We start from the raw sequence: 72,089 nt of genomic DNA, 5'->3' as shown, positions 1-72,089 counted from the left end.
ATTCACGTTTTTGATATTCAATGACATACACATAAGCAATCACTTCGCCAAATAATTGTTCCTTTACAATAGTATTAATAAGTTTATTTTTTTTTATGGTAAAAACACGCGATACAATATCTGGTCTGTCAGAGGTAGTTTGGTTAGGTAATAAATTTTCCTTTATTTCACGCCAGTTTGGATTACACGTCATCGTAATAAAAAGATCAGGTTTACCAAATTTTCTCACAATAGCCATTGCATCTTGGTAATGCTGTAACATATTTCTCTGAGAACCTGTGAAAGATGATAGAAGTATTACAATTTTCCCAACTTCATTGTTCAAATCATCAGCTCTTCTTTGTAAATGATCAATTAGACCTTCGTAAGTATCTGCACGAAGTTTCTTTTGATTATTTCGACAGAAATTTGTCCTATCTTTTTCAATTTTCACATAACTGTCGACAATCCATTGCTGAAATAATCTACCACCCTTTAAAAATACATTGTTGTCCCTAGAAGCCATTCTATGCCTGATGTATGCAGCTCTTGATACACGTTTATTTGTATTAGCGCAGGTCAGATTTTTGTCCCAACCTCTTGTTCCATGTGGATAAAATAAAGGATATATCCATGGCTCAACATTGGGATTCATAGAACTTATATATTGTTAACTTTTTGTATTCTTATTATATACGGTAACATATGATTCTGGAATATCACCATCAGCAGTTGTAGTAAAAATTGCTGCAACTTCATTGACACTTTGTAAATTATAACGTCTACTATCCATCCCAGGCTTTAATGAAAATAATAATTGCATCTCAGGCTCAATTTCTGCATTATTTTCAGTCATTGTTTTTTTAATTTCTTCATGCATCATACGGTAGGACTGTGCAAATAGGTTACAATCCCGAAGGGCTGTATCAATTCCATCAACAATATCTCGGTTTAATTGAACATTATTCTTACAACGAATTTCGGAAGCTTCGTTTTGATCAACAATAAATAACTGTCCAAATTAAGGAGTATCGTTTCTTTCTTTATACAAAGATGTATTCATTTGATAATAAACCTGACCATGTATTTTGAAACAATATGGTCCTGGTCGTCTATTGTTAAAATTAACTAAGTTAGCGTTGAAAGAAGCAAAACCAAATGAATTATTGTAAGGTCGTATATTATGAAGAAGATTTCCAGATAATTCGTGGGTGCCATCAAATAAATTTTGTAATATGAGTGATAATATGAGCAGGTAGATCTTCAAGAATGACTTCGCCATGTTTACAACAATCATGAAATGAGTTTTTTTTATTAGATACTCTTTCTGCTTGGAAATGTTTAGCATTACAATGCTCACATGAAATGTTCATCGCACCAGCAAAATGTTCTTCTATATGCGAGACTGAAATACTGTCAGAGAAATTTTGATTCTGTGCAGAAGCCCGTTTTTTTGGCGATGAGTTTTTCGATAAGCTACATTTTTTTGACGACCGGAAATATTAGTATTTGATAAATTTGCTGTAACAGTTACATTATCTTTTGCCAAAGATGTAGTAACAGATGTAGAGGATTTTTCTAAATTTATATTTGATTTTGACACTGTAATAATACTGTCCTTTGTTTAAAGTGATTGAGGGTTGAGAATTCTATTATTCTCTTGTTTTTTTTTGTCGAAACTTTCTTTGATAAGCAGCTTTCTTTTGACGTTTCATGACTTGATGTTGTTCTTCTTCCTCTAAAGAACGTATTATTGATCTTTTTTTTACTTGATTTTCATTTTTTAAATTAGTATATTTTGTAACATTTCTTGAATCATTACAATCATCATTAGTTTTTGATTTTATAAATAATTCACTGTTAACTTTATGTTCACAAAGTTTTACATAAGAACGATCACGTGTAATGTTCATTTCATTACAATAACCTATCTCTATATGTGACTTTGAAATAATATCAGACTGATTTTGTTTTTGAACAGAAGTATGTTAATTTTGTCGGGAGGTGCGCTTGTAAGCAACATTTCTGTCACGAATTGACATTTTAACTTTAGAAGTAGAAATATTTTCTTCTGCTGATGATAAAGCTGTAGATGTGCTTTGGGGCCTCGTATTTAAAGTTTGCTCTGCACTAATGAATTCATTAGAATCCAATGATTCAGAGCGAACAATTTTATTATTTTCTCGCTTTTTTGTCGATATTTTTTTTGATAAGCAGCTTTTTTTGACGTTTTATGATTTTATATTTTTCTTCTTCTTCAGGAAAATGAACCATAGCTCTTTTTTCTTCTTGCTTCTCAGTTATTATTAATCTTGTATCTTTCATTCCATTGCTTGAATCAATAGAAATATTATTAACATCATTTGCTGGAATTAAAGGCAAATTTTCTAAACTATCAACAAAATTTTTTTTACAAACATTGCTGGTTGAATTCAGCGATGATAAATTATTGTCAACAATTTTATTTTCTTCATTTTGGAAACTTTTTTCTCTAGTTCGATTCCTAAGAAGACACTCCCAATTATATTCAACAGTCATAGTTCTAATATTAGTCGACCTTACTGATGGAAATTAACTTAAACGATTGTTTTTGAACATTAACATTAAATAATTTTTCATGTTATAATAATAGTAATTGACAGAGTGGGGCATAATATTAAAAAATATCGATGTTGCGAATGCTATTGCATATATTCCACAAGCAAAACTATTGTTTGGTTGTTGATCAACAGTTGTGAAAACTACTGGAGGTTTAAAAGGATATAATCTACTTAAATATTTCCTTTGATCTTCATTTAAACATCCTTCATTAAGACTATCATAAATATAAAGTCTCATTCCATCATAATAAGTGCAAATCCAATGACCTTTCTTGATAGGTCCACTAAAAACTATTTGAATATGCTTTTTACCTTTTTCAATCGGACTAATAAATTCAAGCGTATATAAATACAAAGTGCTTTGCATGCTAAAAGCAGAATTTGATTCTCTTCTCAATAATTTTTCGAATTCATCAATATGAGTATCATTTAACATTCCTCCTTCAGTAAGTATAATATTAAAATCTGTAACAATTAAATTAACAGTTTCTTTTTTGTTCGACATGATTTCTTTCAATTTATTGAAGGGATATCGCTTCTAAAAAATAGTTTTTCATAAAATTAATTATTTCAGAACACATGTAAATAATGTTACTATTGTCACATTTAACAGTAACTGGAATTTTTATCTTATCCTTTCTTATTGAAGATTATTAAGAATGTAAAGAATGTATCTTCATCTATTAATATTATTAATATTATTAAATATAAGTATATTTTTGGTAAGTTTTTCTGTTTTGTATCTGTTTATATTTATTATTTTTTTATCTTTTATTCTAGTATCTGTTAATCTAGTAGCTCTTGGCTAAATCTCTGTTTACCAAGTATTTGGTATCTCGTAATCACATGTTATCAATAGTACTTATCTTTAATTTTTATATATTTTATCAACAATAAATATATGCGTATTTTTTGTAAGCTTTTCTGTTTTATATCTGTTTAGTATCTGTTAATCTAGTATCTGTTAATCTAGTACCTCTTGACTAAATCTCTGTTTATCTAGTATCTGGTATCTCGTAATCACATGTTATTTTTAGTACTTATCTTTAATATTTATAAACTTTTTTTCCAAATAATAAATAATAACTAACTAACTACCAAAATGTTGAAAAATCAATAATTAAGATAAGGGAAAAAAATATATCAATATTAAATCACAATTATTACCACTATAATATAATTATGTAATATACAAACATCAGAATTTAAAAAAATCAATTAATATTTTACATTCAGAAATCAAAATAACAGGCAAATGTCCTTTATTCCTTTAAACTTTAATTTAATTAAATTAATGTCTTTAACTTTAATTAAATTTATAATTAATTAATTAATTAATCAAATAATTCACATTATATTTACAAACTCCTCCTAATAAATATACAAATAATATTAACAAAAAATATAATTAGTATTTACATGTATTTTAATACTTACGTACGTAACGTATGTAATGTACTTTAACTTTTTTTAATATACAAAAAACAAAACCACAAAATTCACAATCAACACTTTCAGAAGAAAAATCACTCGGTAAATAACAGTCAATATTTCTTATCGAAACAATACACGTGTCACACTTTGCAAATGGCTGACAGTTGCTAACACTTGTAACATTTCGTAATTTTTCGTATCAAAAACTATGCGTTTCACACTGAGGTGAGGTTACATAGCTGTAGCGAACAAACAATTTTTGTTTGGAAAAAAGATGCGCGCGCAACAATTTTGAAGTGTCTAAAATGAATCATAAAATTAAATATATTTTAATATTAAACTTTTAATTTATTACAAACCAAACCATAATTAAAAATTATTACATTAAACTACTTTTAGTTAACTTTTAGTTAATAATTTTAATTAATTATTTTTTCAATTTTAAATTTTAAAAAAGAAAAACGAAAATATAAAAGTGTGAGGTCACCATCATTATAAAATTCAGCCAATGAGGAAAAAGTTCTACACTTGAAGTTAGCTGCTTTGACATCAGTAAGTAGTGTCACGACGATTATATCCAATCAAAGTAAAGGATTTTGAAAAAGAGCCAATCAAGAAAAAGTTCTACACTTGAAGTTAGTCGATCTTACACACCTCGTTTTTACGAAAGGATTCGCCGTTGAGTCAATTGCGTGTCTGTGAAAAAAGTGTCGAAAATTAATTTTACCAAGTACATTCTTACTAGGATCCACTTTTTAAATATCAATATATAATAAATTAAATTAAAAAATGGATCCCAGTAAGAATGTACTTGGTAAAATTAATTTTCGACACTTTTTTCACAGACACGCAATTGACTCAACGGCGATTTAGAGAAACTGACAATTAAAAATTCTGCTTCGCACGGTCCGACTCTTTTTGTAATATCTCGGGAACCCGTAAATATTTTTTACTGTTCTTGGTCTCTATTTAAAGCTTAGGTTACAAGAAATAGTCTGTGAAAGTAACAATTTTGTTCATCAACTTTTCTAAATTTTGCCAGGAGTCAAAGTCAGGGTAAGAAATTCCGAAAAAAATAGAATTATTTTTTTGTCGTTATAACATGATATCTCGTTTCCTATTTATGCAATACGACTTAAAATAGTGGCATTTCATTAAAAATTTAATAAGCTTTCCAATGCAATTTAAAAAAAGCATTTTGCTTCGGTACCCGACCATTTCCCCGAATACCTTCCCCCAAATGTACATTTCCTCGATGACCATTTCCCCAATGACCATTTCCCCGAATACCTTCCCGAATACCTTCCCCCAAATGTACATTTCCTCGATGACCATTTCCCCAATGACCATTTCCCCGAATCCACAAGAAGGACATTTCCCCGAAAATATTTCCCCGAATACACAAAAAATGCATTTCCCCGAATTGAAAAAAGTAGATTGTAATAAAAGTGAATTTATTTTTTAAACTTTAAATTTAAATATTGAAAGTATACAGTTTTTAATTAATATAAATATTGCAGCCAACTGCATGCAGATATTCTTTCCAACCCGGTATACCGTAACTTTCGTAAGATTCGACGATTGATTTTATTCTTTTTTGGGCATCCAACCATTTTTTTTCGGTGCTGATCGGATTTTTCGGCCTAATGATAATTCTACCAGTTGGATTTCTGTATCCCCTTGCTCTTTTTTGAACTCCTTCACGGCTGAAAATATATCCAGATGGTTTTTCCCGACTAGTAGGCGGAAGCGATTATGCCAACCCTCGCTTGCATTATTTGTTTTGCTTTGGTTGGTTGATATTGCAACGTATTGGTTCCAGATTAGGGGATGGTATCGTGGTGGTACCACCCTTCTGCGTCCTCTAGCAGTTGTCCCTACTACATACGTTTTTTCAAAATATTCAAAAAAATCAGTCATACTGTCAGGGGCTGCGTTTTTAAGACGTCCAAAAACTGTCACGACATCATTTACAGGAATGCATGCAAGTGCTGCAGTCATATGGGTATAGTCTTTCACTTCCGTATTATTAGAATCGTTATGTGCAATTTGTAATCCTAATTCTTGGATCTTTCTGTACAATGATTGACTGAGGTGAAAAAAACAAGCACTTACATGCACTCCTGGAAAAGTGTCTTTTGTCGCGTTTATTATGGCAAGTTCAAAATCGGTCATAACTTTTGTCGGCTGAAAATTGGGTATTCCTTAATCTACAGCAGCTGTGACTATTGCATTGAGAGCGGCATTATATTGCACTGCTTCTTTTGATGATAGCAGACAGTAAACAAAGAGTAATGCTACGTTTTGGGAATTTGGGTCTTTCGGATTTGATGAGGCTGTACCAAGCACTGTAAAAACTTGGGTGAATATAAACGGAGAAACTTTGAAGTTGCCATCTAAATACCACATCCGACTTCTGCTCAACAACTCTAAATTTCTTTTCGTGGCAAAAACTAATACCCTTCCATTCTCAAGATCATCATTGCTCTTCGAATCATATATTAAAAATCTATCGCCAGTGACAGTGGCTTTAAACTCATCCGGAAGTTCACCGAGATCGTCCAGCGATGAGGGATTAGGAAGAACATTTTTTCGCCATTTCCTTCACTGCAAAAACAAGTGTCTCATTTTGAGACGTTTTGTCCCATATTTGAAACACATAAGATGTCTTAGTCCACATATTTGAAACAGATATGTGTCTCATTTTAAGACGTTTCAAAGTGTCTTACACATTTAGCAATGCATTTTGAGACACGAAATGTGTTTCGAGTATCCGTCTCACACTAAGAAGACGTTTTACGTGTCTTATACGCATTGAGTTACCTTTAATGTCTTAAAATGAGACACGAGATGAAATTAAATGTCTCAATATAAAACAGATTTTGTATCTCAATGGTTTAAACACTTAAAGCAACTCATTTTAAGACACGAGTGAGATACCAGTTTTTGCAGTGTTCTTATCGCTTTTTTAATATTTTTCCGTTCCGGTAAAAGACACAACACTCTTGCCGATGTACTCGCCAATTCATCTTTAATAAAAAATTAAAAAAATCAAAATTTATAAAATTAAAAATTTTCGGAAGTAAAATAAAAAAAATAATAACTGTTTATTTCAAAATTTAAATGTATAATTTTTTTAAATAATAAACCTTGAACTATGGCACTTGGAGGAACGTGTGGCTCACTTGATCTCTCACTTATTCTAATTTTAATTTTTTTCTGCTTCTATTTCTTCTCTCATCGGTGGGTGTTCATATGTTGACTCATGTGGACCTTTGATTATTTGTATATTTCCATTCACTAATTTTGAAATTGCTCTAGCCAAACATTCCTTATCCCTCAATTTTTTGCAATCCCAATATGTTTTTCCGTCTCCCTTTCGAGATTTTATATATAGAAATCCATCTATAGCTAGCCTTCTTTCGCTAGTCAATTCGACTTCGTAATTCATAACTTTAAAACTTTGAAAGTATAAGTTTAAAAAAGACACAACAAATTCGTTCTGAAAATGGGGGTTACTGTCAATACAGTCATTTGTCTTTTATTTTTTACATTCGTCTTTTTTTTAAATACATTTATTTTTTAAATATTTTTTTCGGGGAAATAGTTTTTCGGGGAATATTTTAAAAATATTTTTTCGGGGAATGGGCTTCGGGGAGAAGGTCTTCGGGAAAAATGTATTCGGGAAAATATCTATTCGGGGGAAGGTATTCGGGGAAATGACCGGGAATCAAAATATTCAATTATGGCTCAAAAGATGCATCTAAAAAGACCCTACAAAATTATAAAAGAAACATTTATAGGTATTCTAACATTTTTTTTAAAAGAAAGGGCAAAAAACCTTTTTATTCAAAATTAAAAGTTCAAAAAAATATATAGTTAAACTTTATTAATCTATCTCAAAATACTCTCTTTTTATGTCCGCAAGTGAGACTTACAATTTGAAAAAAATTAATCAAATATGTCATGGAATTACATTTTTTAAAAATTTGAGTTTTGAACTCCTGATGTCAAATAACATAAAGATATTCCATTTTTTTCAAAAATAGTTTTAAAAAAATAAAATTGCGTTTTGAGCTTAAGACATTTGTTTTTAAGGGACAACTGGAGATTTTTGATTCACTCTTACTGTACTGATAAAAAATTACAAAATATTTGTCAAGTATTCCCGAAATGTAATGGCTAATTTTGCTCGGGGCGTGATGGATAATGCAACTCGCTCTGTATAAAGAGAAACTATATCATATCGGCGAAGTGTAGGTTCGTTTTCGCGGTTATTTGACACTTAGTTTAAGTATTTTTTGGTGAAATTGTTAACATTTTTAAGTTTTGGTCTACAAAATTGAAATCTACAAATCTATGATTAAAATAAGAAATTACAAAAAATGGGGAGAATGACTATATCAAAGGATATTATTGGAAACGCGACAGGAGAATTGAAGGGTGGCATGACAAAATAGGTCAAGCAACAATTTCATGATTTTACAGGAAACGAAAATAACACATTTAAAAATCTTCCTGATCATTTAAGAAAAATCTAAAAAAAATTGTTTTGAAATATTGTTTCACTTTACCAGTGGAAATACAACCCACATAGCACCATATTTTGCGGGAAGCTAACGGGAAACTAACCATGTTAGCTTCTATAGCTAACATGGTTATCTTCCCGTTAGCTTCCCTTGGCCTATAAATGTCCTACGCTTTTTAGTTTTCCGTGTTAGCTTGCAGAAAGTTATCTAAGAAACTTTTCTGAAAACAAGTAGAGAAAAGTTCTTTAAAACTATCTCTGGTAAGTATCTGTAAGCATTAGAAGTTAGTTTCTAGTAAGCGTCATAAGGTAAGTAATATGTATAATATAAATTGATATTATACAAATAATCATTTACGGAATTTCCGTAATTATCTATTTAATTTGCACTTAAACTTATTTAATATTTCAGTTTGCTTACACGGAAAAACCTTTGAGAAGTCTGTCTTCCCACTGTCACAAAATTTCGCTTCTCACTGCATGGAAAGTCTGATCGCCCGCCACTGGGTGCGTAGCATTACCGTTTTCGATAGACAAACTTCCCAAAAAGTTTAGAAAATTACAACTGAGTACGTTGGTCACCCAGTTTGGGAGTGCAGATGAACAAGTTTAGTGGTGGCGCTGACGCATAAGTTTCGGGTGAGCAGACTGCTTAAAGGTTTTTCCGTGTATAGCTAAAAAAAATAGTATTTATAAATTTAATAAAAATATAAAATAAAAAATATTTCTCTCTATAATTTATTTATTGCCGCGAACTGATTACTTATTTATTCCTCAATATTATTGAAGAATAATTTTGAAAATAAATTTGGAGGGACTGGGGGTAGAACCCGGGTTCACAACGCAGAAAGAAACAACCTAACCAACTAACCTAATCAACCATATGTAGGGAAGAATATTTCGGGTCCTTTTAAGCTTCAAGTGATCTCATTGGTTGGCGTCACTAATGGCAGGATAATTTAAAAAAGGATTCACAAAGATATTTGAATTTTCTCATTACAATAAATAATTTAATTTCTAATATTATTTATTATTTAAATCTTCAAAAAATAAGAATAAATAAATTATTAAAAATGAAAATATTAAATTAGAAAGTTAATAGATAAGCATTAAACTGAACTTTATTTTTTTCTTTATACTTAATTTGACTTCACATCTATTCGCAATTTGAAGTTAGTTGTTTCTGTTTGCATTTTGTTCTCTAGTTTTTTTTATAATTAATTTATTATTCTTTTTAATATTTAAAATTAATGAAAATTCTAATGTATAATAAAATGCTTTCAATATTAGAAAAGCAATTAAACAAAATTTTTGTCAATTAAAAATATTCCTTATTGCGTTATTTCTTACTTCATTTTATAATTTTTAACCTGCAATAATTTAATTTTAAAAAAAAAAATAAATCCAAAATTTTTAAAATAATTAAATTTTTTGCGAAAAATTAAAATAAAATCTTTTAAAAAAGTTTATTCTTACGCAAAATTTAATTAGAATAATATTTAAAATATTTAAATTTTTATAAAGAGTTTTATCAAAATTTCTTATAATAATTTAATTCTTTTGTGAAATGTTATTAATTAATTATGAAACTAATTGAATTTCTGAGAAGAATAATTTTATTAAAATCTTTGAAAATCCTAATTAAATTCATTTGAATTTTTTTTCAAATAATGGAGTTTCTTTAATAATTTCAATCGAAGATTTTGAAAGTAATTGAAAATTATGAACATTTTTATTTTGTTATTTGCATAATAGTAAATCATTCCGTGCATAACATTTGCTGATTTATTGATAACTTTTGCAAAATAAAATTTGTAAATACGTTAAGAATATTAAAATTTGAAAAAAGAATAGCAATTTTTATTAATGAATTATTTAATATTACAGGGTTGCCACAAAAAATTAATTTACTTAAAAAATTATTAGATAAAAAAAATATTCTATTACATTTACTTACGAATTTCTTAAATTGTAAAATTATTCCCAAACATTAATAACTAAATTTTTAAATAAACATTTAATTATTATTTTCCCATAGAAATTAAAATTCTTCAAAACATTCAAATTCAAACATTTTTAAAAGTCAACAACTTATTTAAGAATATTATTATAAAACATAAAGATATCAATCACTCCGAGTCTTCGCCTCGGAATATAAAATATTTCGAAAAAGTTAAATTATTTACAAACATTAGGTATAATAAAATTCGTTACACGAATTCAATTATTTTCATAAATAATAAAATTTTTTACAGGATTTCAATTTTTTTTAATACAATTTTTAATAAATTTCTCGAAAAATAAAATTATCTTCAAAAATTTTGTTGCAAGAATTTAATTACATTTCACAAATATAATGAAATTCTTCGTTGAAATTCAAATATTTTCAAAATCTACTATTTTAATAAAAGTGCTCAAAAGAATGCAATAATTAAAAAAAATGTAATAAAATTCATTGCAGGAATTCAATTATTTTCATAAATAATAGGTAAGATTCTTTACATTATTTCAATTATTTAAACAAAAATTTGAAATAATTCATTGCAAGAATTCAATTACTTTGATTAAATAAATAAAATTCTTCACAGGATTTCAATTATTTTTTATACAATTTTAAGTAAATTCTTCGAAAAATGTAATTATTTTCAAAAATTTGATTAAAATTCTTCAAAAGAATTCAATTATAAATTATTTTTAAAAATTCATGCCATAATGCTTTTAATATTCAATTATATCTAAAATTTTAACTGATATTCATTTTTAAATCAATTTTTATTGAAAAATTCTACAAGAATTCAATTATTTAAATATAAAAATAAATAATTTATTGAATAAATAAATGTTTCTCGAAATTGAATTATCATAAAGAATTTTATCAACAAAATTGAATTTTTTCGAGAAATTCAATTAAAATTGTATTAAAAAATTGAAATCTATGAGTTTTATTATTCATAAAAATAATTGAATTTTTTTAAAAAAAAATATTATTTATGAAAATAACTGAATTATTGCTCTAAAGTACACAATTTAATAAGATCGTTAGAAGAGAAAGCAGCTTTGTACCTATATAGAAGAAGAAAGTTGTACTTAACAAAAATATTTGTTCAACTAAGACTAACTTCAAAATACTACATCAGATTCTCTTATGGGGGTAATCTATACGGATGGGATCCACAGGCAATTTGTACAGTGTGTAACTTAGAAGAGAGTGAATCACTACGTCATTTTATGTTTGTATGTCCGGTGTATAAGTGTTACAGAAATTATTATCTAGCAAACTTCGTAACTAAAAACGCACATGAGGATGCTTTGACCCAGCTTTGTAACGTGTCCGAGGAGAAAGTTTTAAAAAATGTTTGTCATTATGTAATAAATGCTTTGTTAATGAGAGCTTTCATTTTAAATGAGTAAAATTTGTAATCTGTTTCTATTGTTTTAATACGTAAATGGCGGAATCTCCTGCTACAAAAAATGTATTTTTTATAAAGCAGAATAAATTGAAATTGAAATTGAATTGAAAAAATAATTGAATTTCTGCAATCGTTTGTAACTTATCCAAAATTTAATTATTTCCAGTACTTTAATAAAAATCTCTGACTTTTCCGTGATTTCCCTTGCCTCTGGCAATCCTGTAATAGAAATAATTAAATTAATAATTAAATAATAAATTAATAATAAAAATTTAAATTAAATTTAATTAATAATTAAATTTATTGTTTAAATTATATTTTTTTAAAAATATATTCTTTAAATAAAAACATTTCAAATGAATAAATAAAATAAAAATGATATAAAAAAATAGTAAAATAAATATAATTTAAAGAATAAATTATTTCTATTATTAAATAATTCATTAATAAAAATTGCTATTCTTTTTTCAAATTTTAATATTCTTAACGTATTTACAAATTTTATTTTGCAAAAGTTATCAATAAATCAGCAAATGTTATGCACGGAATGATTTACTATTATGCAAATAACAAAATAAAAATGTTCATAATTTTCAATTACTTTCAAAATCTTCGATTGAAATTATTAAAGAAACTCCATTATTTGAAAAAAAATTCAAATGAATTTAATTAGGATTTTCAAAGATTTTAATAAAATTATTCTTCTCAGAAATTCAATTAGTTTCATAATTAATTAATAACATTTCACAAAAGAATTAAATTATTATAAGAAATTTTGATAAAACTCTTTATAAAAATTTAAATATTTTAAATATTACTCTAATTAAATTTTGCGTAAGAATAAACTTTTTTAAAAGATTTTATTTTAATTTTTCGCAAAAAATTTAATTATTTTGAAAATTTTGGATTTATTTTTTTGTAAAAATTAAATTATTGCAGGTTAAAAATTATAAAAGGGTCAGAATTCGTGAAATTTTCACAGAAAATAAAAAGTATTTTTTTTAAATCGAAATGTTGAAAAAACATTTCTATTTGGCCTTAAGAATGTGTCCACCAAAAAACAGAAAAAAAATTATTGTTTATAAAAGTTATTGCAAAATTAATTTTTTTGCAACTTTTTAAACAAAATTTTATTTCTCCTAAATGAATGAACCGATTTAAATGAACCAAGCGGGAATATAAAGGGGATAAAATATACTTTCGTTTAGAATTAGAAAATTTTTAAAAAGTTTATTTTTTAATAATTATTTAATAAATTTTTTATAAACAATTAATTTTAATTAATGTTCTGCGCCTTTTAAAAATTTGAAAAAAATATTAACATACACTTAAAACTATAAGAAATCAAAATCCGTTGAAAAAATTTTGGAGCGACAATTATTTTAAAAGTTATAATGAAAATTATATTGAACGCAGATGCGATTTTGATGATTTTCAGAATTAAAACATTATTTTTAACTACGAAATGAACAAAACACTGTCAAATTAACATTTTTATTCAATTATATAACCATAAAAATTGATAAAAATGATCAAAAACTAAGTTCAGCGTTGATGCACTACACCGCGCCAATATAATTTTCATTATAACTTTTAAAATAAATGTCGCTCCAAAATTTTCTCAACGGATTTTGATTTTTTACAGTTTTAAGTGTATGTTAATATTTTTTTCAAATTTTTAAAAGGCGCAGAACATTAATAAAAATTAATTGTTTATAAAAAATTTATTAAATAATTATTAAAAAATAAACTTTTTACAAATTTTCTAATTCTAAACGAAAGTAAGTAAGGAATATTTTTAATTGACAAAAATTTTGTTTAATTGCTTTTCTAATATTGAAAGCATTTTATTATACATTAGAATTTTCATTAATTTTAAATATTAAAAAGAATAATAAATTAATTATAAAAAAAACTAGAGAACAAAATGCAAACAGAAACAACTAACTTCAAATTGCGAATAGATGTGAAGTCAAATTAAGTATAAAGAAAAAAATAAAGTTCAGTTTAATGCTTATCTATTAACTTTCTAATTTAATATTTTCATTTTTAATAATTTATTTATTCTTATTTTTTGAAGATTTAAATAATAAATAATATTAGAAATTAAATTATTTATTGTAATGAGAAAATTCAAATATCTTTGTGAATCCTTTTTTAAATTATCCCGCCATTAGTGACGCCAACCAATGAGATCACTTGAAGCTTAAAGGGACCCGAAATATTCTTCCCTACACATGGTTGATTAGGTTAGTTGGTTAGGTTGTTTCTTTCTGCGTTGTGAACCCGGGTTCTACCCCCAGTCCCTCTAAATTTATTTTCAAAATTATTCTTCAATAATATTGATATTGGGGAGTTCGGTTTTGACCGTTCCCAAGTACAGTTCTCAAGCACTAATTTAAGTGAGGATTCACCTCACATTGTCTATAGTTCTCCAATTTTGACTTATTTGTAATTTTAAAGTGTCCAACTTCAAGTATTCGGAGGAAATGATTCTAAACAGACTTTTTTTTTAACTTAAACTCATATTTGCAATAGTATAAACATTTAATTCACATTTTTACCTCCCAACACGTGTTCATCAACCGCCATAGATTTATATAGTTTACCGAATCGCGTTTGACGCCATTTTTTTTTCACATTAACCAATTTCATGGAAACTTTTAATTCTTAACTCTTATTCTTCTAAGTGTTTGTTCTGACAGTTGGCAAAGCCTAAAGTCATTTAAGAAGAAGAAGATATTGATATTGAGGAATAAATAAGTAATCAACCGACAGATTGGCTCAGTCGGATAGATGCCTGGCGTTGGTGGTCGTTTAAGGACCAAGGGTATAAGTACCCTTGGTTCGCGCCCACTTGGCTTGGTATTTTTCCGGCACGTGAGACAATCTGAGCGGGAGGTTTGACGTCGAGGTATAATGATGTGCACCGTCGATTATTGTCCGGTACACACCATTAGAACTCGACTGTCGATAAACCGGTTGTACTCAGAGAGGTTTTCTACAGTTTCCCTCTTCTCTAGCGAGAAAACCCATTGACGGGTGGTCCAGGCGTAATGCGAGTACTCCTAATAAAGTCGGCTGTAGACGCAAAATTAGGTTAATATATAGAAAAATTTCTAAAGTAGAATGGTTATGCTTAATCCAAAAAAGTATTTCTCGGGGACTCTTGTCGAAGTGCGTAAGGCCAATAGGGCAGGAGTATAAACAATAAAAAAATAAATAAATAAATAAGTAATCAGTTCGCGGCAATAAATAAATTATAGAGAGAAATATTTTTTATTTTATATTTTTATTAAATTTATAAATACTATTTTTTTAGCTATAAGTAAACTGAAATATTAAATAAGTTTAAGTGCAAATTAAATAGATAATTACGGAAATTCCGTAAATGATTATTTGTATAATATCAATTTATATTATACATATTACTTACCTTATGACGCTTACTAGAAACTAACTTCTAATGCTTACAGATACTTACCAGAGATAGTTTTAAAGAACTTTTCTCTACTTGTTTTCAGAAAAGTTTCTTAGATAACTTTCTGCAAGCTAACACGGAAAACTAAAAAGCGTAGGACATTTATAGGCCAAGGGAAGCTAACCATGTTAGCTATAGAAGCTAACATGGTTAGTTTCCCGTTAGCTTTCCGCAAAATATGGTGCTATGTGGGAATTTATAAATATAAACCAAGGGTAGAGGGCCTCAAGGTGGCCACTCTAGGGAAATTTTTGTGCATTATTTGGCAACACTGAATCCATCAGGTTATTTTCATTGTTTAAGACCAAAGCAGAATAGAAACGTTACCGGTATTGTAATCGTAACCGCAAGAGTAAGAATGAGCTAGAGAAGGATAAACAATATGATTATCCTTCTCTATCTCATTCTTTTGGTTACGATTCCGGTAACGTTTCTTTTCTGCTTTAGCCTTCGTGAATACAAAGTTTTTGGTTATGTTTAGACGTGTATAACTAAACGCGTTTGTTTGCTAACAGAGACATCGTTAAATTGCGGTTGTAAAAAGTTTGAAAGCATTGTTTTTAAAGTGATACTGTGATTATAGTTAATAATTTAAAAATTCTTAACTTTGTTGTAATTTTGTTTACACATAATACAATAATATTATAAATGAATATCGATAAAATTGTGTTATACAATTTTTTGATAACTTTTAAAAAATGTCGTCTTGGCCCTAAGTGGCCACCATACGTTTTTATGTAAAATCACTTTCAGTTTTTTTTACGATGTAATATTAATTTATCAAAATATATTATGGAAAATGTAAATTTTATCGATTTGGAAAATTTTATGATGAATAATAAAGTAATTTAGCTTTTAACCCTTTAACAACCAAATATGCTGATTTTGAATTAAAAAAACTAAAAATCCTTAAACACAAAAAATATTTTCAAACTAGAACTATTGAGAACACGTTTTTTATACCTTAGGTGACCTGGAAAAATCAAAATGACGACTAAAATTGGATCTAAAAAAAACTACTTTCAAAAATTTTGTATTATTTGACTATTTTTGAAAAAATAAGGGTTAAATGGAATTTTTTGAAAATTTGGACAATGCCATTCGAAAGAGCGACCCCAAAATATATATATATATATATATGTGCTTGCAGAATTTTAATTAACAATATTTTAGAATCCCAGTAATAAATGGTGAATTAAAGTGGATTGACACTTTTATGCCCTTAAATTCCAAACCAATTCCGTTTTTCTCCGCAATCTTAATAATAAATTCCTTTTCTATTATTAAGTTGTTCATTTCTATCTAATTCAATAAGTCTCTGTAACCACGTGACCATAATCTGAATTAATGCCGTTTAAGGGAATCATTAATTGTGGAGTTAATGTCCTCTAATTAACTTTAATTCTTTAAACGCCATTAAAGTGAATTCAGATTATGGTCACGTAGTAACAGAGACTTATTGAATTGGATAGAAATGAACAACTTAATAATAGAAAAGGAATTCATTAAGATTGCAGACAAAAACGGAATTGGTTTGGAATTTAAGAGCATAAAAGTGCCAATCCACTTTAATTCACCCCTTATTACTGGAATGGCTCCTTCCCAGGCGCGAGCTGACAGTGAGTTCAGGCTTTACTGCGGAAGCCTAAAGCAGGACTAAACAAGACTGCTTTCACTGTTCCCAAATTTACACGCTTCTCACGCGTTCATTCAATATATCGTGAATATTTTAATTGGTGGATTCCACGTCAGTTCAACACACTTATTTTCATGACTTGTTGGGATTTGGCTGTACTTTTGTAAATTTATTACTTTTATAGTGATAAACAACTCCACCAAATATTTTTCAAAAATTTAGAAAATTACCAAAAATATGGCATTTTTAAAATTTTTGTCTTTTTTTTTAAAGTGCTATAACTTTGATTCTAATTAACCGATTTTGGATTAAAAAAAAAAGGATTTCTTTGGTTTTAAGTATATTTTAAGTTAAAATTAAAAATCCGTTTTTGAAAAAACATCATCTTCGATTTTTTTCAAAATTTTACTACATGTTAGGGCAAATGTGCTTTACATGTCCTGTAAATTTTATCTTGGGATCTCAAAGGGATTCGGAGTAAAAAAATAAAACGTAACCACAAATTACAAACATATGGGGCAAAATTCTTTAACTGCCCAGGTAAAAAAATGAATTTTCTCTAAACTTTGTTAAAATGTCACTAGTATTAGTAGAAGTGTAAATATTATTTTTTTTTGAATTTGATAAAATATTTTTTGAGTTATGGAGTTTCAAAATTTTGATTTTTTTGAAAATATATTTTTTTCGATTTATTGATAAGTAAAATTAATCAAATTTAAAGTATGAATAGTGATTTTTCAAGGGGTTTTCACGGGCTATAAGCTGGTGACCTTTTTTCTATGAGCCATGTGAAAATCAGAGTTGGACCATGAGAATTTTTGAGGAAAATAATAATTTATCATTATTTTACATAGAAAATGACGATTTATAATTAATTTCTTCAAAAAGTTCCATGGTCCCACTCTGATTTTTACATGGCTCATATGAAAAAAGGTAAGCTTTCGATTGGGATTGGTTACAAAAAAATAAAAAACACCAATTTTGAGATACAGTAGAACTTGGTTAATACGATTCTGTAGGGACCGCACTAAGAATGCGTCTTATGCGGAAAAAGGTATTAGGTGGGATATAAAATGTATGTTTTTAATTGCAGGGACCACCATAAATGAGCGTCTTAAGGTATTTGTCGCGCGACTGGTCACTGTCAAAAGTTTGTATCCGTTGACTGTACTTATGAAACGATTATGAATGCGAGTTTCCGAAAAACTTTTGCGGACGTACAGTTTGACACACAGATGTTCTCAAAGTATATTCATAACATCTCGCATGAAAAACGATCGTGGCAACGTCGCAAGTTTGGCGTATGGCCGTCTTTAAAATTTCGCGCCAAAAGTAGCAGACAAGCTGTAGTATTTAACAAGCGCTATTGCCACGTTTACAAATTCACCTGTCATTTACAGTAAATGTTAAAATAATTTTTCAAGTTTGATGTTAAATATCTTTTAAACAAGACGGTGAAAAATTTTCATTTTTTTTATAAAAGTGCATTTTGGTTCAATAAATAAAACTTTAGTTTTTCTAAAAAATCTGTCGATTAGTATAAGTGCAAAAATTAAAAATCTGTGGTTTTCATATGGTTTTCCTATACCCTACATGTTAAAAATCGAAACTTTGATTTCATTTTTTGAGACTTACAGACGGTCAATTTTATTTTAATAGGCCTTATTTTGTAGATAAATATCCAAAGAATAATTATGTGAAATTTAAAAAAATTCTGTCGAAAACGAATTTACGCGACAAATACCTTAAGCGGGAATAAATCGAAAAAAAGATATTTTCAAAAAAATCAAAATTATGAAACTCCATAACTCAAAAAATATTTTATTAAATTCAAAAAAATTAATATTTACACTTCTACTAATAATAGTAACATTTTAGCAAAGTTTAGAGAAAATTCATTTTTTTACCTGGGCAGTTGAGGAATTTTGCCCCATATGTTCGTAATTTGTGGTTACGTTTTATTTTTTTACTCCGAATCCCTTTGAGATCCCAAGATAAAATTTACAGGACATGTAAAGCACATTTGCCCTAACATTTAGTAAAGTTTTGAAAAAAATCGAAGATGATGTTTTTTCAAAAACGGATTTTTAATTTTTCAAAAAAAACTTGTTTGAATTTCTTTTTTTTTAATTTTAACTTAAAATATACTTAAAACCAAAGAAATCCTTTTTTTAAAATCCAAAATCGGTTAATTAGAACCAAAGTTATAGCACTTTCAAAAAAAAGACACAAATTTTAAAAAAGCTATATTTTTAGTAATTTTCAAAATTTTTTAAAAATATTTGGTGAAGTTGTTTATCACTATAAAAGTAATAAATTTACAAAAGTACAGCCAAATCCCAACATGTCATTAAAATAAGTGTGTTGAACTGACGTGGAATCCACCAATTATTATTAATAATAATAAATAGTATTGTTATTATTCTTATTAATATATATATATATATATATGTATTTACATATTTAATGACAATAAGTTATTATTATAATAATTATATTATTTTGATATAAATATTATATTACTAGCAATAAATGTCATTTAAAATAATATTGAAAAATAATTTTAACAAAAAAAAACAATTTGTGATAATTTGTACATATTTTTAAGTTCATTTTTTAACAGACTTTTAATATTATTTACAAACATGTTCACAAGTTTTTATTCACAACACTTATTAATTATACAGATTAAATAGTAATTTTATTATTTTATGAAACGCTTTATAATGAAAAAATCCGCTCGCATGTGGGATCGAACTCACGTCCCCCCACCCAAGACGCATTCCGGAAGTCCTTGACGCACCTACCTAAACCGCACGGCCCGGCACTGAGTCTCGATGAGAACTCTGGCTAATCTAATATATCAATGCCAGAGCCGTATATTGTGTTACTTATAATGGCAAAGTGAAAACTATGACTAAAAATTTTACACATAATAATCCTGAATTATTTTAATTATTAAAAATGAATATTAAATAATTCATAATAAAATTATAATTATTACACAATCATTACAAAATTCAACTTTTAAACTATTTTACAATTAAAAATATTTAATGGATAATTTAATAAACATCGATAATTGATATTTTTTATTATTCAGTAACAAAATTATTAACATTTATTATTAGATATATTAAAAATACCTATATTATTTAAATAAATATAATTTAGAATAATAATGAATTATAATGTTAAATCCCGTGTGGAAAAAGCCCCCATGAAGCCCAAACGACGCGAGGGGCCCCGGCGGGGGCCGACGAGGGCTGATCCATGTGGGCAAATCCATGAGGGCCACGCCGAGGGCCCGCATGGATTGCCCACATCATTGACTTGCAAAAATTTCTAAGTCCAAACCTCAAATCATTTTTTATTACTTCAAAATTAATGTTTAGAATGATTATAAACAATGAAAAACATATTTCACATAAAATTATTTACATTTTTTTGAAAATATTGAACTCACATGGGGGCAAATCCTTGAGGGCCCACACGAGGGGCCCGCATGGATCGCCCACATCATTCACTAGCAAAAATTTCTAAGTCCAAACAAAAATTTTTTTTTTACAACAAAAAATTAATGTTTACAATCATTTTAAACAATGAAAAACTCATTTTTAACAAAAAATTATTTACACTTTTTTGAAAATATCGAACTCACATGAGGGCAAATCCTTGAGGGCCCACGCGGGGGGCCCGCATGGATCGCCCACATCATTTACCAGCAAAAATTTGTAAGTCCAAAAAAAACAATTTTCTTTACAACAAAAAATTAATGTTTATAATGATTTTAAACAATGAAAAACACGTTTTTAACAAATATTTAATGTTACTTTTAAAAAAATATAACACTCACATGAGGGCGAATCCTTGAGGGCCCACGCGAGGGGCCTGCATGGATCGCCCACATCATTGACTTGCAAAAATTTCTAAGTCCAAACAAAAAATATTTTTTTACATAACAAAAATTAATGTTTATAATGATTTTAAACAATGAAAAACATGTTTTTTGGTATGGTGTATTAGTGTCAATAATGTTTTATTGAATCATCAAAAGCAAGTCAGCTAGTCACCTACTATAAAGAAATAAATTTCAAGTAGGTCCCTTAGCACAGTGGTAAAGCGTTTGTCTGATAGTCCGTAGGTCGTAGGTTCTATTCCTGAGCGCGTCAGATTTTTTTTTTTGTCACGATTTAATTAAAAAAAGTAAAAATCGTTAAATAACAATGTTATTTATTAATAGTTGAACTTGTTTATTATTAATAAATAATTAATTTATTAACTTAATTTTGAAAAATAAAGTCGAGGGTAAGTCGAAGGCAAAGATGAGGGTAAACGCGAGGGCCACGCCGGGGGCCGACGAGGGCGCCCGCGTGGATCGCCCATGCGGGCGCCCTCATCGATCAGCATGTCGTTTCCATGAGGGGCCTCGCCTGGATCACCCACGTGGGCCCCTCATGGATGTGGGCGATCCATGCGGGCCCCCGGCGTGGGCCAACACCACTTTTCCACACGGGATATTATAATTATTATTAATTATAATACCTAATATTTATTAATTGAATAATAATTATAATAACTAATAAAATAATTAATTAATAAACAAGTAATAATAAATTAATTAAATTAATATTAAAAATTAACATAATTTATAAAATTATTAAACATGATGCAGTGTCAGGAATATTTATGGCACATTTTAATTATTATTTATTAATTATCTATAATAATTTTGAGAACTTTTATAAAAAATATTTCCCATATTTAACTTTCTTTAAATATGAATGTTGCAATTAATAATAGGGGAGGATGGGGCAAGGATAGTTAGGTAAGACCTTTTCGGATCTAGCGGCCAAACTTGATTATGTATCTGCAAATGAAAAGTATTTTTGGAAAGCCTGGTTATTTGGCTATAATTTTGCTGTACATTATTTTACTGTAGACTCAAATCCCTACGAGATATGAATGAAAAAGTAAACAAAAATTTTTAACTATCCTTGCCCCAGTACCGGGGCAAGGATAGTTAAAAGAATTCGAATGCCAAAAATGTTATAGAAAATCAGTAAATTTTTGTTTTTTTTTATTTTACTGGTTTTAGACTATTCAATATTGATATCCCAAGTATTAAAAATATGTATGGAACATTTTCTGAATTGCAATTATTATATTAAAATTCATCTGAACTAGAATCAGAAGTTTAAACAATTTTTTTCAGACGACCACCAATTTCTTGGTCATAAGCTTCGTTTTCCGTATATAATTACGCACCATTATGTATATCAATCTAAAAAGAACAATTAAACACTTTTTTAAAATTTTCAATGGTATTAACACGCTTTTACCGTGCCGTATTATCTCTAACTATCCTTGCCCCATGAGTCCATATTTCAGTTTTTTCTAAATTTTAAGGAACGACGTGAATTAATTTGAAAATAAATACGATTTTCGTGTTCAGCAGGAAATTCCACTCCGGAAAACATTTTACGTAAAAAATATTCTGAAATTCTAATGTAAAAAACAATATGATAAACATTACGTTGACATTTTAGCAAAACAGACTTTTTTCAAAAATAATCTCCCAACTTCGCAAATGGCGACAGATTGACTTGCAATTTTTACAATCATCTTTTGGTGTTAAAACGCGAATATACTATGAATTACGCGATTTTTGAGCAAGCCGTCTAAGCATAACAGCAACTAACTATCCTTGCCCCTTAACTATCCTTGCCCCATCCTCCCCAATATATTATACTAAATAAATATTTATTTATCAATTGATAACTTAATGTTAATTATTATTAGTTGAAACAATTATTATAGTTCTAATTATTATAAAAAATATTATAATTTTATTTAGTTAAGTGAACACGGTTATAAATAAACTGAATATTGTGTAAAGATTAATTCAAGCTTGAATCAAGATTAGATGTTCGAGCTTCACTCATAAAGATTGACCGAGTCTTGAATCGAACATGGGACGAGCATTGGGTCCAATGTTGAACCAATATTGAACTAATATTGAGTGACAGTGATGTAAAGACTGCTTATACTGTGGGTTGCCTACACTGAGCGTTCAAGACTCAATCAAGCTTCAATCTATCGTCAGCATTGGTTTTTCGCTCCTGGCTTATAAGCTAAAAACAGAGTTTTTAACTATTGATTCTGTAATTATAAGCCAAAAACAATAATTTTTAAATAAAAATACCTTAAATTGATTTTTGCAACTATTTTTTTTATAATTTTTCAGTGAATTTTTGAATGGTGGACACCATAAGGCCATTTGATTTAAAAGCAAAATTTCAGCTGTTTTTCCAAAGTCGCCTACATTTTATTTTCCTTAGTAAAATAAGAAACATTTTTTGCTAAAAAGATAGCTAAGGAGGTACAGATTCAGGGCACATATTAATTATGTTATATAATATCGTTTAAGAATTACAGTCGTTCAAAAGATGGGTGTGTCCTCCTTGGGACCCTTTCCCCTACATAAAAGTGAGAAAAATAAGTAAAGTGGATCATTTTGAAGTTACGTCAAATGCGCATATTTTCTTATAAAATTAATTGTTAAAAAAATATACGGTTTAAAGAAAATCTGAAAAATATGTTTTTAAATATTCAATTGACGAATTGAATGCAAAAACGTTTGCTTAAAAAAAGTTGTTTGTTTTCAAGAAAATAGTTAATTAAATGATTAGGGGAGACTAGGGTAAACCCGCTCATAGGGTAAACCCGCTCACTAGCGATTTGAAGCTATGAACTCAACTTAAGATGGAGATATTGGTCCTGTGAATAGTACTTAACATTCAACTTATATTAACGAACTGTCGTTTATTTTCATGAATTCAACATAGAATCAGAGGCGATCAAATGTTGTTAGAGGTGTAAAAGAAAAAAAACGTTTTTTGGATTTTTAAGTTTATTGATCATTATTTTTGAGTCTTAATTTATTTAGCCAATTTTTTTTGTTTCTATTGGATGTCCTTCTTCTAAATACATATATAGTTTTGTCCTATTTCAAAAAGATTTAATTAAATTTATTATGAAATGTGAGGAATACACTCGGGGTAAAGTCGCTAACTTAGTTTTAAATTTAAAATTTAGAATAAAATATTTTCACGTATTATGTTTTAACAATAATAAAATTTATGACTTGTTAAAACCAAAATTGTAACTACATTTCACTTTCTCTTAATAAAATATAACATTTTTTTAATCGATAGTTGTAATTCATGAAACCTATATTCATTATTTATTAAACTAATTTGTTGTTTATAGAATTGTTTATATAACTTATAAATTATCAATAATAAATCATACTTAAAACGAGAATAAGACGAATTTTAATATTTAAAAAATAAAACTGTTCCATCTTGAGAAGATAATGTGAGCGGATTTACCCTGGAAAATTGTAATTTCGAAATTTGGTATATGTGTATTAAAAAGTTTCTCTAAGTAAAACTAAAAAAGATAAATCAAAAACTCTTTTTTATTTTTTTAGTAGAAATCATAAGCTTTCAAATGATATAAATTAACTTGGATTTAGAGAATAATTTCCTAGATTTTTACCGATCTGAAAAAAAGTGAGCGGGTTTACCCCAGTCTCCCCTACTTTTGAAAGTATTAAACAGTACCGTTTTAAATGCAAACTACAAACAGGAAGATTTAAAAACTAACAGAAGAATAATATTTAAATTGTTGAAAATTAGATAAAAAATAAAATTATTTCTAAATAAACATAAAATTTTTCAGCGAAATTTAATATAATTATATTTAATGATATCAAAAAGAAAGCAATATTTTTAAACATATTAACCTATTAATAATAATATTAATTTCTTTTGTTTTTTAACTTAATTGCATTGTAAGTAAAAATTTAGGCTATTTTCTTATTCTTATTTTTATTAAAAACGAGTTTAAAAAACAATTTACAAGAAAATCCTTTTACAGAACTGTGTAAATGAATTTTCTTGATTTTTTTATAAATATTCTCAATTTCGAAAAATTGTTGCTTGACCCCTTTTGTCATGACACCCTTCAAGTATTGCTAAATAAAAATAGCATTTCTACTTATTATTCATTACGCCCCCGGATAGTTATCCATCGCGCGTGCTATACCGCGCAAATACAATTTTCATTACAACTTTTTAAATAATTGTTACTCATAAATTTTCTCAACGGATTTTTTGATTCCTTATAGTTTAAATTGTATGGTGAGATTTTTTTTAATCTTTACAAGAAGTAGACATTAAAAAATTAATTGTTTATGAAAAATTTATTAAGGGGAAATTCCAGTTCGACGGGTTTTAATTTCTACTAATACATTTAAAAAGGTGTCGACCAACCAGGAAATAGCCGGGAATTTAATTTTAATGGGAAAAACTAAATAATTATTTACCATTAACTGTTTTGTTAGGAAAATATTATTTAAATCAGCGAAAGTTATTATCGGTTATTCAGGGACAGTATTTGTCAATTTTTAGTACTTTATGCGCCCTTACGAAAAAATATGACATGTAATGTACGACATGAATAAGTGTAGTAATTTGCGTGACGTTATTTCGCGACGCGACGCCATAAACAAAACATTATCATGTACAAACTTCAAGGCACAAAAAATTTTAACAGAACTATGTATATAGTTTAACTGATGTTTGCTGTCAAATCTTTAATAATTATCTATCACAACTAAGAAGTTTGCGATGACAGCGGCCGACCACTTCGTTCTGTCAACCAACATAAGTATTTTGAGTGAGTTCGCTGTGATATAGCGAACCTTTTTGATATGACAGCAAACTTGTTAGCTATGTTCCTATTTCAACTATAACCAATCTTTCTATGCGTGTAAGGTTATTTTAAAATTCGAAATACTATGCAAATTTTTTCTTAAGAGTCGGATTAAGGAGTTAAAGGACAAAATAAAAACTATAATATCATACTGTCCCATCGAAAAAAAATATTTTATTTTTACTTCTAATTAGAAATTTTAATTGATAATTTGATAAAGGTGAAACAAGTTAACAATCTCTCCGAATCAAATTTGATAATTTGGTTAGGTTACCTGAAAAGTTGAAAACAATTTGACATTCTCGATCTGGTGTTTTTTTTCGTGGTGTCGCGAAAAAACGCCACGTAAATTACAACACTTATTCGTGTTGTAAATTACAAGTCATACTTTTTCGTAAGGGGCGTTTGTAATACTGCAATTTATTAATGTATTAAAAATAAATCCTAAATTTTAATCAGTTTTTGGAGTCTAATTCGAAATAATTATGTCACAATTAGACCCTACGTTATGACGGCTAAAACTTAAATAAAACCAATATGTTTAGGCTTAAATTTTGACTCGGGTCTGTTGTCATAAATATTACATCAATAAAAATTAGAGAGCAAAGCAATTTTTAAAAACAAATTAATGTAATAAAACTTTTTTAACTTGGTGAGAAAATTCTCGGTTTTTCCCGGTCAAATTAAATTCCCGGATATTTCTCAGTTTCCCCTCACAATTGGTAGACACTATGTCAAATGTATTATAGTAGAAACTAAAACCCATTATAGACTGGTAAAAATCTGCATTATAGACTGGTTAAAATCAGGTAAATTTAAATTTGATTAAAATAAACCGGGTAAAATTTGGACAATGCCGGTAATTTTGTTAAACGAACATAGACACCCTGCTTAACTTTTATCTGTACATTGCTCAAAACATCTTTAAACGGTGTATTCCACGTCAGTTCAACACAAAAAATTTTATTAGGTTTTGGGATTCGGTTGAAATTGGGTAGATTATATCCTCTGGTGGTAATAAATAAAATCCCCAAGCGATTTTAAAAAATTTCAAAAATTGGCGGACATATTGGATTTTTAATTTTTTTGTACTTTTTTTTGAAAAATATATATCTCTGCTTGTTCTTAACGGATTTTAGTTTAGGACCTCTTAAATTGTTCGTATTGAAATATACTTTTATTTAAAAAATTAAAATTAAAAAAATTATTTAAATTTTTTGTTTAAAAAATTAATTTAATTTTTTGAAATCCATAGAAAAAATATGCTACCTTCAATTTTGATCATTTTTTTACCATTTGTAGCCATAAATGTGTTGAACTTGTCCTAAAATTTTCATCGTGGGACCGCCAGTAGTTTTTGAGAAAAAAAATAAAACGTAAATCCTCGCATAGCGCTGTAGCGCTCAGTTTTAATGCCGCACGATTGTAAATGGAATTTTAATGAAAGTACGAGTTTTTATTAACCCTAGAACTAAAATATGATTTTTTATAGACTAACGAAAAACTGGGGTGGTTTGGTACCCCAGATTTGAAACAATTGTAAAAGGTTACCTTTTTTGTAATTTTTTTAATTTGTCAACAATGCGGCTAATTTGAAAAAATTAAACGGATTTTAAAAGGTAAATAAAGAAAAACTGTAAGACCTCGGAAACTCCCCCGTAAAAAATAGAAACCTCCTTTGTAATAAATGATTTTTATTCTATTTTAAAATCATTTAACATTTGTATATATTGTAAATAATATTTAAATTTTCAAGTTGCCTTAATCAAAATAAAATTGTCTCTATTTACCTTTGAAAATCCGTTTAATTTTTTCAAATTAACCACATTGTTGACAAATTAAAAAAATTACAAAAAAGGTAACCTTCTACAATTGTTTCAAATCTGGGGTACCAAACCACCCCAGTTTTTCTTTAGTCTACAAAAAAAACCATTTTTTTAGTTCTAGGGTTAATAAAAACTCGTACTTTCATTAAAATTCCATTTACAATCGTGCGGCATTAAAACTGAGCGCTACAGCGCTATGCAAGGATTTACGTTTTATTTTTTTTCTCAAAAACTACTGGCTGTCCCACGATGAAAATTTCAGGACAAGTTCAACACATTTATGTCTACAAATGGTAAAAAAATGATCAAAATTGAAGGTAGCATATTTTTTCTATGGCTTTTCAAAAAATTAAATTAATTTTTTAAACAAAAAATTAAAATAATTTTTTTAATTTTAATTTTTTAAATAAAAGTATATTTCAATACGAACAATTTAAGAGGTCATAAACTAAAATCCGTTAAGAACAAGCACAGATATATATTTTTCAAAAAAAAGTACAAAAAAATTAAAAATCCAATATGTCCGCCAATTTTTTAAATTTTTTAAAATCGCTTGGGGATTTTATTTATTACCACCAGAGGATATAATCTACCCAATTTCAACCGAATCCCAAAACCTAATAAAATTTTTTGTGTTGAACTGACGTGGAATACACCAAACGTTAAATCAAAAAGTAAAATAACAAAACTTTTTACTATCTAAGCATCTAGCATCTAAGGTTTAATTCTTGACATCCTGCTATATCATTTTTATCATAAAATATTTATCATAAAACATCTTCATTTTTAATGTTTCTGAAATTCTTTCAATTGCAGAATATTGGATAAATAATTATGAATTGCATTATTTGGAGGTCAAAATATTAATCAGAGACTCCAAAAATACTACTGAATTAATCTTGATAGTAATTAATAACAATTATAATTTTTTCGATTTTTTTGTATTGAAAATATTTTTATACTTACAATAGGATTCTTTTGTGCAAAATTAAGCTAAAATGTGACTAAATAACATGTAATACACAATTATAGATAGTTTAAAAGTAATTCATTAAAAATATAAAATTTTCGATTTTTTGAAAACATTTTTATACTTACATCTTAGTAATAGGATATTATTTTTAGTAAAATTATGCTAAAATGTGATTAAATAACATATAATACTTAATTATAGAGATTTTAAAAGCAATTCATTAAATAATGTAAAATTTGAAAAATTGGGATTTTTTTGAATTTTTCGAAAACATTTTTATACTTACACCTTAGTTATAGAATATTATTTTAGGCAAAATTATGCTAAAATGTGACTAAATAACATGTAATACTCAATAATAGAAAGTTTTTAAAAGCATTTTTTTAAAAAAAGTAAAATTTAAAAATTTTTTATTTTTGAATTTTTTGAAAAAATTGCATATCTTCCGTTCTAATTAATATTTTTTAAATCTGTAAATTTATAAAACTTTCTTGGCCTAAGGTCTAACAATCTGTGTGAAATTTAAAGTTCTGAGCAATGTGCAGACAAAAGTCTGATTATATATATATATATATATAGATAAATTAAAATAACTATGATATTTATTTATAAAATTTTTTTTAGATGTGACAAAAAATAATTTTATTTATTTAAGAATAAGCAAAAAATTTTTTTTTTCATTTTTACTTCAAAATGTCGGCGATATACGCCATTTTCAAAAATGTCCATTTCTTATGGTAAGATCGATTCCAAACTTTCTAAAACAAATAAAACCAAAAACGAAGTGACATTCTCTTTGTTAGATATTTCTTTAGGTGTGGAACCTTAAAAAAGTGGAATTTTCTTCCCCTCCTTTTTTTAGAGTACTTTTTCCCCAAAACATAAGAAAAACACATGTTTTTATACAGAATTTCTCTTATAAATAAAAAGGGAGTTTGAAATCTTCCAGTTTTAGAGGTTCCACTTATAGACATGATGACAATGAATCAAATGCCGTTTGATTTTTCAAAAACTTTTTTGACATTTTGAACTGGAATGTCCCCTTAAATAATTATTAAAAATTTTCTAATTCTAAGCGGAAGTATATTTTATTCCCTTTGTATCCACGTTGTTTTGTTCATTTAAATCAGTTCATTCAGTTAAGAAAAATAAGATTTTGTTTAAAAAGTTGCAAAAAATTTAATTTGCAATAACTTTTTAAAAAATAAACTTTTTTTCTGTTTTTTGTTAGACATATTCCTAATGTCAAATAGGAATGTTTTTTCAACATTTCGATTAAAAAAATGAAATCCTACATGATCACGCACAAAAATATTTTCTCCAGTTCGTCAGATACAGCATGACCTTCCACTGCTATAGGAGTTTGACATAGTTAGTGAACAACCCCTTATTATTTTGTTTCTATTACGTAATCAGTGATCTAATTTTTTAACATCGTCACCATAGCTTTAACTATTGAGCCGTGAAAGAAGCTGCTCATCACTTCTTCTATATCCTTGAAGGCTGTTCCATCAGCTAACTTTAAACAACATTATATATGTGTACTCCTTCCTTGTTTCGCAATTACCTACGTTCGCAACAGGGGTAATCATTTCCTCTTCCTGTTCATATACATATATACATATGCATGCAAATACATGCACAAAATTTATGTCGAACGAGAATTCAATGAAACGTGAAGGAAGACGAGAAGATTACAGTACTGATATACGAAAAAGCGGAAAAAAGATTAGAAGAGTATATTTTAAAGAGGAGCTTTGATAAACTCAGAGAGCTTGTTTGTTATGTGACCTTTAACTCTTGTAGTAATCACAGAGTAACTTCAGAAAATTCTTTTCTTCACAAGCATCAATATTAATTAGAAAAAGAAGAATACACAGGAAAAAATCTTTCCATTTTTTTTAAATATTCGCAACTGAGTCAGGCTCCATGAACTGGCCCCCTGTTTCACCAACATTCGTGAAAATTAAAACCAATTATATTTTTTTGCAGCTATTATTGTACATAATAAAGAGGAGGATTTAAAAAAATTTTTTTAATTAAAAAAGTTATAAACAATTAAAGTTTTATACACCATTTTTCAAAAAAATTCGCAGTTTTTAGAGCTTATTTTAAAAAATTATTTCAAGTCCAGGATTTAATTGACAAATATATGAACTTTTAAGAAATTTTTGTTAAATTGGAAAAAAAAAATTTTTAATGCAAAATTCGGTAATTTTTTATAAACAAATGCAGTTATTTTAGTGTTCCAAATCGAAAAATGAAAAAATTTGTTTACATTATTAATCCTCAAACTCTCAAGAAGAAGTACGTTAAAAAAAATTTTGGTATTCTCTAATTTTGAGCAAATGGCAAAAGTTTTTGTTGCGCGCTGCGCCTTGCCGGTCCCCGCGCGAACTCTGCAGCGTCGCACTGCATGCAGTGGGATTTTTTTACAATTCATTGTTTAAAAATGTCTACAGCCTACAATTCTTAACCGATTTGAGTGTTCTTTGTTTTAAATTAAAGGGGAATAAATTCGTAAGACATCCCTTTAGGTCGATTTTTGAATTTTTAATTGTTTATAACTTTTGTTTTCAATCAAAGTTAATAAATTAATACAATTTTTTAAAAGAGGACGTTTATTTTCTTATTTCGTTGCTGGACATGATCTAAATCAGTTCAAATTAACGCAATATGACCAGCAGATAATTAATGAACTATAAGATAATTTATTTCAATTGTTATAAACCTTATTAATTAACAAATAGTTAACTTTGTTCGTCTCCGCTAAAAATTTTTTTTTTCACATTTTCTTTTTAATTTAAGTTTATTATTTTGAAGAATATATATCCTTTTTGTTTTAAAAATAACTTATTTAAATTGTTATAAACAATGTTAATTAAAAGAAATAGTTAAGTTTTCTTCCTTTACATAAAAAAAAATTTTTTGTCGCGTTTACTTATTAATTTAAGTTCATTTAAAGAATATATGTTCTTTTTTTTTAAAATAACATATTTAAATTGTTATAAACAATGTTAGTTAAGAATTATGCAGTTAACTTTGGTTCCGCTCTACAAAAAAATTTTGTTGTTACGTTTACTTTAATTTCGGTTCATTTTAAGAAATGTATGTTAAGATAAAAGTGAACATATAAAATAATTTGTTTAATCATTATAAACAATTATATTTGTTATTTTTCAAAATGTAATTTTTTATTCACTTTTCTCCGTGGACTTTTAACATTATCTAAATAAAAAAGTAAACGTGAAAAAAAAATTTTGGTTGAGAGGAACAAAAGTTAACTATTTGTTAATTAACATTGTTTGTAACAATTTAAAGATTTAAATAAGCTATTTTTTTATCAAAAAGGACATATATTCTTCAAATAAACTTAAAATAAAAAGAAAATGTGAAAAAAACATTTCATGTCCAGCAACGAAATAAGAAAATAAACGTCCTCTTTTAAAAAATTGTATTAATTTATTAACTTTGATTGAAAACAAAAGTTATAAACAATTAAAAATTCAAAAATCGACCTAAAGGGATGTCTTAAGAATTTATTCCCCTTTAATTTAAAACAAAGATCACTCAAATCGGTTAAGAATTGTAGGCTGTAGACATTTTTAAACAATGAATTGTAAAAAAATCCCACTGCATGCAGTGCGACGCTGCAGAGTTCGCGCGGGGACCGGTAAGGCGCAGCGCGCAACAAAAACTTTTGCCATTTGCTCAAAATTAGAGAATACCAAAATTTTTTTTAACGTACTTCTTCTTGAGAGTTTGTGGATTAATAATGTAAAAAAAAATTTTCATTTTTCGATTTGGAACACTAAAATAACTGCATTTGTTTATAAAAAATTACCGAATTTTGCATTAAAATTTTTTTTTTCCAATTTAACAAAAATTTTATATTTGTCAATTAAATCCTGGACTTGAAATAATTTTTTAAAATAAGCTCTAAAAACTGCGAATTTTTTTGAAAAATGGTTTATAAAACTTTAATTGTTTATAACTTTTTTAATTAAAAAATTTTTTTTAAATCCTCTTAGAATATCATTATGTAGGTACAATAATAGCTGCAAAAAAATAAAATTGGTTTTAATTTTCATGAATGTTGGTGAAACAGGGGGCCAGTTCATGGAGCCTGACTCAACTACATCTATTAAAACTAGTCACAAAATTAAATTTAAGCTAAAATTTCTCAAGTGGGCAACTAATTTCCTAGATACGATATTTGTATGTCATATCAATGATTTTATAGTTTTTGCGAATATAAATATGTCCCTAAAGTGCTTTTCCAAACTTTTAAGTTTTAAAATTTTATTGTTTAAACAATTTTTGAGCAACAAATTATAAATTAATTTTTTTTACGTTTCTATTCTATGAATTTCGATGAAATTTTGTAAGAGTAATAAACAATAATACATACATTGATATTATATCAAAAACTAAGAAAGACTTTAATTAAAGATTAAAACAATTTTCATAGAAAACTTTGCGTTAATAGGGAGATTAACTTTCACAAGGTGAAATTGTACTCATTTTGATAATATTACGATTTATAGTTGAGTTTCTTGTGAAAAACAATTCTTGAAATAAACTAACTGATAAAATTCAATCTAAAAACAATTTTAATTTAGATCTTTCAAGATATTGCATGAAACTTTCTTTGTTTTCAAACAAGGCAATAAGAGTTTTTCACCCCTACCCTTCCTCTGAACCTGAGAATTATTCATCTTTCCAAAGAAAATTTCTTGTTTTATTTTTTTTAAATGTGAAAACAATATCCTGTGGTATTTGGAAAATACTTGCTATTTGTAAGAACACTAAAATAAATAAATTTATTTTGAAAAAATGTATAAAATTAAATAATTGATTTATATAAAAATATACATAGGTATATAGGGTACAAAAATTAATACATTAAAAAAATAAACAATAATATTTTTTGAAAAAAGCAATTAAATTAATCTGAAAAGTTTATTGTAAATATTCATAAAACATACGATATTTTATATGAGAGTTCAAAATCGTCAGTGAATATATTTTTTGCAAACCGTTACTTTCTTAAAAGCAAAAGAAGATTGTAGAAATAAATTTTGAAATAAAAAGACGTAAATTCCAATTTGCTGTGTATTTATGTAACTTCACAAAGGATCACACGTCAGAGATTCTGTTACCTTTTACAACATCTTACTATTATTTTTATGCTCATATATTTTCATTTTTAACGGTGTTCGATGGTCTTTGAAATTTTTAGATTACGTTCGACAAACAGTTATCACCTAACAAATACGGCACTGCCTGGTTTAAATGACGTGAAATTGGTAAACAATCATTTTGTAACAAATTTTTCTCTGCACACAGGCATTTTTTACAAAATCTGCCCACGAACCATTGACACAAATCTTCTTAATTATCTGAATCCTGCTGGTGGAGTCTGACTAACAAGAAACCTTTCCATGGTTTCGTTGGATGAGCCATGGCGATTGAGGTGTGAGTCTCTGCCACCCAATCCGTGATAACAAATTTGCGTGATAACCTCGTGTCCATGGACGAATGATATCAGGGTTACCAAATCCTTCGGGTTCTTCCGGGAAGCGGTGCGGGCGGGGGCGACCATCGCTGGGCACAGGTCTCCTCAGAGGTGGGCAGGTTATTCTAAAATGTAACGCTACAAACTTGGTGGGGAGTTGTTCCAAATGACTTCCAGATTCTAAATTTTCAAACCGATAAATCGTACCTGATCCTCTTTTCTACTAGGTAAATCCGACGTGCTAGAGACTTGTCATATGAGTTAAATTAAAGCTTAAAACCTCTACTTTACAAAAATATAGCGATATTGCCAACAACAAACTAAATTAACTGTCAAAACTGATTTTTCAACAGTTGTCCTGCATACAAATTGACCTAAATACAACTATTTTAAAAAATGATTGGATTCGCTAAGAATTTGTTACTTGGGGGTTTTCGGGATCGCTGATTACGAATAAGACGTCAGATTTTTAAAACTCAAAATGTTGGATCCAATATGGCGATCGACTTTTAAAAATCGATTCAATTTGCCCACAGATTTTTTTATTTTGACATCATATTCGCAATCAGCGACCCCGAAACCCCTGAGTAACAAATTTTAAACCAATCCAATCATTTTTTTAAACAGTTGTATTTACAAAAACTAAAAAGTGATTTTTGGGACTTATAGAGGAGAGTGGGGGAAGACGGGGTACTGGTCCTATTTAACAAACGAATTAACCAATCGCGATTATATTTTACATAATACTACACCGAGACGATAGTTTCTTGTTTACAAAACCTAAAAGCCATAAGAACAAATCTTTTACCTGTTTTACTAAAAAAACTGTTTTCGACGATTTTCTTGTCATTTTTTCACTTTTTTTAGAAGGTGATTATTATTTAATAATAACGGTGAATAAACTATATAAAAATTTTTATAACTGGCAAGGCTTACAGAAGAAGGGAAGCATATGTTTTTTTCTTTGTTGAATCGTAAATTGTAGTAATTAATCATTTTATTAAATTTCGTAGGTGCAGGCAATAGGGTAGGGAAGAGTGGGGCAAGACGGGGTACACAAATGAAGCAAAAGAAAAGAGAAATAAGGGAAGTTAAGAAAACTACTTAAATCAAGACTGAATAAAATAAAAGTGACCAAACAGAAAAAAAAGCTTGTCAGGTTAAATCAATAATTAGCGATGGTAAAGTGGAAAATACACCTTGTCTCTATAAATTGTAATGGTTATTATTTAGACTCAAATGAATGCTGGGCTGCTTGTTCTGTCTGCGGTCAATGGGCTTTGTGCAGTTGTGCTAATGTCGATGACGAAGATGCAACCTTTACTTGTAAAATTTGTCGACAGAAATAGGTTGCTTTTTTAGTACCGCGCCGGTGGGTCAAGATGGGGTGATTTGCAATTTTTTCCATATTATTAATTTTATGATTTTTTAAAAAACAGATGGCCTTTGTGCTCCTTTATTACTAAAGACTGATTCCCAAAGATGGTTAATAAATAAAATAATAAAATATGTATTTGATAATTTTCGTTTTTTTGCCCTTTAAACCTTAAGTACCCCGTCTTGCCCCACTCTCCCCTATCCCCACTTTTCTCAAAATCATAAACATAATTATCTATAAAATCTTGGTCTAAAAAATTTTTAATAACGAAAAATCAGCAGTCTTCTGAATCAAAGCTCCCACATTAAGATAATACATTTTTAAGTTTCCGACTATCTGTAAAAGAGATGATTCGAAAAGAGGATAAGGTACGATTTATGGGTTTGAAAATTTGGAATCTGGAAGTCATTTAGGACAACTCCCCACCAAGTTTGTAGCGTTACATTTTAGAATAACCTGCCCACCTCTGAGGAGACCTGTGTGGGCATAACTTTTTTCTCGTAAAGCTCGGGAGCGATTGTGTTACAGGAGGGCCCGGCCTTCTGGACGCCCTATTTCCATGGTGGGGCTCGGGATGGAGGTATCTTAAACGAGACTCTGGGATACTAGGCGACCTCTCACATGTAATTATTTTTTTTCTTAAATTCAGGCTCGTTAAGGATGGACCTTCTTTTCCTCTTTTCTCGTGGGATCTACAGAAATTAATAAAAATAAAACAACACACGCGAGCGTCGAAGAGCCCTCTTTGGGGGATCACGATGCTGGCGATCAGGGTGTGAAGGCGACAGAGGGGAACGTGAGTCAGTTTTAAATATGGCTGCTTCCGGGATCCACTGTATGCTAATTAACTTGCATCATTGTAAAGGCGCTTCGGCGATTCTAGCCAAGAACTTTACAAGGATGCAGATAGCTATAGCCTTTGTTCAAGAACCTTGGGTTTACAAGGATAATATTAGAGGTCTAACTGGCTGTGGGGAGCTATTTAGTTCACCACATGAATCAGTTCCAAGGGCTTGCCTGATCTATAAAGGTCTAGACGCTTTCCCACTATTGGAATTAACTACTGGGCACTTAGCTGTTGTTAAGGCTAAGTACTTGGAAAAGAACGTAAATGAAAGGGAAGTTTTAGTAGCTTCCGCTTATTTTCCGGGATTGGGGGATGAACCCGCACCACCTAGAGAGGTGGAGAAGTTGGTAGATTACTGTCAACGGCAAAGTCTCTCTTTGATAATAAGTTGTGATATCAATGCCAATGCCCAAGTCGTTAATTAAGTGGATCGACAGTATGCTTCGCGAAAGGGCCCTGGAAACAGAGTATGGTGAGGGTAGGGTAACAGGCCTTGTCTCAAAAGGGTGCCCACAAGGAGGCTATGAGGTCCACGCCAACAGATGCTTTGGGATTCATACTAGCCGAAGTACCTCTGCATATTGCTGCGGTGAAAAAGGCGGCTCTTACTATGAGCAGGCTAACCGCGCAGGGAAGGTGGAAGTTTGGTGCGTTTACCACCAAAAGATAGAATGATCAAGAGGGTGAAATTTAAACCCCTCTTTAAGATCATTACACATTCTAGGCTGGACTGGAAGAAGGGTTTTCTACTTGGAGACGAAGTCTGATATACAGACGGCTCCAAGATGGATTGCGGTGCAGGCTTCGGAATCTATCGAAAAACTGGCTGCATTAGAGTGGCTGAGTCACTGGGACAATATGCAGGCCGTGGCCTGTGCGATTTTAACTTGCGCCCAAATATTCATTCAAAAAGGAACAAAGGGCAAGAGGATTAGTATTTGCGTGGATGTTCAAGCGGCCTTAGGGGCTCTGAAAAATCCCACAATAAAATCAAAACTTGTCTGGGAATGCCGTAGCGTACTGGATGAGTTGGGTTCAGCAAATAAACTTTCATTGATTTGGGTACCCGGTCATTCGGGAATCAAGGGTAATGAAAGAGTCGACGTCTTGGAAAAAATCGGTTCCGAGACGCATTTATAGGTCATGAAATAAACCAGCAGTGGCATTAATGCCGTGCTTGGTTAAAGGAGTCATAGAAAGATGGGGTCAAAAGGAATATGAAATACATTGGTCGGCAATTGGGGTGGGAAGGCAAGCGAAGACTCTGTTGGGGCTAGTACTCAAAAAGAGACAATCAAAAAAGAGCGATCTCCTATAACTCGATTAGATCAGAGTTAAAACCGTAGTTTGTCTGTTTACAGGTCATGGACTGTTTCAATAGAATTACCATCAGCATAGAATAGGTAGACAAGTTTCGCCTATGTGCAGATTGTGTGAGACGAGTAACAAAACTTCGACTCACATATTATCTAAATGCCCAGTGTTAGCTAGGATCAGGCTTTTTAAAGAGGGTCAAGCAATTATTGACCCTAATCAGGTTAGCAACTTATCATTAGAAGAGATACTGGACTTCTGGAAAAGAACAGGACTCTAAAGGGGTTGCTAGAAACGAGCGAGTTGGAGTTTGGTATAATGGTTAAAAAAAACCTTGGTGCTTTCTTTTCCCATTCTGGGAAAATCCAGCTCGATCTCGGATGTTAGATTAGATTAGAAACCAGGCAGTGCCGTTCTTGTAGGGCGACAACTGTAGGTCGCATATAACCTACAAATTTCAGAGACCATCATACGCTCTTGACTTTAATAACAAGTTAAAAAAAACTTAACATCAATAAAATAAAATTGTTTTTTCACTTTGCTGAAGTAAAAAAAATGTCATTAAAATGTTTAATAGCATAGCCACAGAAATAAAAAATAATTATTTTAAATCGTAAAATATACAATAAAGAATTTTATTTATTAAATTAGAAAAAATAATTTTGTCTTTTTTATTAATTTTGTGGAAATTGAAAAAGTAAGGACTTTTTCTATTATTCACTCTTGACATGGTAAATGTAAAAATATTATATGGAAATTGGAGTGAAGGGAATCGTGTATTACAAGGGCATAAGTTTCTATGGAAGTGTACTTGTTTTTTCGTATGAGTGACCTCTTTTGAATCAAATTTAATACAATGTATTCACTTATTGTTAAAAATAACGCTTAATAGCAATTCATTGGGAAATAATTCATTTATCAATTTATTACATTCTTGCTGTTATGTGATGTTTCATTTTATTAATAAATTTTACTAATATTACGATAAATTTTGCATTTGTTTAAATAATTAATTGTTGCAAATTTATTTATATTATTTTCAAATCGACACAGAGATTTTTTTTTTTTTTTATTTTTATTTTTTATTCTACAGTTTTCCTCTCCACTGTCGAGGAAACCCATTAGACGGGTGGTCCAGGTAAATCTGAGTACTCCTAATTTTCAATTTGTTCTGAACGCGCAAAAATTTAGTATAAGTTACAGTATGTAAGAAAATTTCCACGGGGACACATGTAAACGATAGTGTTTAATTATTGGTAAAGTGAAATATTCTAAGACAATTCTTGGGTTGAATGCAACTTTTGAAATTGTATCTACGTCGGCCGCGTGAGGGCAGCATCTTTCGGCGTTGTCGCCGGTGAGGTGCTTGCGCGCGCGTCTATGTATATTCTCGTCTCTCGTAAAAGTATAGTCTCTCGGCAAGGTTGCGTTTTTGCTCAGCTCTCCGATTCTTTCTTTTACATTTATTATTTGAGTCAGTTAATTTTTCATAAAAGGGAGTTTTATTTAAAAGAGAACATTCTCAAATATAATTGTTAAAATTAGCAAGGACATTCTCAAATTATAAGTGTATTCTCAATTCTTTGTAAAAGGTGTGCTCTCGCCGGCGTGGCCGCCGCCATTTAAAAAACTCGAGTGAATTTTATTTTATTATTTATTTCCAACTATTTCTTTTTTATAAACTAAGGTTTTTCTCACGATCGTTCTCAACATTTTTTGGTCCTTCGAGCCGGATAGTTGGTGATATTAGTACAGGTGCTATTTCACATTTGAGTTTACATGCAAATAGGTTAATCAACACTGTAAGTGAGAAAAAATCCAGGAATATTTTCTGTGTTGTGATTTTGCACGCCTAGCGGTTTGTCTCAGTGCTCGCCATCTTTTCCTCCCGTACTTTTTCTCAGTGAAAAGTGAAACCAGTTCTCGCGTGTGCGCGTTATTGGTGTCCCTACTCCCCACTCTCTTCAGACTACGTGTGTGAGTTCTCCTACCTCTCGTTACAGTGTCTTCGAATACAAGGCTTTTCTCACCCATATCTCAACTACAGCATAGTGTAACTTACTCACAACGAAATTTCCAACGGCCAAACAATGTCAACTTCTGATCACGAAGAAAAAATCAAGGCGCTTCTCGATAAAAAGAAGGAATTTAAGAAAGAAGAGGAAGATCCAGCGAAGGAACCTCTTGAACCCACGATTACTCTTCGCATTCCTCCAGGACATGCTTCGCATAGTTTAGGGAAAACAAATAGTGATGCCGGCAAAGCTGACCCTCTCCAGAAGGTCAACACCAAGGTTGAATTAAAAATTGCCACTTAAAGTCGGACAAGATTGACTATCATTGAGGATATTTTTAGCAATCTACAGCGAGGTCTGTTTACTGACAATAAGGAGTTTCTGCAGATGAAATTGGAAATCCTGCAGGAACATTGGGATCAGTTTAACGAAATTTACGATGAATTGATCACCAGCAGTTCGGCGAAATTCTTTAAAAAATCCATACATCTTAGAAGATGTTTTCGGTAAATGTTTTCAGGCATTCACCAAGGCTAGAGACGCAATGCTTTTGCAAGTATGCGTACTTCAAAAGAAGAAATCTTCAACTTCTGCTTCCTCACCTGCTCCATCCGAGGCTCAGCTCACTCGAAGTCTTCCGAAGATTTCTCTACCTTCCTTTTCTGGAGATTATTCAACCTGGACATCGTTCAAGGATATTTTCACTTCATTAGTCAAGGATAATAAGGAAATCTCATCAGTTGAAAAAATGCATTATTTAAAAACCAGTCTTACCGGTGAAGCCAGTCAACTCATTTCAAACTTTCCAGTAGCTGGGAAATCTTTTGACTCTGCATGGAAAATAATTGTCTCAAGGTACGAGAACAAAAGATTACTTATTTCCACACACATGGACCAGCTCTTCGCTACAACGATCAATTTCCCAAAATCAGCCCAAGGAATTAACTCTCTTTTGTCATCAACCACGGAGTCTTTGAATGCACTCGCAACTCTCGGGTTACCTGTTGAACACTGGGATCAAGTCTTAGTGCATCACATCACCAGGAGACTCGATACTCACACAAGGGAAGGATGGGAAGTCAAACTCGGCGCTAAAACGGAACCTCCTACTTACGCTCAACTTAAGGATTTCCTCACTGGCCAAGCTCGGGCTCTAGAGAGCATCTCTAGTTATTCCCACCAAGTCAAGAGTAATAATGCACCAACCAAATCTCAATCCATGTCACCATCTCGCAAAGCTTATTCAGGATCAGCTCATTCAACCAATCAACAAGGAGAAAATTCTTGCTCAGCATGTGGAGAATCTCATTACATCGTAAAATATACTAAATTTCGGGTCATGACTCCCAAGAACAGAAGAGATTTGGTGATAGAGGAAAGACTTTGTTTCAACTGCCTTGGCCAGCACAGTGCAATTGCTTGTCGAATTGAAAAGCGATGTCAGGAATGTGAAGGCAAGCATCATACGATGATTCACCAATCATCTGCTCCGCAGCTCAATAAAGGCTCAGATTCGACAAGGGATTCTCAAAAGGACAAGGATCAAAACTCCGCAAACACTTCCAAGGCAAACTGATGGAATGATCAGCTTGACGACTGTTGTTCTCACTCAAGGCCAGTGGTTCTCCTCGCCACTGCATGCGCTCTAATTTATTCTCAACAAGGTACTCCTCACCCACTTCGAATTCTCATCGATTCCGGATCCGAACTCTCATTCATATCAGAATCAATGGTACGACATCTCAATCTCTCAAGGCAATCTTCAACAATATCGATCATCGGAATTGGAGAAATTAATTCAGGTACTACTCGAGGGGTAGTTCCAGTTACACTCAAATCTATCTATTCTTCAAAATTCATCATCTTCAATGCATATATTCTTTTAAAATTGTCGTCAACGCTTCCTACTACAGTTATTTCACCAAACAAATGGTCTCACCTTCAAAACATACAACTTGCCGATCCCGATTACCCCATTCCAAGGAAAATTAATTTGATTATTGGAGCAGATGTCTATTCGCAAGTTGTGCAGCCTGACATCATAAAAGGACCTCTCTCATCACCAATGGCTCAAATTACCATTTTTGGTTGGGTGGTATTGGGACCAACCAACAATGATTCTAAAAAAGGACATTCATCTCATCATCTGATTGTGGATCAGCAACAGGATGATTTACAAGGTCTACTCACCAAATTTTGGATTCAAGAAGTACCTACCAAGGAAAAGGACAAATTCACCATTCAAGAATTGGAATGCGAGGAGCATTTCAAGGTGACTCATTTAAGGGATTCAGAAGGAAAATACATAGTTCGACTTCTATTCTCTTCACCAGCGAGTCAACTTGGCAACTCGTACTTGAAAGCTCAAAGATGCCTTCATCGATTTTTCAACCGCTTTTCATCTCAAGGAACTTTCAAGGAACGCTACTTTTCATTTCTTACAGAATATGAAAATGATGGCCACATGGTTAAGGCTCCTCCAAGGAAAAGTAGACTTACGACCTACTATTTTCCTCACCACGGAATTAACAAGGAGCAAAGCATCAGTACAAGTCTCAGGGTTGTTTTTAACGGATCCAGCCCTACTACATCCGGTACTTCTCTCAATTCAATTCCACATACTGGTCCCAAATTACAAAAGGATATCTCGGACGTCCTCCTCTGGGTAAGGAAATGTCGATTCATTTTTTCTACAGACATCACAAAAATGTTTCGTCAAATTAAGGTGGACCCAGATGACTGGGATTTTCAAAGGATTCTACGGATCGATGCAAACAATAAGGAAATTCCTTACCAACTCACCACGGTTACGTACGGTACCAGATCAGCACCATTCTTAGCAGTCAGGGTAATCCTTCAATTAATACAAGATGAAGGTCACAGATTCCCCCTAGCGGTACCAGCTCTTCTCAATGGACGTTACATGGACGATATTTACGGTGGCTCTGACAATTTGTCAGAACTCAAGGACATTGGTCACACTTGTCTGTGCCAAAACCAAGGTGGCACCTCTTAAACGTCTAACCATTCCAAGGTTAGAACTCTCAGCAGCTCACCTTTTGGCACGACTCATGGATTATGTTCAACGAACACTTGAATTATCTCACGCTCCAGTGTTTATGTGGACAGACTCATCGGTAGCACTCACATGGATCAACAGCCATCCCTCTCGCTGGAACGAATATGTACGCAACAGGGTATCTTCTATCCATGACCTCGTCCCTCAAGGTCAATGGAGATTTATCAAAGGGAAGGAGAATCCTGCTGATTGTGCGTCAAGGGGTTTGTCTATTCAACAACTCTCTCACCACCATCTGTGGTGGAACGGTCTACCATGGCTCAAAGGTTCCAAGGAAGACTGGCCGACTTCAACCTCCAAGGCAGAATCATCAGCTCAAGTCGAAGAAAAACCAGGATACACATTCTCTGCCACAATTGATTCATCAATATTCCTGTTTTTTCAAATTGCTAAAAGTTACTGCTATTGGCCTCAGATTTCTTGCAATTCTCAACAGAATTCAGAATTCTTCTTTACTCCGACCAATCGGACCTAAGGATTTGGATCTCGCAAGGACTACTTGGATAAAAATCCCACAAGGAACTTACTTCTCATCAGACATCAAGAATCTCAAACAAGGCATCAACTTTCCAAAGTCTCATCCATTCTCCAGACTTAATCCATTCATCGATCTTGAAGGAGTTGTCAGAGTCGGAGGACGGCTCAATCATTCAACATTAGACAACGAAAGCAAGCATCCTGCTATTTTACCCAAGAATTCTCCTTAAACTCGATTCATTATAGAAGAGGCTCATTCAAGGACTTTTCACGGAGGAACTCAACTCACCTTGGCTTGCATAAGAAATTCTTACTGGATCATTGGAGGCAGACAACCTGTTCGATCATTCATTCTTAAGTGCATTCCTTGTGCTCGGCAAAGAGGAATTCGAGCACAACAGCTGTTGGGTCAGCTACCCTTAGAAAGAGTCACCCCATCAAGACCATTTCTTCACTCAGGGGTTGATTATGCTGGACCAATCACCCTCAAATCTTGGAAGGGTCGTGGAGCAAAAACAAAAAAGGGTGGATTTGCCTTTTTGTATGTCTCACCACCTCAGCTCTGCATCTCGAGGTTGTCACGGACTACACCACAGAAGGATTTCTCTTAGCTTACCGGCGATTCACTTCAAGAAGGGGTATCTGCCGGACACTCTACAGTGATTGCGGTACCAATTTCATTGGAGCAGAAAGAGAATTGAAACAATTATTCAAAGCCACTTCTCAAGAAGCCAAGGAATTATCTCGGTTGATAATCAACGACGGCACTTCTTGGAAGTTCAATCCTCCAGCAGCCCCACACATGGGTGGGAAATGGGAAGCTGCCGTAAAATCCATCAAATACCATCTCAGAAGGACGATCGGTGAGACGATCTTAACGTATGAGGAATTTACAACTCTTCTTACACAGATCGAAGCTGTACTCAACTCCCGGCCGTTAAAACCTCTAACGGATGATCCTGACGATCTGACAGCTCTCACACCAGGACATTTTCTCATTGGGGAATCTCTAACTTCGATACCGGAACCTTCTCTTTTAGAAATACCAACTTCCAGGTTAACAAGGTAGAAACTACTCCAACAACAAGCTCAATTCTTTTGGTCAAAATGGTCTACCAGTTATCTCCAGCAGCAACTAGCTATCTCAAAATGGTATCACCCGTCTCATCAAATTAAGGTTGGTTCTCTGGTTCTTCTCACAGACGAAAGGTCCCCCCCTCAAAATGGCCTTTAGCCAGGGTCACTGCATTACACCCTGGAAAGGACGGTCTCACAAGGGTTGTCACAATCAAAACTGCAACGACTCATCTTAACCCTTAAACCGCACCCTGGGTGTGCGACACCCATATTCTAGCTTTTTACTCTAATATTTCAGTTAAATTCGTAAAAATTGAACATGTGTCGTTATTGGACGATACATTTTGTACTTAACTTTATCTTCCGTGAGGGACATTAGTCTCCCAAGTGTCTTTGTGTATTTGATAACTTTATGAAGTTGTCGGCGAAAAATTTCTGCTTGTTTGACACCCAGTTTTTGGTTTAAGGTAATTTTAGTAGTTTTAAAAAACTCTTTTTTAATTATTAAAATTAAATTAATCATTATGAAACCTATTTTCCTTCAAAATAGATGTACTGAGCTATATAAGATAATTTTTCCAAAAGATAATATCCTATTCCAGCTTGGAGAACACACTTAAAAGTCCCCGGGTGTCGCACACCCAGTGTGCGGTTTAAGGATGGATTCGGCAGTGTGCGGTTTAAGGGTTAAGCGACCAATCACTAAGTTGGCCGTGCTTCCCATCTCTACGGAATAAGCTCTCAAGGACAACGTTCGTTTAACGCAAGGATCGTCAACATTGTTGCCGATTGGGGGGGGAATGTTCAATTATTGGTGAAGTGAAATATTCTAAGACAATTTTTGGGTTGAATGCAACTTTTGAAATTGTATCTACGTCGGCCGCGTGAGGGCAGCATCTTTCAGCGTTGTCGCCGGTGAGGTCCTCGCGCGCGCGTCTATGTATATTCTCGTCTCTCGTAAAAGTATAGTCTCTCGGCAAGGTTGCGTTTTTGCTCAGCTCTCCGATTCTTTCTTTTACATTTATTATTTGAGTCAATTAATTTTTCATAAAAGGGAGTTTTATTTAAAAGAGAACATTCTCGAATATAATTGTTAAAATTAGCAACACTGAAAAACTGTTGGTAGAACAGTTCCGCTATTGACTGTTGTGCAGCGCTACTTGACTTTAAACTCACAGCTCCATCAAAATTGGGCGAGCTGCTCTCTTAAACTTGACTACCAATGGCGTTGGTGAGCGGCTGCTTGACAAATAGTTCAGCAGCTCTATCAAAAAGGAAAGTTGCTTGCCCTAAAAGGAGAGTAACTCGCCCAAAAATAAAGTGAGCTGTGCGTTTCTTTTTAACGCAGCAGTTTTGTAAAAGGTGTGCTCTCGCCGGCCTGACCGCCGCCATTTAAAAAACTCTTGTGAATTTTATTGTGTGTGAAAAATAAAAAAAGCAAAATTGAAAATTCCAATTTAAATTTATTTAAATTTTACCTCTACTTTAATTTGCATGGTGGCCTTTTTTAAAAATTCAAGATGGTGGACTTGTACGTCGAGGAGCATAAAAAAATTCTACTTTATGCTAAAAAAATATTAATTTCATAGTAGAAATAGTTTCTTTAGCACAAAACAAACCTCTTTATTCGTACTTTATTTACCTTTATTGACATTTGCGAAATTTCAAAATGGCGGATTCAATATGGCCAAAAAAATATAAATTTTTGTCAATCTTTGCGAAACTTACTATTAAGAGGTTATTTGGGTCGCTGATTGAGAATCTGAAGTAAGTTTTGCAAAATACAAAATGGCGGATCTAATATGGCGGACCTATTTTTCAAAAATCGTACTTTTTTGATTGAAAGTTGTTACTCAAGGGTTTTTGAGGTCGCTGATTACGAATCTGAAGTCAATTTTTGAAAAATTCAAAATGGCGGATCCAATATGGCCGAAAAATATAAATATTTGTCAATCTTTGCAAAACTTACTATTGTGGGGTTATTTGGGTCGCTGATTACGAATCTGAAGTCAGTTTTGCAAAATACAAAATGGCGGATCCAATATGGCAGATATATTTTTCAAAAATCGTTCTTTTTTGCTTGAAACTTGTTTCTGAGGTACTAATAAGAATAACTAAATATCCAGTGCAATGGTGTGTACCGGACAATAATCGACAGTGCACATCATTATTCATTGACGTCAAACCTCCCGCTCAGATTATCTCACGTGCCGGAAAAATCCCAGGCTAATGGTCGCGAATCAAGAACCCTTGGTCCTACAGCGTCCGCCACGGAGGCGTCCGCCGAGCCAGGCATTTATCCGACCGAGCTAATCTGTCGGTATATATATATATATATATGTCGTAGGCAGATAGCATAATCCGGTAGTATAACTGCGGGCAGTTAGTAAAATGCCTAAATTTGAATGTATAAAAACAGGTAATATGCAAAGTACCTAGGCAGTTTACATACTGCTAAAGACGTTTCAGGTTATATTGAATATTTATTGAAATATTTAAGCTCTAATTATACTTTAGTTTGCAAGTTTCGACTTTATTATTCATAAATGTAAATGACCAAAGTTGATAAAATAAATATTGATACATGTTTAAAACAAAATTATTAATTTTAATGTACTTTTAGCCCTAAAAAGATTTTATCCAAGATTCGTTGTTAAATATATAAATTTTTTCAGTGCGTGGATAAGAAAGGTGCTTTTTGAGTAAGTTGGGCAACCCATTTTTCTCGAAAATTAATAAAATCTAAGTTCAGAAAATTTAAAAACTCAAAATGTCAGATCCAATGTGACCTAACGAAAAATCACTATTTTTAAACGACCCTATTTAATCCGCTATTTTGAATTTTGAAATATTAAGGGGAGGATACATTAATATTTTTAATTAGTTTTTGAAAAATCATTAGTCATAAAATAAAATCAGTCAGAAAATATTTTGACTATTTTTAAATTTTTATTTTCCTTTAAAAATTGGTAGATTTAGAAATCCATGCATAATTTTGTCGATATGTAATGTGTTTTTAAACTCACAAAAAATTTCGAAATAAAAAAATTAATTTTTACAATTTTTAAACCTTTATAAAAAAATAACTTTTTTTAGGCTGAAAGTGCAACAAAATAACATTATTAGTCCATATTTTTATTGAAAATTCTTTTGCTTATTTTTATAACTGATTTCAGATCGCATTTTTTATTAATATTACAAATTTTTTAAATATGGAAAAATAGTGAGAAAATTAAGATCTGTAATTAGTTAGAAAAAATTTTGAACGAAAAAATTGAATAATACCGTGAAAGAGGATAATTTTGCTCAATTTTTAAATTATTTTTTTAATAACTTCGGGAAACGATAAAAATAAACATTGGCACTGAAAATATATCATCTCTGACTCTTTCTCTTTCCTATTACTGCGTAAAGAAATTAAAATATGTTGCAGAAAACTATTTATAAGCCGTTTTGTCGTGAGCGACTTTACCTTTAAATGAGGGTAAATTCGCTCACCATTATTATTTTGGCAAAATATATTATAATCTGCAAAAATGAAACTGAATATTCTTTAGAATCAATAAAGAAAAAATTAAGAACGATGTCCAAAGTTATTGGAATAAATACACAGCCACACAAAAAAAATAAAAAGTTCTGATCTGGGGGTCTCACTATGTAGACTTTATGTTTTTTGGGTCGCTGAATCCGAATCCGAGATCCATTTAACCCCATCAGATCAGGATTTTGACATAACCTCAAAAAACCAATATGGCGGACATGTTTTGAAAAGTTTATCGGATTCGCTTGAAATTCGTTACTCGGGAGTTTTTGGGGTCGCTGATCACAAATTTGAAGTCTGATTTCAAAAATTCAAAATGGCGGATCCAATATGGCGGACACGTTTTTGAAAAATTCATCGGATTAGCTTAAAACTCGTTACTCGGGAGTTTTTAGGGTCGCTGATTACGAATTTAAAGTCAGATTTCAAAAATTCAAAATGGCGGATCCAATATGGCGAACATGTTTTTGAAAAATTCATCGGATTCGCTTGAAACTCGTTACTCGGGGGTTTTTTGGGTCGCTGATTACGAATTTGAAGTCAATATCAAAAATTCAAAATGGTGCATTCAATAAATATGTTCTTTTAAGGAATTAAGAACTTGAGTTATTCAATTCACAAGGAATTACTCTATATCTTACGTGTGCCTGCATCCAGGGCACCTCCACGAGGTGACGGTGGGCAAGGGAGTTTTCCGCTATCCGGCTAAGTCCCTGGGTAATGGTTTTGATGCCGTCATGGCAGACACACGTAGAAAACGTGCTACGATGCAGGGACTCGGAACCCCAGTATCAGCGGTTGAGGGTTAGAAAGCAGGCTCTCAGGCGTCGTCATCCAACAACTTAGCCGGATAGCGGACAAACTCCGTTGCCCATCGTTGGTGCCCTGGATGCAGGCACACGTAAGATATAGAGTAATTCTGGGTGAATTGTAACGAGTTTCAAGCGAATCCGATGAATTTTTTAAAAACGTGTCCGCCATATTGGATCCGCCATTTTGAATTTTTGAAATCAGACTTCAAATTCGTAATCAGCGACCCCAAAAACCCCCGAGTAACGAGTTTTAAGCTAATCCGATAAACTTTTCAAAAACATGTTTGCCATATTGGTTTTTTGAGGTTATGTCAAAATCCTGATCTGATGGGCTTAAATGGACCTCGGATTCGGATTCAGCGACCCAAAAAACATAAAGTCTACATAGTGAGACCCCCAGATCAGAACTTTTTTTTGTTTTGTGTGGCTGTGATATTTAATATTGTTTTATCAATATGTAATTAGATTCAATCATTCAATTAAACGTAGGGGAGGATGGGGCAAGGATAGTTAGGTAAGTATTGACATTCATCTGAACTAGAATCAGAGGTTTAACCAATTTTTTTCAGACGACCACCAATTTCTTGGTCAATAAGCTTCGTTTTTCGTATATTATGCACCATTATGTATATCAACCTAAATAGAACAATTAAACACTTTTTTAAAATTTGCAATGGCATTAACAGGATTTTATTGTGTTGTATTATCTTTAACTATCCTTGCCCCGTGAGTCCATATTACAGTTTTTTCTAAATTTAATAAAACAACGTAAATGAATTTAAAAACGATATTCGTGTTCAGCAGAAAATTCCACTCCGGAAAACACTTACGTTAATAAATATTCTGAAACTCTAATATAGAAAACAATATGATAAACATTACGTTGACATTTTAGCAAAACAGACTTTTTTCAAAAATAAACTCCTAACTTCGCAAATGGTGACAGATTGCCTTCCAATTTTTACTATCATCTTTTGGCGTTAAGACGCGAATATACCATGAATTACGCGATTTTTGAGCAAGCCGTCTAAGCATAACAGCAACTAACTATTCTTACCCCTTAACTATATCATTGCCCCATCCTCCCCTACTCATAACCATAAAAAATAAGGTTAAGTTTGATAGTTTTGTGCTTTAAAAGTTTTAAATTATTTAATTTTCAGTTATAAGAGTAGGTACTATCATTAAAAAAATCAAATTATAAATTAAAATAATTAACATACTTAAAATATCCAGAGTTCAAATCCGGCTTTTGTATGAGACAGACGTGTTTATAATTTGCTTGTCGTTCGTTTGTATACAATAGACTTGTGGTGTATGTAACAGTATATAATGATCTAAAGTTTTAATAAATCATTTTATAAATTTACGGAAAGTGGTTTCTTTTTTATTTATTATGACGACAAATGATGAATTGAAATCTCTCTTAATATCAGTGCAAAATGTGGTTAAAGAGACTAAAGAAAATGTGACCATAATGGCTTGAGATATTAAGGAATTGAAATTGGCAGATGAAAAGTTCCTAAAAGATTTGCAAGATAACAGGAAAATTTGTCAATCTTTAGAAGAAAAAAATAGGAGCCTGGAAAAAAAGATTGAAAACCTCGAAAAAAGGATGGAAGATGTCCTCATCAGAGAAAGATATAGGAATATCATCTTACACAATCTTGAAGATTAACCGACTTTCAATGGAGAATTAAAACAATCGGTCCTGAAATTGTTGAACGAGTGTAATATTTTAATCAGAGAAGTCCAGATTGAAAAAATAACCAGATTAGGAAAAAATGAGGGTGCTCGGTCTCTTTTAATTAATTTTAAGGACTTGAATTGTAAAAAGTTAATCTTTCAAAATGCTTTTACTCTCAAGAACAAGAGTATTTACTTTTCTAATGCACGGAGAAAAAAATGCTGTTGAATCAATGACATATGGGTTTGATTCATTGAATAGTGTCATAACGGGCTGCCTAACGTATATGCTGTTGTTTTGAAAGCACCGATTATAATGATTCGATAGTATCACTTTCTTTGAAACAAAAGCATATTTCTCAAATTGACAGCATACTATGTTAATTCGAAGGTGAATCCTTTTGAATCAATAAACAAAATTTTTTAATTTAACAGTATATGCTTTTGAGTCAATGACTATAACTTTTAAATTTAAAAGCATCATTTTTATGATTCAAAAATTTGTACTCTTAATTTTTTTAGTTGTTGCTATCGATTGAATAACACCATACTGTTAATTCAATTCTTTTATGTGGTTAAATATATACCAACGATAAATTGAAAAAAGGGAATTTTTGTTCACATGTTTTTTATATACTATAATTAATTCTCACACCTTTAACACAACACTTTTTATACACATCTTTTTTTCAATTTTTCACACTAACATATACATCTTTATTATTATTTTCATTTTTTCCAACGGCTAAACACACACACACATACACATTCAAACACACTTATCTTTTTTAGTCAGAAAAATAGGCTATTCCCAAGCGGTCACCCATCCGTTTAGTAACCGCGACCAACGACGCTTAACTTCCGTGATAGACGAGAACCGCCGCGCTGCAATGTAATACATCCGCTTCTCAACGTTGGGCACTTACTTTGTGGTTAAATACCGTGCTCGAGATTTTTCGCGTATATAAGGGAATTTATATAGGGAATTTATATTTAACTAGTCATTAATTAATTAAAAGAATTTAAATAATACTTTTTTATATTGGAATCTCAAAAACGACAGGTTTAATAAACATATAAATATATGTGGGTAAGTATTTCAATAAATTTAGTACCTGTCAATGTCTCAAAACATAGTGTTCTTATTTTTATAGCATATGCTATAGGCAGTCCGCAATAGCACCACTCATTGAAACGAAAGCATATGCTTTCGTTTTCAGAGCGCGCTTCTTTAGAGCAAACAATTTTTCATTTGATTTAAATTTAGACGCATTTTCTTCAAATTTATCTATTAGATGCTTCAAATGAATAATGTCAAAGAAGCAAAAAAATAATTCTGTTGCTATATATAGATGAACTATAGAAACAATTTGCACAATATTATTAATTCTACAGTACCGTACTTTTAATTTAAACAGTTTCATTTTTTCATTTTAAGCAATATACTTTTCGATTAATAAATGTGTCATTGAATCAATGACGGGGAATTCAATAGCATGGAGATATTTGATTCAACAGCACTTTTTTTTCAGTGTGATTATACACCACAACAACAAACAATACGAAGAGAGTTAAGAAAATATCAGCAAATTTTAACCGAACAAGAAAAAGTAGCCTTTGTGAAAGGGACTAAACTAAGTATTGATGGTAATCTATATGATCTTCGTGCAATTGAAACTTCAACAGCAGATAAAGATCAAGATTATGAGGATGGCAATGGATCTGGGGGTGGACATTCATCACCTTCTAGAGTTTTTACTGTCAGCCGAAAAAGGGGAAGGAATTCAAAATTGATAAGGTGAAGTCTTAAGTCCGACGTTGTTCACATTGTTTTTGGCAGATCTAGAGGAGTTCTTAATTGATAGGGGTATCAGGTATTCTCTCTGCGAAATGAAAAAAGTTCTTCTTGCGCTCCACGAGTACTGTCAAATTAAGAAATTGGAGGTGAACATAGACAATACTAAGATCATGATTTTTAAAAAAGGGGGAAGAAACAGTAAGAATAATAAGGGTTTAGTTTTCAAGTATGGAAATTCAGAGATTGAAAGAGTAAAAAGTTATACATACTTGGGAGTGATTTTTAGTCAATCAACGATATTTGTGAACACAATGAATATGTTTACTTCGAAAGCGAATTTAGCATCAAATTCTACCTTGTCTCTAATGCACAAAATGCAAACACTCCCTTGGAGCTCAAATGTTCAGCTTTTTCAAAGTATGGATAAAGAAAAACTGCTCAAGATGATCGTGGAAGGATCTACGCTTCCTCTTCTCTTTGTATTTATTCTTATTTAAAAACATCTAATGAACCACAGGAATATTTTTAATTGAAAGTTCCAAATAAATTTGTAGCCGTTTCTAAACAAGTACCAACCTAGAATTATTGTACAGGAAAAATATCTAAGCTTAAAAGAAAATGCTTTCTGTGATTTTTGTTGTGTAGATATAAAAGGAAAGGAATATATATTACATATTTTGATTGAATGTGAAGCTTTAAAGTTAAAAAGAAATAAGTATATTAAAGAGTCAGTAGACCTGGAAGAAATAAATAATTATTGGATTAAAATTTTAAGTAAGACTGACGTTACTGTAATCAAAGATATATATCATTTCATTAATTGTTTATTTTAAATATTACTTGAACGAAGCGTAATAGAAGTTATTTTGTTTATTTGTATATGCATGTAATGCTAGGATTTTGTAATTTTGTGTTTGAATGGAAAGGAATGAAATATATTATTTTAATTGTCTATTTTTTGTATTGAAAAGAACAGATTTGTAACCTCTTTGTATGGATCGTTGGATCCTTGAACAATATGATAATATTGATAATATTATTATTATTACTTAAAATAACCAGGTACACGCATCTTTTTTGTAGACTTATTTCCTGAGCGAATTTACACTACTTTGAATTTTTTTTAAATTGATTTTTTACAGAATCTATTTATTGCTTTCAGTTTTGTGCTTTATGAAAATCATGTTGGAGATACAAGAAATGTAATCTTTAAAAGGATTCAACTTAAAAATTTTGAAGTAAAGCTTTATTACCTATTTTTTCATACTACTTGTTCAATATGAAAATTAATCACTTGTGGTTTAAATATAATTTTTATTGAAAGTTATTAATGAATCTGCTGCAAATAAATTTTAAATTAAAGTTTACCACTTATGTTAACCAAAATAATTGTAAATCTTAAATATTTCTGTCTAAAAAATATGCTAATCGAATTTTAAAAAATAGGTATCTGTTGAGTAAATTAACCCTACATGAGCGAAATTAGCCTTTCTCTTACGGTACTGGTATAGTTTTAGCATTTTCAGCCTAAAAACAAAGTTATTTTAAAACAAAATGTTTCAAAAAGGGTCCAAATATTTTCTGACCATTGAATTAAAAAACATAAATTATTCTCTTTTAATGAAAATCGGATTTTATTTGAATTATTTCAGACAATAAATTTTCATTTAAACTTTTTTAGTCAAACATTTTAATTAACAAATTTAATCCTTTGCTAAAAGTATACGAAAAAAACTTCAATAATTTTTTAATACACTTTTTTCAGCTAGAGTAATACTTTTCTATCTTTGATGCTAGAAAAATTATCAATTACATCATCAAAATTTATTTGCCAAGCCAAATCGCATTCCATTGTCATGTTGATTCCCAAGTTAGCAGAAAGCATAAAACCGAAAACAGAATTTCATGGGTGTAAGAGAGATAGTGGGATAATACTATCCTTTTCCCGATTATAGGTCAAAAGTTCCAAACCAAATGTTCCAATCGGAAAATTCCAAAATGAAAAAGTTCTAAAATACAGAAGTTCCAAAATAAAAATGTGCCAAAAGACACAAACAGTTCCAAAATAAAAAAGTGCCAAAATACCAAAATTCCAATATAATTTCCAATATATATGCCCACACAGCACCGAAACTTTCCTAAAAATTTGTTAAAGATTTACTTGCAAACTTCAAAGAATTTACTTGCAAAGTTTAGTGAAAATTGTGTAAAAATTTAAATTTAAAATTCAATAAATGTTTATCGTCAAATTTCCCTGAAAATTTAGCTTGAAACTTTCCTGAACATTTAAATTACATTTATCGATGTGGGACATTTAAATCTTTACGCAATTTTCACCAAACTTTGCATGTAAATACTTCAAAGTTTGCAAGTACACTACCGGCGGAAATTGTGCAAACGCTAACATCTCGAGCTATTAAAAAACATATCCGCACAGAAAGAGTGATAACTCCATTACAAATGAAGCTAGATGTTTTTTTAAATTGCATTGGAAAGCTTATTAAATTTCTTATGAAATGACATTATTTAAAGTTGTATTGCATAAACAGGAAGCGAGATAATATATTTTGAAGACAAAAATATAATTCTATTTTTTTCGGAATTTCTTACCCTGACTCCTGGCTAAATTTAGAAAAGTTAATGAAAAAATTGTTACTTTCACAGACTATTCCTTGTAATCTAAGCTTTAAATAGAGACCAAGAACAGCAAAAAATATTAACGGGTTCCCGAGATATTACAAAAAGAGTCGGACCGTGCGAAGCAAAATTTTCAATCATCGATTTCTCTAATTCGCCGTTGAGTCAATTGCGTTGCTGTGAAAAAAGTGTCGAAAATTAATTTTACCAAGTACATTCTTACTGGGATCCATTTTTTATTTAATTTATTATATAATGATATTTAAAAAGTGGATCCCAGTAAGAATGTATTTGGTAAAATTAATTTTCGACACTTTCTTCACAGTCACGGAATTGAATCAACGGCGAATTAGAGAATCGATGATTGAAAATTTTGCTTCGCACGGTCCGACTCTTTTTGTAATATCTCGGGAACAGCAAAAAATATTAACATATTTTTTGCTGTTCTTGGTATCTATTTAAAGCTTAGGTTACAAGGAATAGTCTGTGAAAGTAACAATTTTTTCATTAACTTTTTTAAATTTTGCCAGGAGTCAAAGTCAGGGTAAGAAATTCCGAAAAAAATAGAATTTTTTGTGTATATAACATGATATCTCATTGGAAATTTAATAAGCTTCCCAATGCAATTTAGAAAAAGCATCTATCTTAATTTTTGACGGAGTTATCACTGTTTTTCTGCGGGTGTGTTTTTTAATAGCTCGAGATGTTAGCGTTCGCACAATTTCCGCCGGTAGTGTATATCTTTAATAAATTTTTAGGAAAGTTGCGGTGCTGTGTGGGTGTAAAAACTACAAAGTTTTGAAAAACATTAAAGATTCAAAAAATTTATATTGGAGCTATACTGAAAAAAGTTATGTTGTAAAAGATTTTTGTAAGAATGGAATCGGATTTTTTATCTTCAGATAAATTATTGGTTCACTGACGTTTTTGAAGAACGGAACTTTTAGTCTTTGGAAAAAAACTTTTAGAACATTTGGTCTTTGGAAAAAAGAAGGTTTGGAACTTTTGGTATTTGGAAAAAAGAAGTTTTGGAACTTTCGGGAAAAGAAACTTTGGAAATTAAAATCTTTAGAACTTTTGTCCTGCAACCTCTTTTCCCATTTATTAAATTCTGCTTTCGATTTTACAATTTCTGCTAATATTAGACTTCACTGTAAAATTTAGTTTAAATTAAATTTTTTTAAACCAAGAGCGACCTGACCCCGGGGCATTTACCCCTGCTGTATATTGAATAGTTAGTTAAAAAATTTATGATTTAATTAATTTTTGTGGAAAGGATTATTGAACACGAAAGCCTTACAATAATCTTCGATTTATTTGACGTGAAGGGAATTAGAGACATTTAAATGTGGAATGTATTTACTCGAATAGCACATATTCGTTATGGTCGCTTCAGTAACTGCTCACTCGGGAAATGAATGTTCCAATAGTAGATTCGTAATCATCGAATAATTCAACCCTCTTTTAAAACAGTAATGCCGCGCTATTGAACATTTTCCTAATATTAAATTTGAAAAAGAAAATAAGTTTGAAATTTTATAAACCATTTAATTGTCAATTATATAAAGATATTTTTTAGGACTTATATTTATAAAAAAAATTATTGTTCAATTTTTAAAAAATGTTGTTTTTTTTAAAAAGGGAATTTCATTCTATTTTTATAAAAAATATTCCAGTATTATTCATCTGCATTACTAAATATAGTCTTGCAGTCACTAGTGAGAACGTAAAAAAAAAGTAGAAGCGAAGGTAACGCAAATTGAGCTTTACAATCCAATCAGACACCCACTCAAATACTGCAGGATGGAAAGAGGGTGGAAAAAGGAGACGAGCAAGGGAAAAAATGATAGAGTGAAAGATGAGAAGAACGAAGAAAAAGAAGAAGATAGAAAAGAAGTGCAAAGTGAAGAAGAGGTGGAAAGAAATTTACCAAGGAAAAGGATCATTGGTAGGGGAAGTGAGGATAGGGGGGAAGGGTATTTGGCCTAAGAAGTCACGTGGAATTTCAGCGCGCAGTAAGAAAAAGATAGAAAATGGAAGGAAGTGGATCCCAAAGTATATTTTTGATGAGATTTTTAAATGAGCCTCAATTGCGTTAAATAGTGCCAGCGGCTGTTCTGTCCTCTTTTCCCCTACATAACCTCTTTCTTAAACTCCTTGCGGTTTTGCGACTTAATGTAAGATTTTCTTAAATAAAGTTTTAGACCTTCGTAATTGCATTGCTTTAACTGTGACTCGAAATGGGAGACATTATCTAGATAAATGGAAATTTTGTTGTATTGCAAATTTTAATCCTTTTCTACAGCTTCTAAATTATTAAATATAACTAAATTTTTTCAAAAATGATTAATCACAGTGAGATTTTTTTATTAAATATTTTTCTTTTAAATTTCCGGATTTTTAAAATATTAATTATATATTTCGAAAGGTTTCTTTCGCTATTTAGCATGAAAACAAGAATTCTTAAAGTTCAAAAAACTACTAAGAAGTTTTAATAAGAATTAACAGTCTGAAGCGGTAAAGAACAAAGCTAGGAAATTGAGAAGAGGTTTTTTTTAGAACAATAGGAAAAGGTTTTCAATACATTTTCGAACTTCTCGGAGCTTGTGCGATGTGAAGTGGCGCCATTCTACTCGGCTATTTACATGCAAACATTTAACTACTTGGTCCAATTTGACGTTTATCTAAATTCATTGATGGTAAAAGCTTTTCCATACTTTTTTGCCTTTCATTGTGCACAGATTTAATTAAATTTTTTTAACAAAAAAAAATATATACAATATTATATATCTAGAGAGAAAAATTTGATGATATGAGAGACAAGATGCTTCTATTTAAAATTTCTTCTATTTTATGGAGAAAACAATTTAAGTCAAAATCCACTCCTCCCACTCCACTGAAAAGAAAAGGAAACGTTACGTGAAATGGAAATTAATGTGAACTGAAAATAAAAAAAAGAAAAACACAGCTTTTTGTTCTCGAGACTAATAAAATATTTTATATTATTTTCTAATAAATGTGTTATCGACAAAATTGTACTTGCAGTGGAGAAATGTTAGATTAATTTTCAGGTGTTTAAAAAAATTGATTTAAAAATAAAATCTTGATATCAGTTCACTCATGAGTCCTTACCCCCGATATAATTATGATCTACATTAAATTTCGTATGCAAAACGTTCACGACTACTTTATTATTCTAGTGACGAATTTTTGAAGTTAATTAATGCTAATTATATAATAATTTTAGGAAATAAATTATTAAATTGAAAAAGCCAAGTACTGATTTCTAATAGGTTAATAAATTCATGAAATAAAGATATTTTTCAAAAAAATTTCTATTTAAGGTAATTAATATAATTTTTGCGTTATATTTAAGTTCCCAATAATTATTATTTAGTATTTACCATTAAATGTTCACATTTTATTCATATTTACTTAGTTGAAATTTCTTAAAATGTTTTTAATATAATATTTTTGTCTGAATAAATATATTTAAATTGTATATAAATTATGTTAATTAGTAAATTATTTTTTAGTAATACAGTGAATTATTTTCATAGAAAACTGTGAAGTATTAAAAAAAGAAGAAACTTTTGTTTTAGCTTATTTTTTAGTTTATTATAATCCAATTTGATATTGAAAAGAGAGCGCGCTACATCTCATTTTAATGCCTCACATTTGATATGCATAATTTTAATTGCTCTTTTTATTCATACATTTATAACATTTAAAGTAAATTCGTCTTTTTCAGTCTGAAAAATTTTATTTGCATCACAATAAAGTATTAATTTTTTAGTTATTTTATTATCATATTTTATTCTAAATAGTATTTTCTTCTAAAAATAAACAAATGTAAAATTTAAAAAAGAATTATTTTATTGCTTTTTAGAATTATTATGTCAGTTTATTTAATATCAATATTATTTAACTAAAACGAAACTAGTTAATTTAACTACATATAATATTTTTTTGAGTTCAAAACCTGAAATTAACCACTTCACTGGCATGGCGTTCCAAATGGCGTTCCACGCGCCGAGGCCCAGACTGGCAAAAACACCGAAATGGCGTTCCTAATAAAACTTTATTTTTTAAGAGTGTAAACTACTTTTAACTTTTACAAAGCAATATTTCTATAGTTAAGACATCAGGTAACAAGATTATCACAATAAAAGTTTCAGTTTTTGAGATTTTCAATGTTTCTTTGAACGTTGAAATACTCAATTTTTACCACTTTTTAACAAATAGCGTTCCACTTTTTTTCAATTTTTATGCAGTAAAAGTCATATTTTTTATTTAAAAAAAAATGTATTTATATACAATATTATATTACAATAATAATGTAATAAATAAAAAATAAATATAAATAATTGATAAATAAAATATAATAATTATTAATAATAACAATTACTATTATTGTTATAATTATTATTATAATTATTGCATTATACTATTATATAATTGTATATTAATACATTTTTTTAAATAAAAAATATGAGTTTTACTGCGTAAAAATTGAAAGAAAGTGGAACGCCATTTGTTGAAAAGTGGTAAAAATGGAGTATTTCAACGTTTGAAGAAACATTGAAAATCTCAAAAACTGAAATTTTTATTGTGATAATATTGTTCCCTGATGTCTGAACTATAGAAATATTGCTTTGTAGAAGTTAAAAGTAGTGTACACTCTTAAAAAATAAAGTTTTATTAGGAACGCCATTTCGGTGTTTTTGCCAGTCTGGGCCTCGGCGCGTGGAACGCCATTTGGAACGCCCTGCCAGTGAAGTGGTTAACTTCTGGAAAAATAGATGGGTAGCTTAAACGTTCAATATGTCAGCTATAGTGGAAAGAATAATCACTAACAATATAAGAAGGATATAGTACATTTTAAAGTAATGATATGAGAATCTACCGAATAAGAGTAGTTAACTTCAGACTTATGAAAAATGTAGAAAAGTGTTCTAAAATGTTATAAAACCTAACGAATTAAAATATATATGTCGTAGCAACATTGTGAAAAACCGCACTTTATGAAATGCCTAGACGTTTCATGAAGTGCAGCCACATTGTGAAAAAAATATTTACTTCACAATGTGTCCAACATTTTTGGACATTTCATGAAGTGCTACAGCCAATTATGCATTTTGTGAAACTAAATAAAATTACACAATACGTCCAAATATAAAATGCATTTCATGAAATGCCCAAGTCGTTGAATGCCGATAATAATGAATATGACAATTGTAAACCAAAAATTCAATAAACAAACTTATATTTCACTTATTTTTGCATGGCAGACTATTATGACATTTTTTATTACATAAAAGATTATTTTTTTACAGTTGCATATTTTTGTCGTACATTGACGACCAAACGCTTTACAATTACACTTAAAATGACCTTGCCCTCCTGTATTTTTTACACACTCTCGGACTGTTATATTTTGATTATAGTCAACATCTTTTTTAATAAAATTCAAACCGGCTTTCTTCATTTGTTCACTTCCGAACCATCCCTTTATTATCCCAAACGTACACTGAGAAAAAAACTGTTGGCCCGATAGCACCAATGCTATTGAATTTAATTTTGTTGAGAGAATAATTTCTGTATTGAATTAAGAAATTATTTGTTAAAAATATAATAGTTCATAATTTAGAACTAGAAGCATAATGTTGTCTAATAAAACATGTAAAATGGTTGATATGCAGGGTAGATACAATTTTATTCAAAAAATATTAGTTAGTTTAAAATAATTGTTGCCATTATTTTAAATACAATTTTGTTAAATTATTAAATAGTATTTACAGTTTGTATAGATGTACATTTTAGACAATGAAATATGCTTTTGAATTAATAGCAGGTGCTTTTGTTATTACAACAGATGTATTCGAATACGTTCAAAAACAGATGTAATAGAATTGATAGTGCCATGCTATAAAATTGACAGTACCGTGCAGAAAAATTGTAGTCATACTTATTTAAATTAAAGATGTTAGGTATTGTTTTGTTGAAGTGATTTTTCAATATGAAAACATATTTCTACTATTCAATAGCATTTGCATTTCATATAAAAATTACATATCTTAAACTTATTATAAAAAAAAAAATTTATTTAACAATGATAAAAATAAAGATTAAAAAAGATTTATAAAATAAGGTAATTAGGTTATTAAACATTTTTCCACTGAATATTTTCTATGCCTACTTACAAAATTAATTTTTTCTCTCACAAGCGGTGATAATTTCATCAGTTTTGTATATAAGGAAGTTCAAATCAACATCATTCAAATGTATTATGATTGTATGTATGCATGTGTAATGTTAAATAGTATGTTAAGTTTATATTGTGATAAATTATGAGTTAAGGTTAAGTTGTATTGTTCTATCTCCAATTGTGTATGTTGTGTGCAAAACTTTAAAAAAGTGTATTTTGAAATAAGATTCAGATGTATAAGAGAGCAAAAATATGTTTATTTCTTAAAAAAATCTTTTTAATAAAAGCAACAGTTTTGATCATTAAAACTATAGCATCATGCTATAAATTCTTGTTTATGTACATTAGAATTGATAGCATGCGCTATTGATTCAAAATAAGGTAGAAATCAAATCACTAGTACATGCTTTTAAATTTATAACAGATTTAATTATATCTAAGAAATTCATTTCTTCATATTATAGTATTTTTCGTTAATACTATAACTTCTGTAATAATATTATATAAAATTTATTTAAATCTATAGTGCAATAATCAATAGCACATGTTATGGAACCAACAGTATTTGTATTCGAACGATATTGAATATGCCGTTTATTGCGACAAACAAATATATCATTGATTCAATAGCATTTTTTTCTCAGTGTAGATCCAAGTTGGTAAACATTATTTTTCGTTTGGGATAATAAAGGGATGGTTCGGGAGTGAACAAATGAAGAAAGCCGGTTTGAATTTTATTAAAAAAGATGTTGACTATAATCAAAATATAACAGTCCGAGAGTGTGTAAAAAGAATGCGGGAGGGCAAGGTCATTTTAAGTGTAATTGTAAAGCGTTTGGTCGTCAATGTACGACAAAAATATGCAACTGTAAAAAAATAATCTATTATGTAATAGCAAATGTCATAATAGTCTGCCATGCAAAAATAAGTAAAATATAAGTTTGTTTATTGAATTTTTGGTTTACAATTGTCATATTCATTATCGGCATTCAACGACTTGGGCATTTTATATTTGGACGTATTGTGTAATTTTATTTAGTTTCAAAAAATGCATAATTGGCTGCAGCACTTCATGAAATGTCCAAAAATGTTGGACGCATTGTGAAGTAAATATTTTTTTCACAATGTGGCTACGACATATATATATATAGGAGAGACTAGGTGCGGTTCTTACGCTGTGCAGTTGTTACAAATGGAATATCTCAGAAACAGTGAATTATAGAAATAGGGTTCCAAAGGAAAAAATGTTTAGTTTTTATATGTACGAACTTGCTGCAATATGTTTAAAAATTATGTGCAAGCTTTACAAGTAAAAAATAGGCACATTGGTTTTTAGAGGCCAAAAGTAAATATTTCTCTGCTTGGTATGTTTTTAATAATTAATAGACCTTTACACTTAACAAAGTACATTTTTTAATATCAATTTTATGAGGATTAAGCTTTAAGAAACTGCCTAGGTTGTCCATATTTAGTGTATACTTTTTTAATAAAGTGATTTATTGTAAAAAATGTTCCTGTTGTGCAGATGATACAAGTTATAAAAAATTATTTGTCTTTAATTTAGATATGTTATAGATAATTCTTAGTATTGTAACAACCGACATTCACTTTGTGCAGTTGTTACAATTTACTCGCTGTCACTCAAATGCTTCTAGTTAATTAAATAATAGATATAGAGCTAAATTAATTATGGCCTTTTAAAACTAGATAATATACCATTGATTTAGTCGTATGGCCAAACAAATTGGAGTTAAACTCTAATCACTGTAACTGATTTTATCAGAATTGTAACAACTGCACCTAGTCTCCCCTATATATATATATATATATATATATATATGCTTCTAAACAAACAGATGGTTTGTTATTAGCTCCCACATGTAAATTTTTTTATTAATAAGACACTGTAAAAAGAAGGCATCTTATTTTAAGATACTATTGTAGTCACTTATAAGATAATTCGAAAAAGTTATCAAAAACATTTTAAAATGCTTTAATGTGGGGATTGAAAAATAAGATCCTTTAAATGTCTTAAAAGAGACTACAATGTATTTTAAGATGCTTCTTTTTGCAGTGCAAATGTTATATGTATTTACAACATTTCTTCTTTATCAACACTGTGTTTAAATAAAATAAAAAAGTATAATTTTTATTTTATAAATCAGTTCGTACCTATAGAGTTCGATTTCTTAATTCCATAAATAACAAAACAGTCGAGTTGAAAATAAACAAATATTTTAAATATTGTGATTTGCGAGGGGGTGTCACAACTCAGGTAGTCAATGGCACACTCTTTCTGTAATATTCGTGTAATAACTCGTAACAATGCCTTATTACGTCGTCGTAATACCCTAAAATACCTAGTAATACCTCTGTAATAAGTCGTAATATGTAGAAATATTTGGTAATTATTGTAATAATAGTGTAACAACAGTAGTCAATAGTGCACTATTTATACCAGTAAATACCCCCTCGTGATTAGTTACTTCTTAGAATTTGATAAAAATGCTATTTTTTTCAAAAAACAGATTATATAATCTTGTTACTATATATTTCTTCTTACTAAATTTCATCAGAATACTAGGTTGGAAATAGTGCGTCAACATATTGTGTTTACTTAATATGTAAAAATTAGTCAAATCTTTAAAACCCATAAGAGAATGTATACTTTTCATTAATTTATTTTTGTATTCCGAATCTTATTTCAATGAAATTATTTAAAAATTAAAGCTGTGTATATACATTTTATTTTTCCTCTTTAAATTAAATTTGTTCTATTTTTATTTTATTTGCGCAATTAATATCTTCCAAAATTATTTTCATCTTTTAAAAAAAATTGTATGAAATAATCATTTTATAAATAGATTATAATAATATTCTGTTTATCTAATTACGTTTAATAGCAATTTTCATTAACTGTAAACAATTGCATGCTCTTCTAAAGTAAAATTTAAGGAAAAATAAAAAAACGGTAAAAACTAAATAAAGCTCAAGAGGTAAAATCTAAACGTCACGTGTCATTTCCTCAATAAACAAAAAATCAAGCTCACCTGTCAAGTTCATTTCAGCCTGAGTCACTGAGGGAGTGGATCGTTAATAATCACTTATCGAATTAAAACTTTAAACGGGCACGCAATCTCGTCGAGGCAAAAACTTAATTGCCACATAATCCGGTTAGCGAAACGTTAACACCCTGCGGTCTCTTGCCCCTTTCCCCTCTCTCCATGACATCAACCCACTAAATTGCCCTAAGTGTCAGACTCATAAATACAATAACTACTCTTAAAGCTCGCGGCTCCCTCTCCATTTTTTTAAACTCAGTGAAAAAAGTATTTTTCATTTCATTTTTACATTTCAAATTCAAAACATCGGGGCGGGAAAAGGTACCGCGTTTTACCAGAGGAGGTTTGAGAAGAAAAGCAAGCAGAAACTGTGTTTCTCTGGCGTAAGAGTGTCCGATAAGCGAATTTCCATCTGGAGCAACATATCACGTACACATCAACAAAACAAAAAAAAAGGAAATAAAAATCATAGGTACTAAAATTCTGTAAATAATGATATTAAGGTTTTGATTTTATTAACAATAATTCTTTTGTTAAAATGTAAATATATGTATATATTTTTTGGAGAGAGGATATTGCCACTAATTCGATAAGGAGTGTTATTATTTTTTTGAGGATAAAAATATTTATTGGGAATTGCGGGACTCCGTACGTGCTTTCCTTCGTGAGTTTGACGCGCGACTGTGTGACTGGGGACCAACCCCGGGCTACCGACAACCCTCTTCTGCCTCTGTCCCTCCGATTCATCCCCGTGTCGTCCCCTCACGATGAGGAGGCGCAGAACGAGACTTCTCCATCCCTATATACATAGTTGACGTCCTTTTCCCTCAGAGAAATGGACCAGTCGATGTCTTTCTCTGTTGCGCAGGGGGTTCATTACAACACCCTTTTCCTAGGTCGGTTCTGTTTCGCCCTCTCGATCGCACCCATGGTTGAAGGGTGAAGGGAAATGCGTTTTCCTCCCAACAACCCTCTCTCATAGTGTCGCTTCCTCCACCTCCTAATGAGAGATGAGTGCGCGCGCTGCGTTTCAAAACTGTGGTTAGAGGTAGAGAGAGAATCACGAGAGATAGAGAAGGAATAGAGAAAAGAGAAAGTATTGGAAAGAAAAAATAGGAATGGGATTAGAGTTAAGGAGTAGATAAGGATACATCCAAAATACAACCCCTGGTGTTTAAAGCTATTTCGTGTCTGGTATCTCTTTCTCTGTCGTCTTCTTCATTTTCTTATTCCGGCAGTTTTTTTAAGCTTGCAGCTCCTTTACCAAACCGAGAGGCAAAGAAAGATCGTGAGACACGGTTGGATATTACACTGAATATGAAATTTCACTACTTTTTACTAATCAATTTCAGGATTCATGGATATGTGCGGGAGTTTATTAAAGACTCAAATATCATCATTTTATGAATTACTAAATTTCTTTATAGGATTTACCAACATTTTTGTTAGTTTTATGAAATGTTTTTGCAGTTTACAAATGTCGTAGTAAAAATGAAAAACTACACGGAGAGAAAAACCAAGCTTTTATAGTATGTTCACACTATATCGTCATACTTATTTCGTAAAAGAATTTACATGCGCTAAAGTCTAAAATTTTTGCTGTATTTGTATAAAATTTGTACGACATGAGCATGAATGTTCTACCTTTAAATGCATGGGATATCAGCATACTACGATTGCAAGAATTCATGCTTTTTCAGTATGAGTTTCATGCAACTGTAGTATGAGCGGCCACGCCCCTTAAGCAGGAACGTTCATACAAAATAAGCATAGAGGGCTCCATACTAAAAACGCTTGGTTTTTCTCTCCGTGTAGGTAGTACAAAAATTAGAAACCGAGTTCTGTAAAATGAAATAACGCACACAAAGAAATAAATTTTTTTGATTTGTTGCCCAATGAATACACGGAGAAAAATAAGAAAATGATTTATGCAATCAGTGTAGTACTCCTTTATAGAATAATATGTGACAGGTACACTCTATAGTATTAGAATAAGTTTCATAGCTGAACACTTTGGGACTCAACACAAGTTATCCCATTCATCAGCTTAAACAAAACTGGTTAAATAGTCTAAGAGGGAATAAAAGTATAAAAATTAGAATGAGAAATGACTTTCTCATGTAATTGTTAAAAGAACGTGGCAGTGTCAATAATAGAAGCGAATATTGAACAACTAGTACTCAGTCCAGTTCTTTCGAAAAATGAATGCAGTGCACATAAAGTATATACCTACTCGAAAACAACAAGTTATTCTCTCTATCAAACTAATGGTCGTTCACTTATCTTACCGTTTCACTTACTCTCACTACTTTCAACTATTATGCAGTGCAGTTAAGTTAATTAAATTATGAATATTGCTGTGAGTAACCAGTTTCAAGCTAATCTGTGAGGTTTTTAAAAAAATGTGCACTTGCTGTATATTATTTATTAAAAAGTCAACTTTGAACGCCATTTTTGATCCGACATTTTGTTTTTTTTTAAATTTTTATTTCACAACATTTTAGGATAGACAACTTCGACGTGAAATTTTTACCTTTGAAACGTATTCCTTCGTCATAAATAATAAAAAAAATTTAATTTTCAAAAAAAAATTTTTAAGAAATTGTGTTTTTTTTTAAATAACTGTATGTAATTTGTTTATTTATAAATTTTTAATGTTTTTTATTCCAGCATTCGAAAGAGCGGTTCCTGAGCTTTAAGAAATGTCTATTGCAAAATTTTTAGCAATCCGTTTTCATACTAAAAATTTCTTCCAAAGTTCGGATAAAATTTTTGTACATTTGGTCCTTAAAGGGTTAAACCGGCCACTATTAATAACAACATCGTTTGATTTATTAACTGTTTAAATATTTTCCAAGATTTTTAAAAACATTATTCATCAACAATAACATCAAACACTTAATTAATATATTGTTAATTACATATTAATTAATAGGTATAGGGTCAGCCGGGGTAAATCCGAACGCGGGGTAAATCCGAACGCTAATTATTTCAGCTTAATTAAAATTTTTAAAAATAAGTTAGACATAAGAATTTTTACCTCAGATCCTCTTCAAGAGATTCTAAGTATTATCCCATTTTTCGTTTGTTAATTAGCAACAGCATAAACAAAGATAACGAGTATTGCAAAAAAGATTGAAAATCAAAGATGACACTCTTTCAGTACTTTGTCTCGTATTTGAAGAAAAAGAAGCTAAAAATTCATTTTATTATTTATAATTGTTTGTTATGAATACTAGAACAAAAACTATTTTTGATTTTTGCCTTCTGTTAAATTTTATTAATAATATCAGACCGTTCGTATTTACCCCGGAAAATTGAAAAACCGGGGTAAATCCGAACGGTATTTTCAATAATTTTTTCTTATATCAGAGCCACACAAAATTGTTTTTATTTGATTAAACTATTATTTTAACATTATAAAAGTACATAGAAAAAAGCTTTTCTTTCTATATGTATCCTCGTTAGTAATTAATAAGCAGAAACTTAATCTCTGCTCTCTCGAAGGAGTGTTCCACTTTTTTTGCCAAATGGTTTGTTGAAAAAAGTTTTTCAGGATCTTAATAAAATTTAGTATTCTAGGGTTTTTGGGGTCACTGATTACGAATTTAGAGTTAGTTTTTTAAAATTCAAAATGGCGGATCCAATATGGCGGACGAAAATTAAAAAATTCATTGGATTCGCTCGAAAATTGTTACTCGGGGGATTTCAGGGTCGCTGATTACGAATTTGAAGTCAGTTTCTCGAAATTTAAAAATCACTTAAAAATTAAAAGAAGCGGATTAAAATTTCTAAAACTGGAGGAATTTTTATGAAATTTGTGGATCATATTGTACCCGCCATTCTGAATGATGAAGCTCTGATGCCCAATTCGTCATCAGTGACCCCGAGTAATAAATTTTAAAACAATATAAACCGTTTTTATAAATTTTTTTAAGATACGCACATGTGCGTCATGAAGCACTTTTGACCAGTCTTTTCTTGCCGCTATTCATAACATTGACAGGCAAGGGGTTAACATTCCATAATATTGCACAGTGCATAGATCGCATAAGTGCGCAATAGAATCTCTCATACAAATCGGAAAGAGTTAATTATTTCTTAAGGATTCGAAGCGTCATGTGCGTCATAAAGTACTTTTGACCACCTTTTTCTTGCCGCTATTCATGACATTGACAGGCAAGAGGTTAATATTCCATAATATTGCACAGTAAATATAGATTGCATAGATGCGTAATAGCATCTGTTTCATACGCATCAGATAGAAATAATTATTTCTTCAGGGTACCAGAACACAATAGTGGTAAGTAGTGTGAAAAGAAAGAGAGGGGGGGGTTAGGGGGAGAGGGTGGCAGTGACAATGTGTCAGTGAAAGTGTCAATGAGATAGTGTGTTAGTGACAGTTTGACAGTGACAATGGGACAGTATGTTAGTGAAAGTGGGACAGTGAAACTGTCAATGTGATAGTGTGTTAGTGACAGTGTGACAGTGACAATGGGACAGTGTATTTCGAAAAAAGGATTCTATTAAATTCCTGCCATGTCGAAATTTGGTTGGGCTTAAAGTTTTTATTTGTTAAATTTCTAATTTTATTATGATAAAATTAATAATGTTAAACGATTATTTTAATATCAATTCTAATAAATATTACTCTTCCACAAAAAATTTAAACAATTTAAATTATCCTCTTTATAGACCTTTTAACAGAAATGTTGATTTTATTTTTAAAATTTGTAATGTTTTTGAGTTGGATTCGCCATTTTGAATTTTACGAATCTGACTTTGAATTTGTATTCAGCAACCCTGAAAACCCCCAAGTGGCAAGATTTAATCACATTTGATCATTTTTAAAATTAAGTTTTAAGAACATCCGCCATATTGAATCCGCCATTTTGAATTTTAAAAATCTGACTTTAGATTCGTATTCAGCGACCCCGAAAACCCCCGAGTAACGATTTTCGAGCGAATCCAATGAATTTTTTAATTTTCATCCGCCATATTGGATCCGCCATTTTGAATTTTAAAAATCTGACTTCAGATTCGTATTCAGCGACCCCGAAAACCCCCAAGTGGCAAGATTCAAACAAATTTGATCATTTTTAAAAATAAGTTTTAGGAAAGTCTGCCATTTTGAATCCGTTATTTTGAATTTAAAAAATTTGACTTTTATTTTTGTATTTACATTCAATCACTCCAAAATACTTTCTGTACCAAGTTTTGCAAAAATCCGTTATGATTTGATAAAGTTATTGAAGGTTTTAATTGTGTAATGCATTTTAATTTTTAACCTGTTTGATTTTTGTATTTATATATGATGCATTATTACGTAATAGGTTTATTATCGTATTTTTTTTAGTTTTTATATAAGTTTAACAATTGCAATACTTTAAATTTATTTTCCCTAAGATTTTTCTGAAATACAATGGCGTTCGTATTTACCCCGGTATTTTAGGAAAGTTGCAAAGTATCGGGGTAAATACGAACGCTAAGTTTCCTGCGATTGTAATTTATCAAAAATTTTTGCTACCCCATAAAATTGTTCTATGGAAGTAAAGCAACAACTTCATGCACCAGAATACCGGAAGTATTGTCTTTTAAAAGAAAAAACTTATGTTATTGTTGAAACTTACTAAAAGCGTTCGGATTTACCCCGGCTGACCCTATCATAATAATAATAAATTATTATTTATTAATTATTTTTACTATTATGTATTATTAATAATTTTTTTTTTATTTTTTAAAAATGTATACATATTATATATATTTTTTATTATTATTTTAATAAATAATTAAATAATTTAAAAATAATAAATAAATAATAATTAATAAATAACTAAATTAATCATTTTTACCATATTTTTATGCTATACCTATTAATTAATATATAATGTCTTGTTAAAATGTATATAAATATATAAAAGATATATTTATAATAATTTTTCTTTAAATAAATATAATATACAGTGAATTCATTATTATAGCACTGTATATATCCTTCCCATAATTCAAAAGAAAGTTTAAGTCAAATCATTTCCAAGCTTGCGTGGCTGTGCGGTTAGTGTATTCGACTTACGTCGAAATAATAATAATAATTTAGTAATTAATTAAAATAAATAAGATTGTATAAATTAATAAAAATAAAAAAAAATTTTTTAACTTATTTCAATAAAAACAATTTTGTTAATTATTTGCATTTTTATTGTTACTCATAAAAGTTTATTTACTACAGAAATATTACACGGAGAAAAAGGAATAGTTGACACATCCAGATACATGGATATCACAGCCATATTATATTGAAAAATACGGGATATCCATAGTTAAGGTTGCTCCATCCATATTCTATGGCTGGCTGTATATTGTTGGAGCAGCAAAAGATCTATGGTTGGGTGATCCATAGTAATGGAAATGGAAAACAAAAAATTGGAATCACTCAATTAATTAAATTCAATGTCACTTGAGATATTTTATATACATTTTTGTTAATTAATACACACCACTTATTAAATAACCGCATATTTACGAAATAAATTATTAAGCGATGGGGGAGACACGAACCCTAGACCTAACGCATACTAAACACTAACGCTATCCACTACACTATACACGCAACTACAATATTTGAGCATATAATATTCCTTATATACTCTACACATATTTCATGAAAATGAATTTACATAAAAACTAATAGACAATAACGATAATAAATAATAAACAATTATAACACTATTTATACACAATAAACTCACAACGTGATTATATAGACGTGACAGGAAACCGACGCGACGGACAAATTGAGACGACCATTTTTAAATGGATGCCATGATAATGAATTGCGCGCAACATGTATCGAAATTTTGAACTAACTATGGATCTCCCAACCAAAGTTTATATGGATGAGGCAGCCATATGTGAAAATCCATAGCATGAATTGTAAGCCCAACCATGCCTATGGATGTCACATCCATATTTGATTCAACAATATAATATGGCTCCTTCATCCATTGAATATGGAATGTGCTTCCATTCTGAAAGTTGTCTCTTCCGTTGAATTGGATAACACAACAATATTCTGCTCAACAATATTTTTATGGATATCTCTTCCAGACCTTTTCTTTCCGTGTAATAATAATTGGGTCATTTTCTATGGAAGTACATTTTCATGTCTTTGCTTCATATTTTGAACTAAATATGCATTTGACCTTTCGGTAATTTTTTTCCTAAATCATTACACCTTTATGCATAAAATTCGTTGAAAAATTTTTTATTATAATCTTCAATTAGTTAATATATATAGTCTAAAAAGTCCAAATGTAATCTCCCCTGGCTGTCTCTACATAGAAATGAGAAAGTGTTTTGCTAAATTATTATTCTTTATATTATCCTTTAAAATTTCTTTCTTGTTTTTTGCATAATTTTTTATAGTAAAATTTGAATACTGAATCATAATATTTTATAAATCACTTCTGTAGATAGTGACAGCCCTCCAAATTGTGTCTTCTCGATTTGAGTGTAGAAAACTAGTTGCAATTATATGACTTTTGTGTCTCAAATAAATGATAGTATCGAACTATTATATGTGTAAATAATGTTCCTATATTCAGGTTGTTAGTAACAGTTGTCAATATTATTATTAAAAGAGTTTCTTAAAAATAAAAAGGACTTTTTCCTAAAATTCAGGTACGTATGTCTTTTATCTGTAAGCTCTCTATTATATTTGCCAAGGTTTCTTTACAAAATAATAAATCAATCAAGTGCTGCAAGTATTTAGTTTAATGTATATTTTAATATCCTCACACGAAGAAAAAGGAATAGTTGACACATCCAGATACGTGGATATCACAGCCATATTATATTGAAAAATACGGGATATCCATAGTTAAGGTTGCTGCATCCATATTCTATGGCTGGCTGTATATTGTTGAAGCAGAAGAAGATCTATGGTTGGGTGATCCATAGTAATGGAAATGGGAAAAAAAATTGGAATCACTC

The 72,089-nt window shown here is 30.2% G+C and overlaps 1 protein-coding gene across 1 annotated transcript; it reads left to right on the top strand.

Moving 5' to 3' along the window:
* Window positions 1–41,449: 41,449 nt before the first annotated feature.
* LOC122504407 lies at window positions 41,450–42,736 on the top strand. Its single transcript, XM_043615507.1, has one exon. It carries the CDS (start codon window positions 41,450–41,452, stop codon window positions 42,734–42,736), a length of 1,287 nt encoding a protein of 428 aa, XP_043471442.1.
* Window positions 42,737–72,089: the final 29,353 nt, after the last annotated feature.

The sequence above is a fragment of the Leptopilina heterotoma genome, unplaced genomic scaffold (assembly GCF_015476425.1).
Source record: "Leptopilina heterotoma isolate Lh14 unplaced genomic scaffold, ASM1547642v1 Lhet_296, whole genome shotgun sequence".
Classification (NCBI taxonomy): Eukaryota; Metazoa; Arthropoda; class Insecta; order Hymenoptera; family Figitidae; genus Leptopilina; species Leptopilina heterotoma.
This window is presented reverse-complemented; position numbering and strand designations above follow the sequence as displayed.

Coding starts and splice junctions, on each gene's coding strand:
- LOC122504407 (XM_043615507.1), top strand. CDS start 41,450: ATGGTACGACATCTCAATCTCTCAAGGCAATCTTCAACAATATCGATC.